This window comes from Tyto alba, unplaced genomic scaffold, assembly GCF_018691265.1.
Source record: "Tyto alba isolate M040663 unplaced genomic scaffold, T.alba_DEE_v4.0 Super-Scaffold_14, whole genome shotgun sequence".
Lineage (NCBI taxonomy): Eukaryota > Metazoa > Chordata > Aves > Strigiformes > Tytonidae > Tyto > Tyto alba.
The window spans coordinates 29,536-97,619 of NW_024881276.1; the positions used below are offsets into that span (position 1 = coordinate 29,536).

Consider the following 68,084-nt stretch of genomic DNA (forward strand, 5'->3'; position numbering starts at 1 on the left):
ATGGGTTTCTTGTTCCTCACCAGCCTGCTTTATAAGAAGATATTGTCCAGTTTACTGCTCTCAAATACTCTGAATATGTACTTATCACAAAGTTAATTGATTCAAAATAATGGGAGCTATGGTAGACAATATGTATGATTTTTGTTATCTTCTAGCCTAGCTATTTTTCACATATTTCTGTGAGATCAAAGTTGGAAGAAAGTATGCTGCAGACTGTAAAGCCAGCTTATTTAATGGCTGCTGAACTGGCTGATGAAGAGTGCTGTTATTCTTTACTAGTTTAGTTCTTTTAAGTGAGGTGATAACTGTATATTGGTGTTTTAAATTGGTTGCACAGATTACAGAGTTCTGGATAACATGCATCAGTGAAATGATGCTGGGGAAAAAAAGTGAAGTGTCACTGTGAAAATTATTTGTTCTTTCTAATGACTTCAGGTTCCCTTTTTTAATTACTTCCACAAAAACCCTTTGACAGAATGCCGACCCAGTGTGAGTTAAACTACTTAACTATTTCTGCTTGTCTTGTGTCTCACAGTACCATGCAGTGTTGAAATCTACCTCAGCAGCTTCCATGGGACTTCCATTTATTTGCTCAGAGATAGACTTGAAGCAAGACCTCAAAGCTGAAATATTCAGGTGATATTTTTTATTTACCCAGGAGAAGAAGGAAAACACTTGCTTGTAGTATTACTTCCATATTTCTTTCTTTCATAAGTCAGCAAAATGGATTAGAGGCACTGTACTTTGGTGCCCAGGGATAACACGGCCATCTCTCTTAACACGGAGGCTTTTAACATCTTCAGGGATGTAATTCCAGTCAATTGCAATAGGATTGAGGCACCTAACCTGAAAATCCCACATACATCTTATCAGCTAATAAGTCCTATTCACTGCAAGAGGTGGTGGCTCCCATCTCTATCTTTAATCATTGAATGGCTCTGAAAACTTGACTCTCTAGAACTATATATCTAAACAATGGATACTCAGAGCGAGTACTTCTGAGCACTGGGTGTGCCATGTCTGTATCGTAGCTCTCCCTGTGTGGTAGCTGTATGTGTGTTATTTTCACCCTTTTTCTTCGTTCACATGCCTTGGTTTCAACGAAAGGAAGTTTGATTCTGCGAGCCAAGAGGCAGCTGTCATGCACCTTGGACATGGCCCACATCTGAACAGTTTGGGTGGCTGGATGGGGAAGATACATCTATACTGCTGAACAGTGCAGGGAACATTCCTGAGTCAGACTGTCACTGATCACCTATCTTCTTGGGTTGTTAGAACAGCCTTGGACATGGTCCTGGTTAGATAGGCTGGTGATGGTTTTCAACAAGCAGTGTGGATGTAGTCACCCTCTTTTGAGGACCATGAGAGTTTATCAGTCTGGTTTCAAGCCATTGGCTCCAGTGCCACAGAGCAGTCCTGAGAGCGTTTCATTTCCAAGAACAGATGCAGCCTGAGGCATGCTGTAGAGGCTCCTAGGTATGGGTTAGGCTATATCAACTGTATCAAGCAAAGTGGTTTTGTCCTTACCCTGGGAGTTGTCAGCAGGCGAGCGTTTAGTTATATTGAGGCGGAGGGAAAATTGCCTTTTCTGTTTTGATGATTTTTTTTTTTTTTTTTTTTTTTTTTTTTTAAGCACAGTTCTATTTTCTGTGCCAGCCTGTGGTGTATTTTTGTAGCACGGTATGAATGATTTGTGTTTGATCCCACAGTTAGAGAGCACTTCCAGTCTGTAGGGCAGGAGAGGTCATTTATAAGTTGCTGTGAAAGGTTGTGGGAGCAAATTCCGAGCTTCTCACAGTCACAGCTGACACTTCTCTTAACACTTCTGAGCTAGAGGTAAGATCAGTGAGCAGCAGGGTGCTGATAAGGGTAGGAGGTCACTGGAACAAATGAGTATTCAACCAGTTAATGCTTATTACCGTCTTATTTTTCCCCATAAGATTAACCCAAAGATCATCTAGCACAATGCTGTTCCAACAGCTGCTGTAAGCAGAAGACATTCTGGGTATAATCGGGCTCTGTAAACTGATGATTGATCACACAAATCTGATAAATTCTTATGACAGGATTTATGACTTTGAGGTTCGTTGTAGAAGCCAGATTGTGCCTTATTTGCTGTTAAGGCTTAATAGAATTTCCCATTGATTTCTTTGCAGCCAGGTCCCCCAAGGGATTTGTTCATTCAGGGATTAAAATTGTTCCACGGTTGTCTGATTTGTTTAAAGCTCATGCGTTACTCTTAATTGGAGACAGTGACCTTAAAAATAGCCAAAACCTTCCATTATCCTTATGTGGAAGAAAAAGACGTACAAAAAAAAAATAATTTTCTGGCTAATGAAGGCTTTTATACCTCTACTTTTGTACGTCCCTACTTCTGCTTGCTTGAGTCAAAAAGGAGATGAAATATCTGCCTGATGGATTTGTTTGGAGTGGAAGGAAGCCAAGAATTATTTTAACAAATGTTTTAGCTTGACACTGAGTATGGAGGCTTAGTTTGCCAAGCTGGAAAAGTGAATAACTAGTCAGATTTTGTGAGGCTTATATAGGGTGTGGGTCATCTTAAATGTCAGTTCCAATCTGTGTTACACATTTGTATATATTGTGAATGAACTGACGCATTCTCCTCATAAGTTTCATGTTTCTCTGAAACAACTGATTAGTTTTGAGAAACCGTGGCACATACTGCAATCAGCTGAGAAGCCTAAGGGACTTCAGGAAATCTGCTCTTCTATCTGCTGGACAGAATTTCACAGGTACCTGCTTCCCCTGTGCATGTGCCCGAAGGAGTGCTGTGTTGGGTGTCGTGACGGTGTGAAGGTAATGTGTCTGCTAAGCTGGGCTGCAGAATACAGTGAGGAGCATTACTGGCTCCTGTGAAAGACTGATGGAGCTCAGCACAGGAGAAGGGGGCCTTCCAGCACAGCTGCTGCGAGTGTTGCGTCCCACTGGTTGATGTGGTATGTAGCTGTCCTCCTGTCTGTGACCTCAGGGCTGTAGAACAGGCTCACTAGCTTCTTTTGACAGATTTGCCATTAATTCTTGCCACAGCTGTGAAAGAGATCAACAGAACCCGCCTGAAGGTGGATCTGCTGCTGCTTCTTCCACTTTTGCACAGGCATTTGGGAACACAGAGTAGTGTGTACGAATAAAATCATACTTGGGCAAGACAGAACAAGGAACTGCTGGAAGGTCAGAATTGGGGTTGGACCCCGGATTCACTTGATTTCAGGCTGTCAAAACTGGTCAATCTTTAATTAAAGTTTTAGCTAATGTTAATCTGATGATGAAACCAGATCCAATCCTGATAAGTAAAAAAAAAAACAACCCAAACCTTGACTCCATGGATGAAATAGAATTCAACTAAGAGGAGGGAGGCTTCTCTGAGCATTGCTTCCTACTTTGTTCCACCACCTGTGAGGTGGTGCTTTGTCATTATGCCTTTTCAGGGAAGTTTTCCCAACAACTATTCTCGCTCTCTCAGACTTTCTGCTGCCTTTATTGTATTGGTTTTCCTAGAGAGTCCCTACTTCCTTGCTTTATTTCCCACAGAAAGATTTCTGCCATACAAATATCTGGATTTGTGATAGCAATCTTAAGGGATATCTCCTTCAGCCCACAACATCTGTTGCGTCTTTGAACTTTCTATGCATCTATAGATGATGGTTCTGTTACTCTCATTTACCCTCTTGGATAAAGAAGCTCTGTTGCATTTTACACTTGCTCTGAATTATAGCCATTGTTTCAGTAATGCTTAACTCAGTCACATCAGTAACTTGGGTTATTAATTTTCCTGTCAGCTTTTAGCTTGAAATTTAACAGTGGAAGATGACAGGAGGAAAAGAAAGACGTTTCTTTCCTAGAAGCAAGTTGAAATCATGGCTGTGTAATAATATAGTATTGCATACCTGATATTCCAGGATCCCCAAGTGGGCTTCAACCCTTGAACAGGCAAAGTTCGAAGTTTTTATGGGACTGAAAGTTGGTCCATTTCAGAGAGATCTGAACCAAGTAAACAGTTTGGCTCCCCTCTGACATTTGCGGTGAGTCTGCAGTATACAGAAGGATAATGCTAGCTGGCCTGCTGTTTTGACAAAATGCTCTTTCAGCTGGTTACCATCTCCTGTGTAACTCAGCACTGTTAGCAGAAACATATGAGGGTTTATATTTGGACTCTGGTGGAGTGCTTTAAGGAAATGCTATCCGCTCTAGAGTAAAGAGATTTTTTCCCCAACCTTTCTCATGGTGAGAGGATTTTTTAGTAAAAGCTTGTCCTGTGAATCTGATGCCAAATGTCTCTGTGAGCAGAGAGCACTGTAAATCTTTGTTATGTGTACACAAAAGAGTTTTGGTCAGTTTTCACAAAACATTGCTGAAATATTCTCTGCAACTTCTGCAATGAACCTGATGTAGCAAGTTTCTTAGTCAAAGCAAAATAAACAAAAGGGTCTACCGGCAATTAGACTGTAACCTTTAAGTCTAATTCCGTAGTTTTTATTAACGCTGCTTCAACTATCTGGTTTAATAACCAGCTCAGCTGCTTTGCAGTCTTATTCTGAGTGAAGGCCACAAGCTGTAACTCAATCACAATAATAATTTGGGTTGTAAAGGAGGACAATGTGTGCAAATAGATACATTTCAATAAGAACTTTCCCATCGGACTCCTGGGGACTTTGTGTCTGTGGGTGATGGTGGTGGGAGCCTCCAGCTGGGGCTTCCTGGCTCCATCTCCACAAAACAAACTTGCAAATTCTGCTGAAAAGTATTTAATTGTCTTTCCAACCACATCTGCTCCTACAGCGCTAAGGAATTTGTCAGCTCTATCTCTACAACACAAACCACCATTTTCTATTAGCTTATCTGACTAGTTGTTATTTTAATAGCCTCTATTTCTGAAGCATAAGGCAAAATAAAACTGACCAATGTACTTTTTTCATGCTAATATTTATAAGTAATTACACCATTTTATTTTCTCCATACGTTCTTCAGGATGGAATTAGGCCAGAATTTACAATAGCACTCAGCATCATCCAAACTGTTTACTTTGCTATCAGACTTGGACTAAAGCTGAGAGCTTGTATTAGCTCTGCCTGAGAGTCTGCAGTGGTGTCATTAAAATACTGTATTCCACAACACATCTGTACAGTGTCTAGTGATATGGAGACAATATCTGCTTTAATAGGTTTGGCTAAGGAAGCAAAAGCCATTTGGTAGTGTAGGTGGAAAAGCTACTGTGGTAGGAACATGCAAGCGGTCTACTTACATGAGAAGGTTCTTAATCAAAATGAACTTCAATTTTTAACTAGTTTTCATGACGTTTCTTATTAAACTCTCAGCCGCTGTGCTTAGCAACAGCAGGTTGTCAAATACCAGGGGGAACCACTTCAGTTTATAAATGTTTTAATTAATGATGTTGGATGTGTAATGTCTGATAACATGCTGTGTATTAAACCAGAACGTACTGACAACTTCATGCAGACTGCTTGAGGAGAGTGTTATTTACTTTGCTGAGTCAAAGCACAAACTTGAGTGTGTCAGAAACAAAGTTCACCGTAACCTGCCTCTTACATATGAGGTGGACTTCCATTACATGGTCACAAGCTAGTCATCCTTTTGCCCTCCCACCCAAACGACCTCAAAGTTACAAGGACCTGCCGAAGTTACAAGCAACTGAATATAATGAAGGATGTTTATACAAATATCACTGTTATCTCATCTCTAATAAAATATCACTGACTTACAGTGAAAGCCTGAAGGGAAGTTAATCAAGAAATAAAGGCATCGTGTGCTGCATAAATCCATGCTGGTTTCACGTAGCTATAAAAGTGAAGGTGTAAATTTTTTATGTACATCTGTCAATTCTAAGACTTTAAAAACCAGCTAAAATAGAGAGAAAATGTCTTTTTCCTGGGCTTATATGTCATTGGAGAAATAAAAGGTACTTAAGCCCCATTTTCTTAAAGGCACTGTCAAATTTAAGAATTTATTTCAGATTAGGAAAGTAGTTTGCTCTGCTATATGGTTATCAGATCCTACAATATTTAGTAACAAGACCATGTCTGACTTATTTTAGGACAGACTATTAAAAAAATACCCTGTAGATAGTGTAGCATGGAAACAAAAGATATATTTAAAAGGAAGAAGGAGCTTTTCCGCTCCTGTTTGGATGTTCAGATGGTGTTTTGAGTATGTTAAGGCTTTATTGGGTTGATTTTCTTTCTCTCCTCTTTTGTTTTTGGTGTCACTGTTTCTTGCCTCTAGTGAAGCCCAGGGAGAACCTGCACCGGGAATGAGCCAGAGAAATGGACCGTGTGCAGAAAGCTGTCAGACTCACAAATGAAATAAACTGAAATTTGTGGCAGGATCAGGAGAATAAGAAAATGAGATTATTAAAAGTAACCGTATTTGTAATACTTTTTCATCCTGCTACTTTAGAGGTTACATAGAGCAACAGGGCAGATGGTGCCTATTTCTTTTGTCCTTTTTGGCTCCCTGCCCGGCAGCTCGGCAGGCGGGCGCCCAGCAGCCAGTCCGTGGGGGCTCAGCTCGATGTCAGCCGTAGCACCGCCTCTTGCCCCAGTGAAAACTGGAAGGAAATGGGGAAAGACGGTGGCTCTGCAACTGTCGGTTTGGGGTATATAGAGGAGCAGCAGCTCAAGGGGGTTTCCCTTTGGATCATTAGAGTAGCGCGGTAGGCACAATGGTATTACCGTGCATTGTATGGAGATCGCAGTCATTTCACTGCTTGTGCAGTAAGCTCACTGTTTCACTGGATGTTGTCTTTTGACAGTAATAGAACTTCTATGAGTCGTTGTAAGACACTGACGGTTGTCAAACCTTGCCTAGAGCAGATGCAATTGCATCATCATAAACGTATTCAGGACATACTCGTATACACGAAGAGAAATGAGCTCTGCTGGTGCTTCATACTCAAGTGCTGTATGCTGATAGCTGCCTAGCAGGCCACTGCTCCTTTCTTTAGCTTGCATGCCCCAACCAACTAGTGTATGTCTTGGGTACTATACTGTACTGTGTATCTTACAATGGGTTGTCTGTAATATGACTGGGTGTCTTTGCATCAGCTTCAGCTTAGGTGGAACAGTAGCTGTGAACATGCAGAGACATGGGCTACAGTGCAAGCTAGGCCAGCCCTCTGAGGACTGAAGATGCTGGTGAACCCCTGTTGTTCTTTTTTCCTTCATTGCTGTTGTTATCTGGGGGTGAACACGGCCCTAACCTGAATAATCACACTACGTAATGTGAAAGCTGTTTAGCCCTAATGCAAAGGGGAAAAGAATAAAGCTTCTTTCCCATCTCACCACTCCTTTCCCCAGGAGATCCTCTCTTGGTTGCCATGGATATGCAGACTGGTGGTAGTCTTCCTGTCCTTTATTCAGTACACCTACTAACATCTGTACCAGTGCAGCCTTCAAATATAGACCTGGCTTGTGATCTATCTGGCTAGATCTGGTGCTGTTTTACACATTTCTGTGACACGTTGGTTTTGGCTGGTGGTTCTATCTTCTCGAGCAGATGTAACATTTCATAACTTGTCACAGAATTTTTATCCTTCCGTTCATGATGGTGACAACCACAAATCTGATTGTCATTTCTTTGTGAACCACTAACATAAAGTACATAAAGCAGCTTGGGAATTTGAAGAAATCTGTTTCTCAGCACCACTCCCTTGAACACTGGGTGGTGGATGAAGTATCAGATTATCCGAAGACCTGGAGCAGGCAGGTCAGTGCAATACAGTTCAGTAGTGAAGGAATTTGCATTGCAAAAGAATTTATACATCTTGTTCTTCAGTAGCACTTGAGTCTCGTTGCACTTGATTTGGCACTCACTGGGTAATTAGGGAATATTTCTTTTGGCCTCAGTGGACATTGGATCAAAGCTGCTGAGACCAAAAACACTGAACGGATGGGATAGGTTTATTAATTTCATAACTGAAATGGTGGGAAGCTCTGGAGACATAGGACCAGGTCTGTAGTGTCAGCATTTATCTAAACATTAAGAGATCTAGATGCTGCAGACCTCACACTCTTGCCCCTCCCTTCACCATGTGATGCAAACCTGAGAGCAGGCAGGCTATTTGGATGTCAGATGAGCCACCAAAACCACAAGAGAATCAGAAAACGACAAGTGTATATGCAAATTTAAGCACTGACCTAGGAGTTCTCACACTTTTGTTCATTTAGGCTATTTGGATGAATTGTTGGTCTTTTGTGGTACTCAGATATGATATTAAATTAATATTTTTTCATGGAAGGAATTTTTTAAATGTCTTTAAAATACCCTTAAGAGAGAGCAACAATAATAACGAGAAGATTAAAAAATGTGTTTGTTGAGAGTGTTGCTGCGGCTATGATCTGTCCAGAGCCATGCAAAATTTTCTCAAGTATGAATAGCATCAAGCTTTTTGCTGCTTCTTTTATTTAATTGTATTCTCATAGCATTCAAAAGACTCAGCCAGCACAAGGAGCTATTGTGCTTGGAACTGTGCAAACACTCAAGAGACTGAATTGCCTCTAAAAATTCTGAGTTTAAAGCAACAAGATGGGTAAAACATGCACATTCAGGCAGCTCACTAATACCTTGCTATTAGCCATTTAGGTGAGGTCATTGCAAGACCTTTTGGCAACTTTCCCTTCCTCTTCCCTCTGTGCTGCCTCTGTCCTCTCCCTCACACCCTTCCCAGTCAGCTGTTCCTGCAGTTTTGCAGGCTCCTGTCCTGGCCTTTCCCACTCCCCTGGAGTGCTGCCCAGGCTGGGTACGCTGCAGGGCATGGGCACAGCACCCATATTAACAGCAGTTATTTCACAAGAGTCCTTGTACATTGTCACTGAAAAGACCAAGACAGTTGCCGAAGACTCTGGAAAACGATTCGGGGGATCTAAGTCAAGTTATTTTCCACACAGCATCTGTTTCTTTTGGAAGTGCACATGCAATTCTCTGCCATTAACTGCTGCACAACATGTCTTCTCTTTGTACAAGGCCACACAACGCCAGCTGTTGGGGCTGCAAATCCTGCTTTCAGGTGATAGCTACGACACAGACCACTTTCCATCATAGAGACCACATGGTTGAGTTCCTCTTGGTACTTGTCTTTTGCTCTGGGTTTGTGCTTTGTTCCCTTCTACAACTTTGCTCCTGTGGTAATGGCTGTCAAAGGCACAAGAAGGAGAAAATTCCTGTTGGTGGAGCGAGGCCTTACTGAGACCTGCTGGTCTGCCTGCCATACTATTCTGGATGCCAAGTTGACAGCAAGAATGAAATCAGTGCCATGAGATTGAAAAGCAAGTGTATCATTTAGCTGTTTGGACCAGCAGATGTCAAATGTAGAGGAAAAAAATCAATCTCGGAGCCTATTCAGGGAATAGACATTAAATAAAGCCATCTGGCAGACATATGAGGGGAAAGAAGAAGATGAGACCAAGTTCTACTTTAAATACCTGCTCACAACCGAGAGGAAGTTGCTGGGAACTCGTGCTGTGGGAGAGCAGAATTTGACCTTGTAAGAAGTTCTGTGGAATGTCAAAACTTTTGGCAGCGTTGAGGGCTTAAAAGACCCCTAAATGCCAAGCAGAGGGAGCCTAAGCAGCAGCAGCAGCATTTCTGCCTGTGTGACATCCTGGTGATACTCGTAGAACAGGGAATACAGGACTTCTTGATCCCCCACAACAGGATTGAGAAGACAACTGGGAACCCAGTTTGTAGAAAAGGACTAAAAAGAAGAGCGGGGATTAAGCAAAGAGGGTGATCTAATATATCTCAAATTCTGAAAGGCATCGATAAATCTGTTTTTATGCCAATGTCACGTCAGTTTCTTACTTTGCCCTAATACTTTCATTCCCAGAGAAGAAAGATATATGTAGTTGTGCACTTAGGCTTTTAAGGGATGTTTCAAAAAAAAAAAGCACAATTTATTGAAAAGGGAAGTGGTATCTTACATAAGTGCCCAGCATTTCTTTTGGAAACTTGCTCTCAGGGAATGTGATTTCAGAGCCCAGGAGTCTAGCAGATGTTATTACTATTTCTGTTTTACAGGTCAGTGCTTTGTTTTTTTTATAATTGGAGAAATGCACACAACTAGTAGTCTGTCTTTTACATTATAAGAACAAGTTGATCAAGTTGATTCTGTATCTTATTTTTAACTTGTACATATGCTATTTTTTTTTTCTTTTTCCTAGTAAAATGGGGGGATTGTGGCACATCTTGAAAATTCAGGTTCTCTAGTAACCAACAGTTTTATTGACAGACTGTGTTGTCTTCTTATTCCCATAAACAGCAATGGTGGATCATTTTACAATGAATTTTGGTCTTGATGTCCAGACCTGTGGCATTAAACAGAGCAAATAGTCCCACTACTCAGACTTAACTGCCATAAAAGGAAAAAAATTAGTATTGTAACTTCATTTTTTAATGCCTCTGTTGATAAGGTTCATGTTGGTGACGATGTAGTAGCTGAATTTTGTGCATTAACTCTTGGTTTCAGACACTTACATGGAAAATGGTTGACAACTCTCACTGAACAAATCTTTCAAGTATATCTACTTCCTTTCCATCTCATCTATGTTGTTACTGATTAGTTATTGTATCTGAGAAAGTTGTCTTTAGTTTCACTCAGCATCTAATAGCCAAACTAACAAAAAGGCAGTATTTCTGTCCCTCTGCTCAGATGAATAATTCATTGCCCTGCACTTTTTGTGTAAAGTAAATTTGAACTGTTTCTTTTGTAAAGGCTATTTACAAGAGAGTTGTGGACGCACAGAAATTCATTTGCTGCCTTCAGACATGCCATTATCTTTTTACTGGGGGGGAAGTAACAGTTTATTGCCGTTAAATTTTGGTTAAAGAATTTACTATATCTAGCATCAGAGGGATGGTGTCCTTTAATTGGGGAAGCTGGAGTTTGGCAGGTTTTCAGTGCTGTTCTGCTGCTATTCTCCCCAGCTCAGATGAACAATGGGCTGGAGGGATGCTGGCAGTGTTGCTTAGTTACAATTCATCAGCGTGAATCAATGCTTCACGCAGCTCCTTCTGCATCTGAACAAGCGGGAGACTTCTCGGTACTGTATTACTGATGTATGCAGAGATGTGACTGGATTATGTACTATCTCAATTACTGTAAAACTATACCTTTGCAGAGAGATTTGGACAGCAGCGTTTCACTTTCAGTGGTTGAAGTCAGGCAATTTCAAACTGCCTGTTTTACATGGCTTTACAATTACATAGCTGAATAAAGCAAATTTTTAGCAATGTATTTTGTGACAAGGTGTGTTTGGTGGGTTTGGTACTTTACTGTCCTAATGTATTCATCGGGAAGATTAAATCCTTCATTAAGTATCTTCCCCTGGAATAGACATGTGCCTTGTGGAAACCTGCCCACAGGCAAAGTGCAGCACGTAAGAGGAACTGCTGCCTTCATCTTACTCTGTGCATTTGGGCAGAATCTTAAGCTGGCATGAAATGAAGCTGGTGGAGTTATGCAGGTTTAGACAATAGGAAGATGTGACAGGTTATTTTAAATGCGATTGAATGGCTTTTCTCTACCCCACCCAGATCCATTTTACTAGTCATCCATTCTTGCTGCTCAAGACATGAACAGAGGAAATGTTAAGAGGGAGGAGAAGTGCCCAGTTTGGAATCTCCCTTGAGTCAGCATTTCCAGCAGCATTGTTCAGGTCTACATCCTTTTTCTAACTTTTATATAAAGCTGCTTTATTGTTTTGCAATTGTTGCTGTTTTATTGCCTGTTATCATTCTGTTCCATGTACCATTCACACCCCTTTTTCCACACAGGAGAAGTTTAAAACTTCCCCTAAGTCTCTACAGCATTTTGATTCTGCTTGAAAACACCTAAAAAAATCAATGGCTGTAGGATAATTGGCAGCTTTCCAAGAGTGTCAATGACAAATCACTGACTGAGGTATTTGCTCATTTGTATCCAGGAGATCACTGGATTCTGACACCTACCTGAAGGACTGTCTTCATCACCAAGTGTCTCCTATGGCTCTCTACCCTCATGACAGTCCTGGTAAATGTCCTTCAGTATGTCTACAGAAAAATGCAGAAGTGTTTTTCTCATCTTCCTTCTCCCCTTTCACATGTGAAATTCTTGCGCCTGAAAGGCTTTCCTTCTCCCTTTCTCTTTCAGGCTCAGCAATTCTCCATTTCTTTTCAAATCTTCCATACTTGTGTCTTTAAATTGCTCTTTGCCTGTATTAAGGGCCCCATTATTAAAATCTTATATTTGCTGCACCTTTCATTTTGCCAAGCTTCCTCTGTTTTCTCTAATTTATATTATTTAGTGTCAGCTTGTTGAATTTCTGAACATTAAGGCCATTTGGAAAAACTTGTAGGAGAAAATGCACTGAAGTGACATCTACTCCACTTGGTCTGCAAAAGAAGAACCTATAGTAAAAAAAATAATCTAGCGCATTCTAAAATACAAATATTTCTATGAGTAGGTTCTGTGCGTCAGAAGGCATTTTGCCTTCTGGTGATGGTATCTTTAAGATGGCCTTTCAATAAAGAAAATTGTTTCAGAATACTTGCGCTACTTAAAATACAGTTGCACTGCACAGAGCAATGATTTCTGACTCACACTCAGTATTCAGTTACGTGATCAGCTTTTATTTAGCTGCAGGTGAGTATATATTTTAACATCTTAAATTTTCGTTTTGTTTCCTCCAAATGTCACTTGGTTATCTATAAAGACTTTTTTATTGTGACTCTCTTTAAAACCTGGATTAATTCAGCTTTGCTGCTCCCAGGGTCATGACATCCATAACTATTTTGTCTGGAAGTTTAAGTGCTTTTGGAATAGAACTTAACACTGAGCTTTTCCTATTTCTGCAAAAAGATGAGAGAAGGGAAATGAACAAAAGATCTATATTTTCCTGTCAACGTGATGGGCTTTGGCTCTTTTTCAGAAAGGTACTTGAAGCAGCGTAATACTCATCTGCTTTTGGGCAGTTATAATTGCTGCAGAGAAAGACTGATTCTCTGGGTAAATAAGGACATTTATGGGGGAGGAAGAGACTTCAAGCACAGCTAAGAGACTGTTGCCTGACCCTAGGCCTGTGTTGAACACAGCTGTATTGGGCCACTGAACCAGGCTGTATGTTATAACGAAAAGAGAGCCTTTTTGGGGGTACACTGCACACATTAGGAATAAGCATTAGGTGTGCCATTGCACAGCTGAGATGGTCTGGCATTTCTGCAAAGTTACTTTTGTACATTTCCCTTCCACTAAAACATTGCTTTGTTTTTTAACAGATAAAAGGCTATCCTAAATTGTGGAGTAATTCTCTTTCAAGGCCATAGCTGGACTTCTCTAGACATGACAGGCCAGTCCTCCAGTGTCCAAGACCCCTCTTTAAAAGAGCTTTTGCCTGTGTGGTGGCTGGGTGGTAGGTATACCCGCTGCAAATCTCTCATGCAGACAGTGTGCCCTACAAAGATGATACTGGAACTACTGCCCTGCCCGGGCTCACAGATATTCCTGTCCAGCACTGGCAGCACTCTCCCAAGCAAGGAGGGAGCTGCTCTCATGTAAGAATGTGCGTAGGTGCCATGGGGAAGCACCGGCTGGAATGGAAGGACTTGTTTCTGCACTGACACCCCTCATCCCTCCCAACCTCTCCGGCACCTCCAGCCTGCGGGTGCCATGTTGCGCGTGGTGTGCGCAGTGTCCCTTTCCTGCCGCTTTTGCCAAGAGGATGGATGTTCCTTGGAGTCAGTAGAGGGCAAACAGGCATTTTTTTTCAGATAAACAGGTCTGTGTGAGACATTTACATTATGCTGCATTTGAGGAGTCATTATCTCCTTCCACTATACAGGGTAACTAGGGTCAGGTATACCCCGTCCATGGGATCCAGAGGCGCTTTAGCTCTTGAGGTCTAGTTCAGCTCTTACTTTTCATCTTTTACTAAATGCATGCTGAAGAGATTGCAAGCTAAGTAGAGCAATTAATACAATGACATGTCAGTAATTTAAAATATTTAAAAGGTCAGAAAATGCAGAGTTCTTGTGCCGTCATTAGTTTTCCTGATTTGCTTTTCTTCAGTTTTCTATGTTATGAGTTTGGCTTTATATTATGCTTCATAGCATACGTGTCTGAGATAAACTTAATTTCTTGATTTTCACATTTAATATTCTGTCACTGTGTTTGTTAATGTTGAGGCTGTGTGCGTCATGGGTGATTTCTTCCACTTTATCTAATGACCAAATTTGAAATACAAAGATCTTACTTTAAGGTTAAAAACTTTGTAGTTTAATTGGCATGAAGAACAGAAAATTCACCTTCCGTTTTTGCACATGTGCTTCCCATTTTCACAAGAGGTGCATTTTTATTGTAAAATTAGCTCAGCTGCTGTCCCCTTGTCTTGGGTGGTGCTACACGGTGGCCTTTGCAAAGCCAGGAGTAACTTTTTGGCATGTCCCTGCCTTTCCAGGAAGGACCCAGCTAAGCTTCCTGAGCAACATCAGCCTCTGCTAAGAATTCAGGTCAGGATCTCCCTGCTTGTTTCCTAGCAACTGGGGGATACTGGTGCTTTCTCCTCTGACCGACTCCTTCAGCGTGAGATACTGGGATCACTTGGTGAAGGGATCGGGGCAGTGCTTAACAACTCACGCTTCGGGAAGGCAGAGCATAGCCCAGTGCTGGGTAACTGATGAGACTTAGGGTGCACTATCCAACCTGAACTGAATCAAGACTTTGAGAATCCTCCGTGCAAACTTGGAAGTGCCTCTGCTGGTTTTGCTTAAATGTCTGGCAAGGTGACAGATCCCTTTTGAAACACCAGTAGCCTTTGTGTTACGTTGAATCTGGCAAACAGGACGTACGCAGGTAAGCAGCTAAAGAAAGTTTATGACTGAAGTGCTTTAAAGGTTGTTTTCCTACAGGTGTAAAGTGTTTCTTGGTTACATAGATGCACAACATTCAGCTGTGGGAGTACCAACCTGCCTTTGTAGTTATTAAAGTTTCATTGGGTGGTAAGTAAAAAAGTTAAGTGGAAAGATGTACTATCTTCCCTAATTCCTTGTGATGTCTGTTTACAAAGTGTTGAAAAAAACCTTTAAACTTCTCTAGTTAATTTATTGTAGAATTGGCTAATGAAGAATCCTTAAGTGATCAAGAGTTATCAGTTGCTACGCTTTTGCTGCAAACTGGCTTTGTGTAGCACATATACAAAATGGAAAGCAGCAAGTCCCTCTAACTATGTATTGTTTGCATAGGCCAGCAATCATTGTTGGATTTGTTACTGCTTTTTGTTTTGCTTTGATAGACTACAAGTAGAAACCCTTTGGAAAATGTAAAAATTAAAGCAGTGTGCTGTTCTAAAAAAATAATCAGGAAAAAAAAATTGTCGTCTTTGTGCTGTAGCCTTTCTACTCAAGATAGCAGAGATGGTGGGACTTAAACTAGAGTCTGTTAATATCCAGTGCCAGTACAGGACTGGCATGATAGTTTTCTGGAGGGCCACTCCTCACAGAAAATAGTTTTCATATTTTGAAAAACATGGAAATGAATGTCTCCAGGTACATACAAGCTATTTAACTTGCCTTTTTCAGAAGTGTATAAACAGTATTTTGCAGCTTTTCAGTGATATGATTTGATACAGCTCCAATTAACTTCAGCAGAGGCCTGCCAAGTGACATCAGCCAAAGATCTGACTGCACATCTCTAGGACAGGTACACTGCAAGCATGTTCATAGGTTTTTTGCACAGGAGGCCATAGTGGTGGATTCTGAATAAAGATATTAAAGACCAGACTATCTTTAAGCCATATATTTTAATTATCTCTAATATGAAGCTGTTTGAGTTGACATTCAGGAGGCATTCAGGAGCTGATTTCTTCAGAGAGACTGGGTAAGTGCAGTTTCAATTGATATTTTCCACACTTAGTATTCAGAAGAACAATTCCCAGAGTCTCACATTGCATACCTGATACAGCGGCTGTTTTTCAAAGTGTGCATGTCCAATCTGGTATCCCAAGTTTTTTGACTCTATCATACATATGGCAGAGCTCATACATCCATTCCTAGGACCCACAGTGTATGTGTCCCCTTAAGAAGAGAGAAAAAGTCTATACTAGAGCAGGATCTTCATGCAGTTCAGGATGTTCTTTATTACAAAAGGCTCTCCCAAGTGTGTAACTTCACACTACTGTGTGTTTAGGTGATGTAGGACAGAGAAGGAGAAATACCAGTTTGAGCAGGTGCTTCACATTTCATTTAATTGTTCCAATCTCAAGGTCAACAACTTTCACGAGACAGTTAACAGCAAAAACCTCTTTAGTGACTTTGATCTAGCTGTTTCAGTAAAGCAAGACCCTCAGAGGATAGCGTGGGACCCAACAGATTAAGTCGTCCTGCACTCCCTGATCGTTCCTCTGTTCACAAAGACTTATAGTGTCCTCTTAGTAATGCTTTTCTAACAGAGCTGGGAGTTCTGCTAGACATCTCATTCCCTGCCCATTGCCATGACTCACAAGTATTTTTAAAATGTCTGAAAAAAATGTTAAAAGGAAGGAGGCCCATAAGCAGAGAGCCAGATCTTCCCCAAGCTAGAGCTAGTACATTTGCCAACTGCATGTAAAAGGCTAAATATTTTCCCATTACACCTACACCAGAGACACTCTGCAGATATGCAGATGGCTGAGCCCTTGAGAGTCCAGCCAAGGAAGCGTACGTTGGTGCTTTGGGGCTTGAAAAGAAGCTGGAATGGGTCCTACAGGACTGGTATTGGCAGCCAGCATCAGCGATCTGGGTGGCTGGACGTAGGAAAGAGCCAGGTCTGGGGAGGTTGTTGGAACATAGGCCTTGCATAAAATGGTGTTTCTTGATAGTAATGGCTCAAACATGTCCTTGGGCTCTTCAGTAGAGAGCAGGCTAGAAATGGAAGGTGAATGCTTTCCTCTCTGCCTGTCTGTCAATCTATGCAAGTCTAACGAGTAGCTGGGGAACTTAAATCCAAGATTGACCTTTGTGTCATCTAGCTATAGAGGCTGCCTGGGATCCAGTGTCCAGTTCTGGGCATCTGGCTGCCAGAAGAGGTGAGATAAGAGTGGTACAGATGAAGAGAAGGGTTTGTAAGACGGCCAGGAGAATGGAGAGCTTATCTCTGGGAGGAAATTAAGGTGCTGTGGCTCGTTTGGCTTTGCAGATGAAGGCTGAAAGGGGAGATAGCTGTCTTCTCTAAATACCCGTGGCAGGAGAGAAAAGCTGCTTCAAGGAAAGCATTGCATTGGCACAAAAAATAAGCACATATAGACTGGTCATTTAGCCTCAGAATTTCTAACCATCAGATTACAAAGTTCTGGAATAGCATTTCAGTCAAAGGGATGGAGAAAATCGAATAGTTTTCAAAATAAGTCTTCAATCAGCCTGTGAAAGGATTATATGGAGTGTTTGTCAGCAACAACAGGCGACTGAATGCTCAGGAAGTCCCCTTTGGTAATATGTTCCCAAGTTTTATACCGACACACATATGTGAAGCTCAAAGAATTAAGTGTACCAAAAAGTACCATTCTTCAGGAGACTTTACCATATGAGAGAACTGAAAAAGTCCAGGGAAAGCATGGAGCCCCTATGCTGGGAACAGGCTGATAGGTGGGATACATCTGATATTGATAGGTCCTGCAAAAACACAGAACAGAACTAAAAAAACAGAACTAAAGAACTTTTGTGGGCAAAATGATTCATCACTACCTGTGGACCTGCCCAAGGGATCAGAAAAAGCCATAAAGTGCTAGAACCCTTCAGAAGTGACATGACACTGGTCATTTTGGATGTGAGTTTCGATTTGTTACTGTAACTAGCTCTGTACACACAGATTTTTTGCCTGCTTCCCTGCGAAAGCAAGCAGAACACAGCAGTTTGAGGCAGGGAGTTTCCTCCCCAGGAGTGGTGAGATGGCCCTGGAGATCTTGTGCCATGCCTGAGAGACAGGTTTCTCCTGGATGAAACCAGTGGTTTTACTCTGCACCATCTGATTTGGTTGAGATCATGGCAGACTCACGGGAGGTCTGAGGAGAGCCCACACAAGCAGATTTTGCTCGCACAGCTTTGCTTTCTGAGCTTGATTAGGAATCCCTCTCTCCCAGTGGTGCCTCTTTTGATCCCCATGAGGAGGTTGTGTGCCTCTCTGCTCCTCTTCCTATGTCTGGAAGAACATGCTCTCCAGTTAGATTTTTCTAGCATCTGAAAACCAATGCCATTTAATTTATGAATGCTGCAGTACATTTTGTTGTGCTTATTTAAATCAGGCAGAGCTCAAGTATTATACAGTCACGTGTAAAGGTGATGGCAGATGAGAGCTCTTTATGTCATGCTGGATTTCTGCAGCTCACTTGTGCTATTTCTGCCAAATTGCAGGCAGGAAATTTTGAATTAATGACAAATATTTCCTAACAGTAGTTAGTTAAGTGCCTTGGCATGTTAAATTAACCATAATAATCTTGTCGTAGTCATAAATTACTAACCTGCATCTCATTGGGCTTTTCAATATTGAAGTAAAACATTTGTGGTATATTCAAAGGAGGGAGCCTGGGAACAAATGGGATGAGTCTCCAAGTGGGTCTTTTTCTTTCTGCCCCTTTTAAACATAATTTTCAGGTTCCTGTGTAACCTTTGGGGCTTATTTGACACAGGGGTTAGGAAGGTGGGGATGGGAGTGCGGAGCACCTAACTGTGAGCTGCTAGGTAACCCTGGCTTCCCTCTAACCTCCACAGAGAGGCATCTTCTCAGAGTAAGTGGTTTAGACCTATTAATATCTGAAGTGTCTTCTTTTCTCCATTGCCTAGAGGGAGATGCAGCCAGGGACAAATGTGCATGTGAGACCCTTCTGTCAAACAGATCTTAAACCAGCAACAGGTTTCGCAAGGAAAGTGCTCCTCAGGTCGGAGGAGGTTAGCGTGAACTTCTGCCCCAGTGTCAGAAATGAGAAGAGACTGAAGGCGAGTGGTGATGTGGGAAAAGGAAGACATTTCTCCCAGTGTATTCCCCACCAGCGGTCCATGGGACCCCTTCCAAGGGAGATCCAGGGAGTGGGATCTGGTTCCATTTGCCTCCTGCTTTTCACTATGCCACAGGGTGCCCTGGGGAACTGGGCTCTGGCCCAGAATGGGCACTTCAGTCTGTGCCATCAGCTCCAGCAGAGCTGGACCAAGGGACAGTCCTGGAGCTGAGCACCGCTTCTGCATGACAGACTCACTCTGGTCCCTACTCTGAGAGATGCTTCTTGAAGGACACCGGGAAAAGCATTTAATCTCCATACTTTTGTACCCATCTGTAAAATGTGTGTGCCAACAATTCTTTTTCCCCTTTGGAGAGCCTTTTCAAGTTGTAGGCTGGTTGCCATTCTAACATTGTGTATGTATGGGCTGGTTCAGCATAAATTTGTCATTGTGGGCTTTGTAGTGGTATGAATGGAAACAACTGTACCTTTGTAGCACAGTTTCTTGAAGTGCTGTGATGTTCTCCAGAAAGTGCTGTGTGACGAGGTCAGGGACAGGTCTGAATCTCGGGTCTTTCAGAGAGCAGCAACAGCTGGTAACTGCCTCTTCCACTCTCTTTTCTTCTCTCCGCCTCCAAGTAAAGCAGCAGCATCATGATAATATCAGTGTTACTCTCTAAACAGCGGCTGGCTTCCGCCAGGCCAGTATTGCTCCCCCACTGCAGAATGCATCCCCACCATGCACTCCCTGCAGGGCTTCACTTCTCAATCCCTCCCTTCTGCTCCTGACTCTCTATCATACTCTGAACCGTCCGTATCCTCTAGCAGCCAGCCTAGAAGCTCATCAGGGCTGTGCCTGGGCTATGGGTGTACTGGCCACTCAGCTGGCTATCAAGAAGAACAAGCAACTGCTTTCCTCCTGTTGTTGGCTTTCCTGCAGTGGGGACTCTGCACAATCACCAGTTTTCACAAATCTGGTAGAAGCTTCATAGCTTTGAGATGTGTCTCTCCATCGAACTCAGCTGAAAAGGACCAACAGTTTCAAAAGCAGTGGGGAAATGGGTGCAAATGGAGCAGGGTAGACAGTGCAGTCGTGTAAGTGTTGTTTCCTTAGGAAATGAGACCTAGGAGTAGCAGCACTGTATAGTGATGTTTATCACCCACCCTCCTGCACTGGTTTGAGATGAAATCACTGTCAGGGCTGGATCTATCTGTTTTGCAGATGAGAGAGGCTGCACAATTGGTATGACACCGTGATTGGTAGCATATTCTTCTGCTGCTCTGGATAGACAAGGAGCAGAAGCCTTCCCAGTGATTGTGTCCCTTACTGTTATAAACAGTCAGGGAAAGTTTGAGCTCTTCAGTGCTGTCCTCTCTTGCACTTTCTCTAGTCCCCTCTCCTCAATTTGTTCTTCATTTTTGCATATAATCTTCTGAATATATGAGCAGACATGCTCACTGTTGCTTGTCCTGGACAAATTGGCACATGCAAATGCTTTCCATTTCCCAGTCCAAGGGAATGAGTGGGCTTGTGCAGGTGGTGTAGGGCACGGTAGAGATGTGGCTCCGGACTTCTGACAAGGCAGCAATAAAAACCATTAATCTGCATTCATGGTATTGACTTCCAAAAGTCTGAAATCTGAAGTGGCAGCTGGAGGTGAAACATACGAGTGACTCGCCAGAGGGTATTTTCACTGAAGTTATTGCTGCAGGGAAGGAGTGAAGGGGAAAACAGGAATCTGAGCAAGTGGCACTTATTTCCATGTGCTTATATCCTTGTTTTGGAGCACAGACCTGCAAGTATACAGGGAGGGAAGAGCTACAGGAAAATGTGTCTCTTTCAAACACAAAAAAACCAAATATGTCCTGAATGGATAGCAAGAATAAAAAGTGTGCAAGTACATGTTGTGAGGGAGTAAATGACAAAAAATTAGAGCTCTTACATTTGTGAAATCCTGATTGTGTTTTTCTTATAGATTGTGGAGGAAGGTTCTGAGCAAAGATGAAAGGACTCAGCAATCTTGTTTATTGTGGTCAGAAAGCAACCTTCCATCCTGCTCACGTAAGAAATTATTTGCGTTAGGAAGACTGTCCAACTTAACTGGACTCCTACCTGAAACCCTTGCAGTAGTCATGTATTGCTGTGACCTTTCATTAAAAAGTCTCATGCTCTTTTTTCTGGAAGTGATCTGAGGGTTTACTCAGATGGAAGAAAGAGAAAGGAGCCCATGGCTCATTTCTCTCCCATATGTGCTCAAGAAAATGATTATCATTGAAAGCCGAGGGGGACTGAATTAGGAAGGGTCAAAAGACACTAAATAAGGTCCTTCCCAATTAAAAGCCTGCCACATGTACTGTTTCAGGGCAAGCCTTATACTACAGTTAGACAAGAGGCCGTTCAGCTTTGCATTTGGCCTGTGGGCTTTAACGCGACAGGAATGTGGAATGTGTTTACAAGGTAGCAGTTATTGCTGAAATATGTGAGCGCTGTTGCCCAGGGAAAATTTCAGAGGATTGAGATTGTACTGACAGTGGCTGTAGCTCTTGGACGGTCCGTGTGGATGTTGGGGAAGAAACTGGCCTCTGAGTCTGCAGTTAGAGCCCTGCAGAAGGAATGCAGAGGAAGATGCTCCCCTTCCCCTCCGCCTCCTGCTGCCTTCCCGCAGCTCCAGTTGGATCTCACTCCATCCTCACCGCTCCTTCGTGCTAGGATGACCCAGGAGGCTGAACTGGTCCTTGGGCTGGAGACATGGCTTCCTGTTATCCCTGCATCCGAGGGGACTCCAGGTTAGCGCACGACAGCAGCTGGTTTGGCAGAGCGGTGTGGGCTGAAAGGAGGCAAAAACTGAGTGAGTGCTGAGGACTGAGGGCCCCTGAAGGCACCTCTCCTGAGAAGCTCCTGGGAATCAACCTGCTTATGTTCTGGCCAGTCTCAGCTGGTAGGCTGGTGTATCTCTGCCTGGAAGAGCTCAGGCTTCTCTTAGATTACTTAATTCATTCTCTTTGCATTCCCTACTTTCTTTCTCTTTTCTCTACTTTAAATATCCAGGATTAAAACTATTCTGCATGTTTCATAGATGATCCCAATGATTTTTTCATCCTTCCAGCACAGGAATTCTCAAGGAACCCGGAAAAGCCCAGCCTAGTCTCTTTATTTCATAAGCTTTCCTCATGACTTATGTTTGGCCAAACCAGACTTTATTTTTCATCACATGAAGGGCAAAATATTTGGAAGTAGGCCTGGGATATAGCTATAATCTGTGTTCAGATGAACCTGAGATTTGAAAAGATTTGTCATTAACTTTTAAAGAAACTTAATAAAACTGTTGACATGACACTGTTGTCTACACCACACCTTATGGAGATGAGATTAAATATTTTGTGCAGTACGCACGGGGTCAGAAAGGATGAAAATTGGGCCACATTCAGCTCTGATGTTAGCAATTGCCTTCATTATCTGGTTATCTTGGCCCACTGAGTTTTCTTCAGATTAGCAGATAAAGCTGAGTAAGGATCTCATCTGGGTAGTGCTAAACACTTCCTGCATCTTAAACTCCCATTAACCTCTGCACTGTACAGGAACACGCTTACATTAGGCTAATTGATGGGGCAGCAGGTGTAGGTGCCCCATTTCTCAGGGCTTGCTGCAGTTCCAAGCAAGTCTTATTCTTTCTTTGCCACAAAGTAAATATGTGTGTGTGTGTACATAGTTATATAGACAATTTATTGTATTCATGGTTCTAAAAATCAAGGAAGGATCAATGAAAGCCCTGTTATGTTTCCTTGAATTTAAAGGCACTGAGACCTTATAACAATGTTGATATTTCTACTCATTCTGAATACCAAAAGAGCTGGTATAATTATTTTTGTGAAACAGCTTCGGGAATGTTCCCAGTGCTGAATTCAAGAATAATTGAAATTGCGACATGTAGAATCAAATGTAATTTTGTTCTAACCAAAGCAAGACATTTTACTTTCTTTTCTATTGCTTTTCAAGGAGAGGCATGGTGAATTTTTAATACTTTCCTGACCCTTGCCTCTGAGTGATGTTAGCCTGCTACTGTACAAAAGAGATGAACTTCTTCAGAACATTATTAACCAAAGTACTCAATGTGAACACTTGATATTATTTAAGTTCAAAATGCAAATTGTGCTTCTGTCTCTAAAGATGTCTGATACAAGCCTAAATTCTGGTAGTATGTCGAGCTGTTTGTGCTCCTAAATATAGCAGAGGATCTCTGGTAGGGAGCTGGCTGGGGAGGTCTTTATGTTAACCAGCTATGTCTTTATTATTCCTGCATGCTAAGAAAGAAATAGGAAAGCCAATGTGGCTTTATTACTCTAACAGGTCTTTTAATAATTATGTTTTCCATGTTGGTAGCATAGATCTCCTGGCTCCTCTATTAAATCTCAAAAAATAGAGAACTAAAAGCAAGAAGGAAAGGGTTACTCCATAGAAATAAGACATTTCACATTAGTTTGCTTTATTCTTTTGCCATTAGAAACTCCTTTCCCCCCCCCTCCTCCTTTTTAAGGTCTTTTATATGGTTGGTTGATTTGCTTTGTTGTTGGGAATTTTTTTTTTTTTTGTTTAAAGAAAGCATGCAAGCTAAGGCTTTTCCCATAAACAAAATATAACCTTTGGCAAGGTGTATACCCTCAAGTTACGGAGTTCTATTGGAGAAGCAAAGTTCCCTTCATCCTTCTGGGGGACAGTCCATTCCCTGTACTGTCCAGAACATCAGACGGGGCAATCCCAGTGGTGCCTCCCGACCTCCTATTTTTGTGTGTTCTGTTGCAATGCACTTTTATAAAACCAAAAACCTTACTCTTCAAAAGCTGCTTGGGCGGAAAGTTTATTTTATGGAGGGTTTCTCATTTCTCTCAGAAATGATGGGGGAAGAAAAGTCTATCAATTCTTGAAAAAAAACAGGTAGAAAGAACAGGGTTTTCCCCCCCCGCCCCGTCCCTTGGAAATGCATTGTGCTTGTAATAGAGAAAGGAATGTGCTGTTGGCAGAGGCACAGCAGTGGAAGGGCTGGTGAGGGTCCAACACAAGAATCTGCACAGCCTTTGGAATAACAGGGATAGATGCACGAGAGGGGAGTTTGGGCTAGTTATGCGAAGGAAAGCAGCAAGTGAAAAAAACTGAACACCCAGAAAACCCATTGAGGGCCTTGGGAAGATGCACCTGCTGCTGCTTCTGTTTTTCCTGTTATGTCCAGTCCAACACACTGGTCATGGCAGGTCTCACCCCATTTGCACAAAGGCTCGGAAGGGTGCCCCATGCAGTGAGCTATATCCTATCTCCCTTCTCACATCTTCCTTTTAGCAGGTATTTTATTATGTGACACCTCTTGATGTCTCTTCTGTCAGTGATCACAGGGACATCAGGCACCACCTTATGTTTACACTGTATGCAACAGGGGATTTGAGCGGTAGATGTGAGTACTGCAAAGGAAAGGGCTGGTGCAGAGAGCTAGTAGCGTGTCAGTAGTTATACATAGCTGGTCCCTGTGCCACAGCTTGCAATTTCGCCATCTCTGCTGATGCTGGAGGTGGAGGATTAGCAAACTCTGGCACAAGGAGCAGCACTGGAAGAGATTATGTGTTGGTGCAACTAACTTTTGTTAGTCATTTCTAAGAGAAAGGGCAAATCACTCACAGCTAGCTCTATTCATTTTGACAGTGACTGGGAAGAGGATGGCAGGATCCCTAAAAGGCAGAGTTTTAAAGAGGAGGGCATTGATTTTCTGTTCAAGCTGTGTGCTCTCACCTGGGTGCCCGCCCGGGGCCCACGCAGCCAAGGAGAAGGTGCTGGTAGCAAAGTTACTTGCAACCAGCCTTGCTCTGAGCATGAGGAGTGGCACATAGGCTCTCGCCACATCATCGTGGTTGTGCAATATACAGATTTTCTAATAACATGAGAGCACACTACAAGGGTAGCAATAGCTGGCGAAAATGTCAGCCACAAGCAAAGAAACAAAACCTTTTAGTAATAAATAATGCAGGTAAGAAGAGATGAGGAAGATGTACCAAGTTCAGTCTGAGACTGATGAAGATGGATAATGAGCTATCATGTTTTAGACAGCAAACTGTTTGTGAAAATACCACATTTTGAAGATGATGTCCCCATGGACGTCAGTCAGCATAAACAAGTATATGCTAACAGCATCCGCACTAAATTAATAAAACAAGGAGAGAACACATGAAGTCAGAGACTTCGTAAAGTAATACTTTCCATTTACTGATTCAAACCATTTGAGCAAAATGGAAGGAGATGAGAGTCTGCCCAACTTTGAAAACAAAAGACAAAGTTGTATATAAAAAGTGACAGGGTGTTTTTCTTCTTGTTCTGGCATGAAGTTTAGCTTTGATATTTTATAGAGATTTATTAGAAGAAAAGAGTGCAGTTTTCTCAGAAAATATGTCTTCTCTGGGTAAATTATTTTTAATAATTCTAAAAGGATGGGGACGCAGCTAGAATATGTACAGGTCCTGTATAGGTGCTGACGTATGGTAGAAAGGCAGGGTGGCCCTTCAGTCACAGTGCTGGGGGTATGGATAAAGCTCCTAGGATGGCTGTGTGTATGTAAGCATGCACTCAGGTGCATTTGTTCATTTGATTTAAAAATTGGAGTCTGAATAAAAAGTGAAATCTGTACTCCTTTGACATAAAAGAGGTCTGGAGCAGGAAGATGTATGGCTTTGGAAATGGTGTTGCAGTTGTTATCAAATTCCCCTGTCCCTTTATGTGAGCTTTTAGGATGTGTTTATACAAGCTAATTGGATTCTCAGAGACCTGCATCTCATTCATGTGGATACTCCTAATACCTGGGCGCATATGTGCCGTGCTAGCTCAGGGGGGGGCACTTCACTAGGCTTCCTAGACCTCCTGTTGCAGAAAGGGGAGTAGAGAGGAGAGGTTTATCTTAGTAACAGAAGCTCAAGATGATAGATGACTTCTGGAAAGGATTTTATAATTGGACACGCTGTGAGAGATTTAGTTTGGGCTAGGCTCAAGTGTTATCACTTGGGTGCACCCAAAGTGGTTTGAGAGCTTGAAATGAGGCGGGGGGTGTGTGTGTGATGTTTGGATCTCTGTTAGTAGGAGAAGGTCTGAGCAGAGAGACATGTTGAACAACAGAGTTTCTTGTGCTGTGCAAGTAACCCCCCTCCGCCATCCCAAGCTCGTTACCCCACTCTCCTACACTTTCTTCTGCCACACCTGGTTGCACAATATCTTCAGCACACGGTCTCCCCTAGTTGCAGGGGTAAACCCTTGCTTGGAAGTCAGGGGATCGTGACACGCTTTTGGAGTTGTGCTATGCCAAGGTGAGGCATCCCAGGGATGTTCCCCAGGTGATGCTCTCGCGGATGCATGTGCTGGGGAGCTGGGGTGTCTCCAGCGGGGTGAAAGCTCTTCTGATGGACCTGCTGCTGGCAGGGGACCACGGCAGGTGCCCTGGGCTTCCTCTCTCTGGAAACTTGGAGCTGGCCCTTTTCTGTGGTCTGTGTGACAGGAGAAGAGGCTGTGTGGGCTGTGGATGGTGCCTTCATTTCAGGTCTGAGCCCTCACCTCAGTGGGTGAGGAAAATCTGCCTCAGTCTTCACCCCTGGTATATAGGATGCTTTCAGTTCGGTTACTACCTCAGCTAGAGGAGTCTTTCTGAGTACTTAGGTTTTCTTTATATCCCTGGAATCCCTGAATTTTATTTCCCAAATCCACAAGGATGTGTAATACCAGTAGGAATTCTAGTGCATATCATGATATTGGAGAGAGAAAAGGGCAGGTCTTCCTCTCATGTGAAATAGTTGCCCTAAATTCAGATTTTTTTAAAAATAACCTTAATTCTTGATAATTCTTTGCCTACTAGAAATACAATATTCTTACACAACACAGGAATAAAAGGTGGAAATTGCTGTCGTTCAGTTCATCTGTAATTTTTTGTATACTCACTTTTGAATGTACTGACAGTTGGGTGGGATAGAAAGGGGAATAAACATACATTGTGTTGCTATATTCCCTCTCTATTTTCTACACTCATGTAGTTTCAGCTGTATTTCTTATATCCTAGCTCATCTAGAAAGGGCATGGGAAGGAAGAAGAAAAGTGGAAAAATCCTCTGCTGGGAAAAGTCCAATATAGAAGAAATACTGTTATAAACTCAGGCAATATTTAGCAATTTATCATCAGACATTTTGGGCTTATAAAATCTCATAATAAACTGATAAACCAGGTAACTCTAGTATTCCACTGTGAAAAGAACCACACATGAAATGGAAAGGAAAAAAAGGAGAGGAGGAAAAGAGTATGACTGCCAGCAGCGTGGTAAACCCTGCCCTTGCTAGCAGGGGAGAAGAAGTGATGCAAGCTGCTCCTCTAGGATGCGAATCCTGCTGAGTCTTCAGATCAAAGGATGATTTAATATAGTGATGGACTTAATAAATCCTTGGGGAAACTGGAAATGAGAAAGCTCAGCAGCCCTACTCTGCAGCCGAGCCTTCAGATCCAAGTGTAAGTGCACACCAAATACTACCTGTGCTGGTGGGTGCCAATTCAGAGCTGCTGGATTTTGTCAGTGTTCAGTTGCACAGCTATTATACTTGCAGGTCATCATAGATTTTAAGCAAAGCTTTGAGAAAGATAAAATTTAGCTCCAAAGCAAACAATTAAATCTCTGTTTACATCGGGGAGGTGACAAAAAGTTATAGTCATACCAAGAGTAAACTTTGGCCTCTTTTTTTTTTGTTTCTCCTCCTAAGTATCATGTTTTAATCGAATTTTTCCTATGATTAATAGCAGAGGGTTTGTCACAGATGCTGAGGAAAAAGCTTGAAAGATTGAAAACCTGCCTAGAGTATTGTTAAAACAGGTTGTACTGAAGGAAAAAAAGGGGAGATATAGATATAAAAGTTCTTGGAGTTTATATATTTGGGAAAGAAAATAGGGTTATCTCATTGGTGGGTGGTGAGCAGATGAAAACTAACATTTCTCTAACAGCGTTCAACAAAGGAAGCATTTAAAAGGAAAAACAACTTTCCCCCATGTCAATAAAAATGTCATTGTGAATTTTAAGGTAGAAATGAATGTGATTGCCTGCAGCTAGGTTTGGTGAGATGCTAAGCTTTGCAGTGCCCTGCTCGCAGAGCGGTGCGGAGGGATCGCTGGCAGCTGACAGGGGCTCAGCGGGGGCCAGTATCTCTTCGCACTGTGTTGGGATGTATTGCTCCAGCGGAAACCGTCACTCAGCAAAACACTGAGGCAAGTGGCTCTGTCTCAGCTTCAGTATTTACTTAAAGTCAAGGTTTGCTAAAAAAACCATCTGTTGACTTTTGAGCATATTTCTGAAAATCTGGTCACCAGCGCACTGCCCGCCAGGTGTTTTGCAACACCTTCCAGTCCCCCCTGCTGCCTGCTGACCCCCTCCACCGTCCTTGGGTTAAGGAAGCAGGTGCCCATTCGTCCTTTTATGCAAACAAATCTCCCCTTGGTAAAAGCCATAAAATTCCTCCTGCACCCTTGACCCTGAGTGGACGGCCGTGCCTCATGGTCCTCGTCACAGCCTGTGTTTGCATGGTACAGTGACTGCAGTGAGAGCTGCTGCTGCCTCCTCTGGCTTGTCAGCCAGCATGGGCCTGGGAGAGTCACATCAAAGCCTGGGTTCAGGCTGGAGATTTGCCTTTTGAGCTGAAAAATGGAGGTATATCCACTCGCAAGCTCTGGGCAGTGAAAGGTCCACACAGTTCCCCAATCCTTGTGATTGCACGCTGAGTTGAGATGCAGTTTTTATAAAAGCCTTACGGTCCCCCCCACTGCAAAACCAATGTTGCCTATCTGACCCAAACATCTAGGATTTATTCACTGTAATTTAAAACAACCACGTCCCTGCTGGGGACATCAGAGTCTCTGGGCTCCTGTGCATGAGGCAGAGGCTAATGGTGCTTGCACCCACTGCCTCCTCCACGCCGGGTGCCTCTGGCTCACACCTTGGGTCACTTTCTGCTTCACTCCAAAGTTCTCTCACCCGGACAATCTTCCTCCCTGCACACCGCCTGATCTCTTTGGCAGTTCTCCCACAGCGAAGCAGCCGGGTCTTCCCCCAGGTGACACTGGGGACCTGTCCAGTGATGACTCCAGCAGCAGTGGCAGCACCTGGTGGTATGGAAATTATGTGTGCCAGCCACCATAACAGGGTTTGACTTTATGTTTCTGCTGAATTGATAAGCCAAAGGATAGAGTCCTCTATAAAAGTACCCAGCTCGAGCTGGGTGCCTCTGAAGAGGAACCTTGAACTAAGAAATCCCTGGGTAATTATATCTTTACAGTCTAAATTCCCCACCTCTCATGCCACAGTTTGGACCAGTAGTAATATTAAGGTCTGGGGTCTTCACTGGGTCCTTTTATTGTCTCTAGGCAGGCCGTTTCCTTTCTAACCTCTAAGGTTGTAACTTCTGTTAATGAATGTAGCTTCTTTATCTTCTGGCTCGAACCATCTCCAGGCCTTCTTTTACTTGACTAGGTAAAAGTTCAACATACGTAGGCGAAAGTTCACAGCTTGAAGACTAAGGCTTCAGCAAACTTAGCTAAACAAGTTCTATATGAGTAGCATACTAAATCTCACAACACTGGCTGAGGACCTGACTCCTCAAAAGCTGGTGCTCCAGCCCTGCGCCCTTGCAGGAGACATCCCCAAAACCACAGCAGTGGCAGGCTGCCTTCCCTACGTCTTGGGCACTTATTGGAAAGAGACACTAATTCTTAAAATAATGTTAGAAAACAGGAAAAATGTGGCAGACCTGAAGAATGGCTGTGTGAGGTCAGAAGGGGAGCAAGGACCTTGCTTCAAGATGCAGGGCTGGGAAGGAGAGAGCTCATCGGGGTTCAGTGTCCTGCTGTTTCCCCTAAGTGAGGAGATGTATGCTGCACCCCTGGTTACCTATTACTGTCCCCAAATGTTTGGCGCACCCAGTGGAAGCACTCGTCATGACCTCAGATGTCACAAATCAGTCACACAAATCTCTGACATTATGGTGGAGCTAACTTTTTTAAATGGTTATTATTCTCTAGAAAATTGGTTGCTAAAGTTTGGGATGGGGCAACACCATGTTTCTAGCTTGTCAGAAATACGTTATCTGCTTGATTTTTGCCAGAGGGAATGTGTTTGTACTTTCCTGCATGTTTCTGTCGTGGTTTTGGCCTGACTGGCAGCCAACCACAAGGCAACAGCTCTCTCTCCCTTCCCCTCCAGCAATGAGAAGGGACAGAGAGCCAGGCTTGGGGTTCACGATAGGACTGGGATGGGGATAAATCCCCCTTTATGGGCACGAGCAAAAGGCAGACTCGTTAGGGGAAGGAAAAAAGCCCATACATTTATTACAGACACTAACAACACATAACAGAGTAGGACAGTGAGAAGCATTGCCACATCTTGAGAACACCTTCCCCCGATCCCTCCCTTCTTCCCGGGCTCAGTTCTGCTCCTGATATCTCTACCTCCTCCCCCAGTGGCACAGGGGCAGGGAATGGGGGGTGCAGTCAGCTCTGCCACTTCCTTCATCTTCGGTGAGGGGAGTGTCCGGAACTTGTTCCTCCTGCTCCATCGTGGTCCCCCTCTCACAGGAGACAGTCCTCCACAAACTTTCTCCGACATGAATTCCTCCCACGGGCCGCAGCGTTCCCCACACTGCTCCGTCATGGGTCACTAACTTCCTCCGACTGGATTCTCTCCCATGGCTGCAGCCCTTCCCGAGCTGCTCCGGCGTGGGACTCCCCCGCATGCTGCAATCCTCCCAGCGCTGAATTACAGCAGCGGGGCTGCCTTTTCCCATGAGACCCCGGCCTTCTTCGGGCGCAGAACCTTGATCAGATGAGCAGGAGCAACAGGCCATAAATCAATGTCTGCTCCACCGTAGATCTCCATGGGTGGCAGGGGGGGGCCGCCCTGCCGTCTCCCCACAGGATACAGGGGGGTCTCTTCTCCGGCACACCTCCCCCCTCCTTTCTTCCTCCGTTCCTCCACTGACCTTGGTGTTCATGCAGCTGCAGCAACTCCTCCTCACAAGTCCGACTGCCCGTCACCACGTCCCTTCTTAAATACGTTATCGCAGAGGCGCAGCCGATTGACTCAATTTTCCAAACAGAAGTGGAGCTGACGTGGAGCTGGGGGAGCTTCGAGAAGCTTCTCACAGGGGGCCGCCCCGATAGCCCCCTCCCCTGCCACCAAAAAACTCCACCACTCACTCAACCCAGGACAGTTTCAAACTAATATTTCCATTGTGTGGGTATTTATACCCTGGTGGGTATGCTATTCAGAACTAGTAAATTATGGCATATAGACATTTGGATTAAAAAAAAAAAATACACTCTCACCTGAGTGCAGTTGGATGCAGCCAAGCTATGCCAGTGGCACACACCTGGGGGTCTGGGTTACAGCGTCCATAATTTATATAGAGACTGTAGGATCCCACCACTGGATGCATGTAGTTTATAGATGCTACAGGGCATGCATATAACAGCTGAGGCTTTAAAGGTATTGATTTGCACTCCTGCCATTGCTATTGTAACATGACAGCATGAATCTGAGATACCCCAAACCTGTTTAATAATTGACCAGATGTGTCACAGCCCACAATACATATTTCTCTATCACGTCCCAGTGGGCATTTACTTTAAAAATACATGTATTATCCACGTCTCTTCTTTTCTAGGGGAAATTCCTTGCTAATTCTCCCTACGCAAGGCAGATGCCCTAGACCAAAAGCTGCTCACCCTCGTGTCTGTGTTTAGCTCTGATTTGGTTTCCTGATGGGTGGTGGCAGGGGGGTATTTTACAACCGGCTGGCGGGGGAGCCCGTCGCGCAGCCATTCATCATGGCCCGGCTCAAGTGCTCGCTGATGGCTCAGGCGACGCGTCGTGTTTTAGACTCGAGCAATAAACGTTTCGTTTCCATTTCACTGACTCTTTGAATTTAGGACTCTCGTTACTTGAGTCTGCTGGTGCTTCAGGGGATCAGAATAGCCACAATGTATTCGCCCTCCCGTCCATGTTGTGACATGGGCATCTGTCACTATTACAACCCAAAGAGTTACTCTGCAGCATTTAACTCACCATCCAGTCAGTGGCATCCATGACTTTATTCTGCCTTGACCATGAAATTATGTCTCTTCGGGTGAAGAAAAGAGACACAAACAAACTACTACTCTGGAAATGCATTTTAAATTATAGATATTCTGTCCTCAGGCTTGGGACATGTACAATTTTGGAAATATTTTTTTATTTAGGAACCTTAATAAGCAAAGTGATATTTTGCTTTGAAAAAACAAAGAGAAGAAAATAAGGCAATCGATTGTTTTATTTTTACTTGTATTTTTACATATAATAAAAAATTATAGGAATAAAAAAAGCTGTTACCTTTTCACAAGTTTCTGAAAAAGGAAGAAAAGCTAGAATCTGTAGAATACTTCAAATTGGATATAAATAAAGGAAAAATCCATGCAATTCTTTACTAATGTGACTTGTACATGTTACCCAAATTCTGTAATTATCACAAAGACAGTTTGTCGGTGGTCCTGAATAGGTGCGGGGAGGGAGAGTCAAAGAAGCCCACCTCCTCTGATGCATGCTTTTAGAAGCATTTTAGAATCTCATCAAACTCAATTTTCAGTCAGGAGAGGCTAGTTGGTTAACTAAACTGTAATGTACTGTTGTCTTATGAAAGTGAAAATATTCTATGGCATTTATTATACCTTAGCCTAGTAAGCTTCATCCTATGCAATGTTTTTATATTTTATCTATATTTGTATATAGATATAATAGATATATTTTGACATATATTGTCTATGTATTTATATATAAAAGCATAAACATCATCTTTTACATTTTTATATTTTAGTAACTTGGCTGCATGTATATATACACATATATAGTGAAGTACTGTTATTTTGTTGATATGACTGACACTTTTTCTACCTCCTTTAGTGACTGTCACATGAGTTCCTCAAGGATAATGGACCCTAAGATGCGAGAGACTGAAGGAGATGGAGAGGACAATTCAGGTAGAATTGCTCCGTTCCCCAGTGAATGAAAAGTACTGTGACTTCTTGAGCTTCAGTGCCTTGGCTCTATCATAGAAGTGAATCTGTTTGTTCAGAAAATGTACTCTCTCTCTCCTCCGTTCTCCAAGAGCCGTTATATTTTCAACATTTTCAGAGGCTTGAAATAAGATCTTTGTAGCATCTTGTGACCAAGTTAATTTTTTCACCCAGCAAGGTCCAACGATAAGTGAAGTGTTGACAGGGATGCCTCGCAGTGCTGTCATGTCAGCTCATATGGGACAGGCACAAGTTGTTGGGATGTCTTGTGCAAAATGCTGATTTCATTTTAAGTAGTTTCCTTCACAGAGCTTGCAACTGATCCTAATTCAGGTCTTCTGCCACTGAGCAGACTATCATTGTTTTTCAAGATTATTGCTTGATTTCTAGATTAATACTTTGTGATCCATCGAGTCTCATAATTAGCATTCAGAATATTCTGGGATGTATTATAAAACTGGCATTTTAAAAGCATTAGCCTCCTGACACTGCATATTCCACCTATGTAAGTCTTTTCTAAATCTAAATTGGTTTCGGTAACATTGTCCTTATCATCACTATTTAGCTTGCTGAACAAAGGCAGTGGGTTTCCAAGTTGTAATTTCATCTCTGTATCCCAGGCTGTTAATATTAAAGTTTTTCTTCACAGTCTAATTATCTCATGAGGCAAGTAGAAACTCTTATTAGCAAAAATTCTACATTGTAGGTTATTTCTGATGTGTCATAGGCATTGCATTCCATTCTCCAAGATAACAGTAATTTCATGCTATCAGTATAGTCTTGAAAGACATTAATGCAAGAGCGGACTGTATTGCATTTTCCAGGAAAAAAATCCACTTATGCAGAAATTGTACAGGAATTATTATTGTTCCAAAAACTTGTACATGCTGCTAGTTGCATATTCTGTTTGTTTCTTCACTTAGGAAAGAAAAAATCAAAGTTCAAGTCTTTCAAAAAGTTTTTTGGGAAAAAGAAAAGGAAGGAGACGTCATCTTCTGGGAGAAGCAGTCTGAAGTTATTCCAGTCAACAAGTGATGTCGCAGCCTCTCACGACATGCACATTAATTATGATTCTGAAGATGAACTTGAGTAAGTCTTTGGACTGTGGCTGGTAAACAAATACAGAACTCCTACAGTGTTTATAGATTAAAGACACCCCAAAATTGCCACCTCCTCTTGTTCAAAATGCTGCATTCTCAAACAGTTGCCTTTTTCAGGAAAGTACAAATTAAAATGGCTGATGCAAAACAAATCACATGGGAATAGGATGGGATGAAGCAAGAAATAATAACTCAAAAAGCTTTCATTTAATCATAAAAAAAATTGGGTTATCATTTCAAAAGAATGTAATCCTGTCTTCAAAAATGATTTAGGTACCCAGCTTATATTTTACCAGGATTTTCTTATGCCTCTGAAATGTAACTTCTAAGGACTGTTAAAGAAATTTAGATGCCTAACCATTTACACCAGGTTCTGAAAGCAAGGAAGGGGTAGGGGGATGACTGTAACTGAAATTACCAAAACCAGAGGCTCTGAGGCCTTTATACATGGATTCATCTGACCAAAGGACAAATGTGCATCTGGTTTAGTCACCAGCTGCCTTTTACAATCAGCAGAGAGAAGTGAATATTACTTAGAAAACTTGTATCGTTCTTGTGCACGTTTCTGAAGTTGTTCGGATGAACCAGGCTCTAGAGGTGCCTATTTCTCCCCGCTGAATGTAGACAGGAGCCAGGGGTGACCAGCTCCGATATAGATACCTGTGGTTTAACATCTGAAGTTACATCAGATGAATCCCAGCCTGTGTATCTGCCTGCCTCTGATAATCCCGTCTTTGTTCAGGCATTGCCAAAAATGTTACCCACTACTGAGAGGTAACCATGAGGAACCCGGTGTAAAGTTCAGAGGTGTTCCTGGATGGAGAGGTGGACTGAAGAGCCCCTTGGCTGCCTAAAAAGCAAGTCCTTGCATTGGTGGACGTTGGGCCTCTCAGAACAAGCTTCCTGCTCCTCAGGCGAGAAATGCTGCTGTGCCCGGGGTCGGGACGGGCAAACCATCCCGGCCATTTAAACGGACATTATACAATGTGGCCACCAGGCAGCGCCAAACAACCAAAAGACATTATTAATTTTTTTTTTTTTTTTTTTTTTTTTTCTTTTGTGGCATTGGCAATATTAATAGTAGTCCAGTTTGAAGCCCCAGGAGTTCCACGCTGGCAGCACCAGATCTAACAGTGGGCTAGAGTGTTGTTATTCAACAACATATTTTTAAGACACGGATGGTCAGATTTTCCTCTCCCTTGTGCATGATTCAACAAGGTCATGTCAGAGTGGGTACGATCTTTGGCTCTTTTGGTCATATTCCCGTGCTGTTACTTGCAGGGTTGTTACACTGTTGTTTCTTAATATTTGTGTGGACAGACAAAGACCAGGAAATTCCTTGAAAGGAAGGAAAATCAATTTGAGGCCTCATAATCTGAGGAGACATCTAGGGTACCTCCACTACACATCCGGGAGGTGTGTGTCTGCTAGAAAGAGAAAGCAAAGGTAGCATGCTGGGATAAACTTGCACATGCAACAACACTGCTTATCTGGCTGCTGTTGCAGTCTTTGTAAAATGTCGGTGCATTGAGCAGCCATCGCAGCCCCGACTGGCACTTACTTTGCAAATTGCTATAGACCTGTCTGACCTTGGATGCATTGCAAAGATCCCATTTTCACTTAGATAAATTGTTCTAATGTCTCTAATGCGTTAAGCAGAAGCAGCAGGCTTTCCTTCCTTCTGCGGCAGGAATACAGATCAACCTTTTCCTGCTATTGTTTTATCAAACATATTTATAGCAACCATTACAAGTAAAATGTTACTTTCTGCCATGTTTGTTTATGTTCCTGAATGCCCCTGTGACAGTATCTAAGTTCCAAAAATACACAGTTCTCTTTTTTTTTTTTTGGAGTATCTACTCAATTAACTTGATAGTTACATAACCCAAACAGTTCTGTATTCTGTACTCTGGTTTGCCGTTTCATAGCTGTCTTATTTTAAAGATTTAGAGGAAGAGAGTCCTAGAAGAAGTTCCCTGTGCACACAGTTCTAGTCCCTGCTCAGTTAGACTATGAGCTAAGCTGAGGAAAATGAGCATAAGAGACATCCTAGCAGCTAGCTGTCTGTCTGTGGGTCTCCTGTATCATTCCCATGAAGAATCAAGGTGTTTATGCCCCACATGTAGCATTTGCAAAAGAAGTTACATATTGCATGCATCAAAAGTAAGAAACAGAATAGGAGAGAAGCTACCCACAATGCAACTCTATTTTCCTCTCACTAGCCCCTCAAAGAGCATCCAGGAAAAAATGTGTCCCCCAGACTTGTAAGAAAAAATCCCAGGTATCTTCATATAGAGCACAGGACCTTGTAAGCATCTTCTAAGAATTTATGCAAATGATTCTATGTGAGAACTACATTTCCTGAAATATTTTTGTTAATGCTCTTTAGGAGAGAGATACATTAAATGCTATACCATGCTTAAATAATAAAAAGTACTTATTCTTCCTATGGTAATGATCAGTCATTTGCCAGACATGTTCTTACATTAGCAAGAAGTTAGTCCATCTCGGCTACAGGCTCGTTTATGTGAATTCCCTTGGTTTTGCACCTGGTTTTCCCCATAGCACTGTCCCCACACCCAGCTGCTGGCTTCCAGCTTTTCCATAAAATACAACTCATGTGATGGGGTTAAACTGTCTTTAACCTTGATTCAGTTTATTATCATGACAGATAACAGCATTTGCAAATTTTTGTTTGGTTTTTAAAGGTGGTAGCTAGATTAGCCTGAATGTCTGTATTGTATTCATGGAGAAATCTGGAATCTCGTGTGTCTTACATGCTGCCCACACCTATCTCCCACTCCATGCTCAGCAGACCACCTGAGTTAAGAATAAAGGGACTGGCAAAAGGTGTTTTCATTCATTTGTTATATTATTCTAGGACACATAAAGGCATTATGGGAAGCAGAGCTTTGTCACATGATAGCATTTTCATCCCTGAGACTGGGCAAGAGCCTGCAAGGCCAGTACGTGTGTTTTCTCAAGAAAACATTTCTGATCGGATTAGAGCGTTACAGGTAATTCACACAACGTAATTTTTTCAAATGCAAGAGGTGGGATGTCTTTCCAGGCTTGATTTTTTGACATAATATTTGTGGTTGAACATTTGATTAGTAATATCTGTCTGCAGCTTACATTAAATGTTGTATTTGTTAATTAGAGAGCAGTATTGTATCTTGGTTCTACTTAAATGGTAGCTGAAAAATGGATAGGTTGTTTGGCCCCCTAAGAGAACATCTAAAGTGAGATGTCCTGTGCACTGGATCATTCAGTTGTGAAGTTAAAATAAAGGTAACTGGGAAACCTTCGTCAGTATCACATGCTAATGTATTTTATGCCACACTGAAGTTGAAACTCCAGCCTACCATGAAATTGGGACCTCCACCTCCATTTGGACTTCATGCAAGGCGAGCAGAGGATGCTGGGACCAGTTCTGAAGATGATGGATTACCCAGGAGCCCTCCAGAAATGTCCTTGCTCCATGAAAACCTAAATTCAGGCACAACAAGAGTGAGTAGTTCTAGTGTTGACAAAAATCAGTGTTTAATGACTTGTTTTACCTGTGTGTGGAAGGCAGAATAAATTATTTGGTTTGCTGTATGTCTCACTACTTCATCTTTGAACAATTCAGAAATACCTTATTTGAAATGGGAAAATTCTATCTCTTTGTGTAAACAGCTACTTAGAATCTCTGTTCCTCTTAAAATATAAATACCATGCCAGAAAATGCAGAACTAGGAAAGAGAGGATGCGTTTGTGTGCATGCATGGGGAATGCTGTTGGTTTTTTTTTTTTTTAGGTATTAGAAAGCTGCCAGGCATTAAAAAAAAAGCTGAAAAATCTGTATTCCCCCTTGAATGTGCTGATAAGAGAGCTCCCTTCTTTAATGTTTTTCTAGCTGTCATCAGAAAAAGAAACATAAAAGAATTTGAAACTGTTTTTTCTTTTTAAATGATAGTTTTGTTATATATTATTTCATTCTTTCTCTGCATGTCTTACACTTTATGTTTGCAGTGTCCTTGCTAATCCTTAAGACTGTAGAGAAAAACAACTTACATTGTCAGTATCTGTGTGCACTTTGTGTAGATGGTTTCTGTGAGTATATCCACCTTGTTTGTCATCTTTTACTGAATCTCTTCCTCATTCCATCCCACAGTTCTCTGACTCTCACAAGCACCTTAGCTCTTTGAGTTTAGCTGGAACAGGCAGTGAAGAAGAAGAACAGGTAACTTCTGCCAAATGTATTAAGGGCCAAGCAATTATGCATAGTAGTTTTTAAAGAAATGTAAGACATAGATATTGTTTTGTTGCCTCTCTGCTGCAAGAAACCAAGTCTGTATGTATGTAATTGCATGCCTGTTTGCTTGCTATGCTTTTTTAATGCCTGTCCATCTAACATAAAAGTTATGATTATTTATCAACATAATTCTGACGCCAAGTAATCTCCCATTGATAATAATTAAGCCCTCTAGAATAGCTCATATCCTTTAGCAAACTTTACAGACATGATTTAATCTACAAACAGGACCAACCAGATTTAGACACTGAAACAGTATCCCTTTTTTTAAAGATGGGAAATTGCAGTAAAGGCTGCTCAGACTACGTGCATAGGATAAGGGAGGAAGCTTGTTGAGGAGCCGTGAGTAAAATCACAAAGAATTCCAGAGGATCTGCCTCTGAAATCTGCCCATCCCCTTGCTTTAAGTACAAGATTACCTCACAATGGTATAGAAAGTGTTTGCCTGATGATGGTGGATGACATAGCTGCTTAGGAGTCTGAGGTTCAGCCCTCAGTTGGACTCTGGCTGTGAATTTTGCTGAAGTGATGTTTTCAGGACTTGAGTACAGGCACATAGATGGCTTTCTTCAATCAGCAGCCAGCCATTCTGGCTGATTAAACGGTGGTTTTGAAAGGCTCTGAAGAGTCCCTTTTAGTTGTCCGCAGCTGGAGTCATGGTGGAAACAACACAGGGGGTAAAGGGAATAGCGTTTTCTGGAAATAGGAGGAGGCGTGGAGGGGAACTGCAGAAAGGAAATAGAGAAGCTAGTCCTGAGCTGACTATTCCTTGGTAATTATGCAAAGTGTATTTCAAGGCCAGATGCAGCAGGGCTCAGCAAAGATTTCTGGCCACGCTTGTTAGATTCCACATGAAGCTGTTTGAGAAACTGTTTATATGCAGTGAATTTTTAATATTTTTAAGGAAAACAGAACATGTGAAGAAGATATTTCTTGAAAACTCGTACAGGCTTGCTGTAAATTTGTCTGGTCCAGATGCATGTTTGCTAAGGGAGGATTTATGTCTCCCTGTTGTTCCATTAACATCACTCTCTGACTCACTCGCTAACTCCTGAGATGTGGTGGTGACTATGTCTTTGCTCAGCTTTTTCCACATGCCCCATCATAACGCCCGGAGCTGTCTTCATCCCAGTCCAGTTTCAAAGTGCAGCCAGAAAGTAGCCCCATCTGAGGGCTTTCCTCCCAGACCACAGGGTCTGCAACCTGGCATTTCAGAGAGATTAGCCCTGCTTCTAGAAGTCAGAGGAGACCGGCTCACAGAGCTGAGTAGTTTTGCACAACACAGCCCTGAGGTTTTGGGCAGCAGTGACACCTTGTTGTGTTTTGGAAGCTTTCCTGGATGGAAGAAAGGAGAAAGGGATCGCAACTGTCCCATCCAGGCTTTGAGGATGGGGCTCCCTCATGGGCCCCCACCTTGTGCCACCCAGCACGACCAGCTGAAGGACAACTGAGCCATGTGGGATATGGTGTACGTGGGATTTGGAGAAAGGGGTCTGCCAGCTGTCCCCTCCTCTTGCAGGCTTCGCCAGAGCCAGACTTCGTGGGACAGGCAACTTCTGCAGCCGGCTCAGAGCTGGCATTCACTCAGGCTGTTGAAATTTAAGTACCAAACCAGATTCTTGATTTTCCAGCGCAATGGCCAACACTGAGCACTGCCAATGAGAAGACATGCAAAGTTCCCGAGGAAAAGCAGAAGCCAGAAGAAAGGCAAGCAAATAATGATGTGCCTTGAAAGAGAACATGTGCTGCGTCTTTATCATGGAACTGAAATGTCAATGTATTCACTGTTAGGTACTAATGTATAATGCAGCCACGTATCATTTGTTGTACATTAGTCATGTTTGAGTACTAGTCTGCAGATATTGTAGTACTAGACTTACAGATATTGTAGAGCGAAAATTAATGAGAGCATCCATTATTCAGCATGGCTGAGCTACTTTTTTTTTTTCTTTCTCAAATAGAAAGCATGATCAGAAGCTGTGGATCCAGCCTCCACTAAAATCAATGGGAGTTTTCCCCTGGCCATTGAGGAAGCTGTAGCAGGCCCTCACTACACTACAGAGTATCTTTTGGGTGCAGTACATACTGCAGAATTTTACTTGCAGTAAACACTGATTCTTTTTCCCTCCCTTAATAAAACAAAAGCTATCCTGCTTTCCCCTTCTCCCATCTAACCCCCTTAGTAAAATATCACTTCCAGAGACAGAAGAAAAAAGAAAAGAAGAAAGAAGAAGAAAGCCTGCAGAACAAAGCATGGCAAATGAGGAAAGCTCCTATAATTAAATGAACTGGAATTTCAAGCCTACAAAGGGAGTGCTGTCATGAGTTGTCAGATGTCATGTTAATGCCATGACAGATAGTTTGAAAATATCATTTTATCTATTTGCAAAAACTGGATATGAGAGAAAGGAAGAACCCTTTCTAGAGTAATTTTTCATAATTTTTTCAGTCTCCTTTTTGCATCAGCCCTGGGACTACGGTTGTTTTTTGGTGAAGCACACAGTCAAGCTGGATTCCAGATTTGCGAAAGTACACCACCCTTTGCAGCATTCAGGAGTTGTCTCCTAATGGGTTACTGGCCACTAGTGGGAATTGTCCATTGTTTCCTTCCCCAGAATAGTCTACAAATTAAATTTTAAATTTCAGGTCAATTCTCTAATTATTTTGCAATTATAAATACACAAGGAAAAAACGCAAGCTGACTTAAGTGTCAGTGCCACTGATGTTTGATTCTTTTGGAGGGTGTTGTAGAACTGGAAGGGACCTGATGACATATAGGAAGCTAGAGATGCTCCAGCCCAGCATTAACTGTGGGTAGGAACCTAGACACAGATGCTGGAGGACAGACCAGAGAGGAAACTGGCTCTGTAGGTTCTGTAACAGAGTGCTCTTCATAAATCTGTCTTCTAAATCATGCTGGCCATGTATTTGTGTGCTTTAGGTCTTCTAGTTAAATGTGACTTGGTCCTCCCCTCTGGACAGGGTAGCATGATATTCAGGCAGCTAAAAATGCAGAATTGCTAACAACAGTACTCCATGTGCAACATTAGGAAATGTAATGTATTTTAAAGAGATGTCAAAAAGAAAAAGAGGCAACCTTAAAATGCCCATAAACATGGCCCCTTATTTGTAGAATTGTTATTTTCATGTCTTTGTTTCTTTGTTTGATTCTCAATTTGGGGCTTTATTTTTTTTTTCAGGTTACATTGAGTCCTTCTAGATCTCGCTCTACAGACAGTCAGCCATTCCCTAGGCACGGAAATGCTAAAACTGGAGCTCCCCATATATCTAACAGTACCATCTCGCCTGTAGCCAATTTTGACACTCCACCTGAGCTTTCCTCTTGCTTGGATAATTCTGCTGCTAAACACAAGCTTTTAATAAAACCCCGGAACCAGAGATCCAGTAAAATGAGAAGATTTTCTCAGGTACTTGTGAAAATAAACAGTGTCACTTTTGACACAAAACCAGCAAGTTCTTAATGGACTTCGTATTTCAAACTCAGATATGATAAGTCAGATGATGGCATGGGTATGTCACTGGGTTTTAATGGCTGTTATTTGATGAGGCTATATATCTTAAGAAGACACTAGGAACAGTTTAAATATTATGAGATTACTTGTTAACTCTTGATGCATCAGTTTATGTAACAATTTCTTCTTAAATTTACCATGCAGTACAATTTAGTATCTTGCTTCTGATGCAGAAGTTGTGGCTCACTGCTTCATTTCTTACTGAAAAAAGTATTTTTTAAAGTGTTATGATCAACTTGTGTACTTTTTCTAGTTTGAAAGATCCTGTAAAATCTCATCTGTTTTAACTTTCCAAATATAGTTAGGCTCATATTTGCAAAAAGTACAGAAAGAGTAAGTTGTGACTTATTAATTGGAGCCAAATTATGTACATTAGGGCTGTTCTGAATTCAGCCCTCTCCCTGCCCCAAAGCTTGTAAACTTTTTATGTGCACTACAGAGACATAAAATAAGTCTCCACAGGAAAAAAAAAAAAATAATGTGTATACTATTTTTAAAATTATTAAAAAGTGTATACTATTAAAAAAACATTTTGTAAACCATCCTTTTAAAACAATGTTTTTCTGATTCTTTGTCATATCTTATGAAGGGTATAGCTTAATTTTTCTTCTCTTCTCTTCTTAGAACTAAAGTTTGCAGCTCTTACTACAGTATTTACACTTCATTGTTTGTTGTGTCTTTCAATATTTTAAATACATTAAAGCCATTATATTAGCTTAACACCAGGAATATTATTCCCTCTGTCTCTAAATATTACTTAGCTGGTATTCTGTATTTTCCAAAATCTGTGAGTGATCCTTGGGCTCAGTAGAGTACCACTGTGAGCAACGCAATGATGAGGCCAGTTATTTAGAAAAGCATGGAAAGCAATAACTCACTGATCAAACCTTCTTCCACTGTAACACTGTTACTGAATTACAACTGCTTTGTCCAGTCTGCCTATAAACTGCCAGATGACTGAGCCTTCCTGTTTTTCCATGGAGAGTGTTCACATCTTTCAATAATACATTTTTTAATGTTTTCCTGCCTGACTCTGCCTGTGCACCTTGCTTCTGGCTAACTGATGTCTTCTGCTTTTATGTTTCTGTGTATATGGATTGTGAATGCAGGTGGCATTGCAGCTCTGTCTTTGCAATTGCACTTGCAAATCAAGAAGTTGGAAGAATCCTAAAAGTATCTTCAGAGTGCAAGTTTTGTGTTCTTAGAATTAGGCCCTACATCCAAAATAGGTATTTACCCAGCAAACCACAGTGAATCAGTGAGCTAATACAGGCACCATATGAAAAGGCATATTCAGCAGCTTAATAATGTGCTTTCAAATAATCCTGTATATTTAGCCAGTCCTTATCTGAAGCTTAATCACAAGACCTCACAGATAACTACCTGTGCATTTATAAACTTTTAACAACAGTGTCATTCTTGAAATAAAAAGAAAATTTTAGCACAGAGGAGGCAATGCTGCAATGCTCTATGGCAGTGGGATTAGGCAGAAGACTGCCATATGAGCGTAAATACTCAGCTGGCATAGAGTGTCATAACCGTATGGACTTGTTAGGTTTTTGCTCTTCCTTCTGTGTACTCTTCCCTTTTCAGAGTCATGCAAGAATGGGTTGTTTTATTTTTAATGCTAGTATGCAGTAGCAAAATACAAAGGAAAAGATTTTTCTCTTTCAAGTGCTGCTTTTTGCCCAAGAGCAACACAACATGCCCAGTATGCTCTGGTGAATCAAGTGCCAAGGATGGTCCAGTGGCCATTGTTTTGATGAACTTCCCATCTACAAAGGCATGAAAGCACTAGTTGTGCAGAAGGAAGTGTCACTGATCACTTTTATGTCTGTTAAATACATTATTACAGGATCTGCTTAGATAAAAGTGTATCCAGTACGTAAGGCTAAGAAAACAGCGAGCTCAGAACTGGAGGCGAGTATTGCCTTCCTCTGTAAGATCTTGGTTGTAAATGCAATGATGAATAAGAAAAAAGCAAATCTGTACATGGTGATGGAGCTTTCTGAATTTCTTCCTTGCAGAGGACGCAGTCTGAATCTCTGACTGATTTGAGCTGTACCCCAGAAGAAGAAGAGGATGATGAAAAGGAGTTGCGGACAGACTTGCCAGATGCTGTATTCAAACCCAACGATCAAGAGCTGCCATGTGGCACAGCTGCAGCTCAGGATGTGGCTTCCTGGCCGAAGCCCAGAATGCCTGAGGACCTTCCCCCCGCTTTGAGACCAGCAATGGCTCAGCCTACTTCTGAGCCTGCTGTTGTACAGGAAGCCCTGCTACCAGAGAATAAACCAGAGGGCTGCCAACCAACACTGGAAACGTGTGTGAAGTCTGAGTCCTCATTGCTGTTAGAAGGCAAAGACTCTGCAACTTCTTCCTGCTCCAGTCCAGACAGAGAAGTACAAAAGCAAGACGATTCCTCAGAAACACCAGTTCTGTTGTGTGGGGATATGAGCGGTGTGTCAATCAATATTTTAAATCAAGAAAAAGAGGAGCTTCCTACTGTGTTTTCAGTAAATAAAATACCATCCGAAGAAGATATTTTGATTAGAAAGAATAGTATTGTTTGTTTGAAAGGGTCAGAAGAAAATACACAGCAGGATGATCAGATACCTGTGGAAATGCCCTGTAATAAAGAGGCAAAGAAAGAGGTCGCTTTATTGTCAGAGGCCAGTAAGCAATTTTCCATAGGTTCTCTCCAGCCCATGGACTTGTTCCATGTTTCACATCCTGCTTCCTCAACGTGGATGGGATCATCTGCTCCCTGCTCCCTAGAGATTGCAAAGACTGCACAAGAGGCAGCTGCTTCCGGTAAGGAGAACAGTCAGTCACTGCTCCACAAGGAGGAACTTCTGGGGAAGAAATCTGAAAAAGCAGCCAATGAACTCAATGCCTTGAGAAAGTTTTCTGTCTCCTCAGCACGGGAGAGGCCAAGGACCAGAAGCCTACACTTCCCAGAAAGATCAGAGTTGGAAAGCCCATTAAATACCAGATTCTTCTTGTTGAAACCAAAGGTGTCCTCGAGAAATGAGAAGTGGAAAGAAGGCTTGCAGAAGAGATCCGATCTGGAGGAGGAAAAGAGTAGCAAAGAAAAGCAGGCTTTGCTGCTAGAGTCCGACTCTGAGAACACAGGCCAACCTACAGAAATTTTGGCTGGCGGCACTTCTCCGTCTGTTGTTGTGGTGCCGGTGCCAAGAGATTCTTCAGTGGTATCTCAGAATCAGCCAAGCTGTGAAGATAAAAGTCCTTTTCAAGTGAAACTTAGATCCACCTCACTGTCCTTGAAATATAGAGACTACTCCTCACCAGATTCAAAAGGGATTAAAAGATACAGTGCAGAGTGTAATTTAGAAAATGAGGGATTGACTTCCTTTCTAAAAGGCGATAAGGCACAGATCAGAAAAACAGCTGATACAAATATTGGTGATTCTTTAAATGAAAAGATCAAACCCAAAGCGAAGTCCTCGGAACAGCTTAGTAGCAAACCTCCATTGCCTAAAAAGCCAGCCTTGCAAAACCTAACCATTCCAAATGCTACCGCAAACAAGGAGAAGCAGGACAAAGCTATTCACTCTCTTGAATCCAGAAATGAAGATAGAGATGTGGAGAAAAAGTCAAGTCCTTGTAAAGTGCCTGGTAAGACTCCTGATACTTTATAAAGTTACATTAACTGGTGAGGAATGACCTTACCTGTGAGAGAGCGTGAGGCAGCCCTGTCATGTCAATCACAGCACTGGTGAGCACAAGCTGACGGCTCTGCCTTCAGCGATGTTGCTCCCTGATTCTCCCTTGCTGAAAAGATTATCAGAAGGACAGCAGGGAAGAATCAGAGGGCAGAATAAGATATTTTTGCCTGTGATTTTTGCATTTCAGGGCATTGTTTAAAGGATGTTCAAAGTGACACTCAAAAAATAAAGTTGATTAGCAAGTATTGTGAAACAGAAATATCAGGCCACTAAGTGTCCCCATTTAGAGCTGCTGTATGGCAATTCAAAAGCCAGGAACACATACTAAGAGCAGTTTCCTGCGTGGAATGAGTGACTCAGACCCCTAGACCTTCTTTTTTACTATAGCATTGAGGCAGAAGTACTAGTAACTGCCTGGCATGCTCAACACACCATTTATTTATTGTCTCCTGTGAGCTTTGCTTATTCATTTATCCATCTTTATCATTACTCATTCCTTGTTTAAAAACAAAAATTAACTAACCTGAAGCTTCCTGGTGTTTAAAGCCAGGAGAGACTATAAGATCGTGTTCACTACAGATTGTTAAATTTCACCTTGTTGCCTGTATTATATAATTGGGTTAGCATTTAAAAAAAAAAAAATCAGTCCTCTGGAGACTAATATATTGTGCGCTACAGGTAGAGAACAAAAAAGACTGGAAGTGGCACCACTGTCTGAGGACTTTGCAATGACAGTAAACAAGTTAGGTGAAGTACACTCAAGCAATTCTAGGAGGAGACCTCTGCTCTTCACTTCAGAGAACAGCCAAAAAGGGAAAAAAATCTTTATGTCTTCTGATATGTGGGAGAAACTTCTTCCCTGCCCAAAATCTGTCTGGTCATGAGTTTGGTGTTAAGAATGCAAGGAGGAAAAATGCTGGCCAAGCAAATGAAAAGGTTTCTTTGTGCTATTGCAGAGCTCCCCTCCACGGTGGCTCTTCTCCAGTTGGGGTCAGTCTCTGAGCTTCAGAGTGAGGGAACACTAGGCCAAAATAAGACCTCAGGACACAACAGGCCATTTGTCCTGTCGGGTGGCAAAAGCCTCTTCCTGGCCCCAGAGGCAACCTGCTGACGCCCTGAGTGACAGCAAATTCAAGTTGTCATCTGCTGCAGCATCTCAGATATTTTTGCAGGGCTCTGGCCATGCTTACAGTTTTCTGCTCTCCCAGTGGCCATAAAGGAGGGGATTTGTTACCTCCACAGTCAGACAAGGATCCCACAGCAGTCCATCCGGAGCTTCCCCTGACCCTGCAGGCAAGGCGCTTTCCCTTTGTATAATCCTGACTCTCCCTTTAAAAGCATTTTCCCCTCTGCCCTGCCCTGAGGAGTAGTTGATTATTTCTAGTGACGCCCAAATCTCTGATTGATGGTGATTTTGGGGAGGGTCACACCAGGAACAAGCGAGGGGGAGAACCTAGCATGGTAGAGTTGGTCTGGTAGAGGATAGAGGAAGGCAGCAGGAGCACCCGTGCTCCTGCACACAGACTTCTTCCACATCCCTCTTGCTGAGTCCCAGGGTGCCTGCAGGGGGAGCAGGGTGGGAGACAGTGAGTACTGGAGAAGGGAGAAGGGAAAAAATGGAGCTGAGAAGCACGTTTCTCCTCCAAGCTTCTCCTCTGGCTCCTCAGCCCTAGGGTGAAGGACACTCCTGTCCCCAGGCTCAGCACTGTCTTCTGCAAAATAGGGTCTGTGGATGAGAGCTATGTCCCGATCCCCCTGGCAGGGGTGCACACACCTGGAATTTGACCCTGGAGCTGCAGGTCAAGGAGCCCTGTTTTGGACATGTTCCTCTCCACCCAACAGTATTACAACAAATTTGTATGGCCTGGGGTTGTTTAACGTGGTGGTTCAGCCTGGTCTGATATGGTAATTAGTCTTCTTCCTTACCTACTGCCCCACTTATCTTACTGTATCATCTCAAGCAAAGCTGCTAGGTTTTCCATGTATTTCTGGTTTTGAGTTGCTTGGTAATGAGTTCTGATACGTGGACATGCCAGGGCTCAGAAAGAGTTTAATTCTAAATACAAAGCAGTCTGCTCCAAACTGACCTGAGGTCCTTCCTACCCGACTGCAGACCTTTCTCCTTAGACATCTGACCAAGCACCTCCTGGTGCTACATTGCCACATTAGCCTGAGCTAGCTGCCTGAAGTCCCAGGTGAACGAGGTGTGCCCACCCCCTCTGATTGCCCTGGCACCACACCAGCCTTGGGGTGGGGGCAGGATCTGCACAGTGACCCCAGAAGTGTTGCCCTTCTGCGAGGCATAGGAGAGCCACGGGATGCAATGAGGGCTTTGCAGGGCAGTACCTCTGCCCAAACATCATTTTAAGCTCTTTGAAACGTTTGCCTCAGCCCAGTGAGTCGGGAGCGCGTCTTTGCGATCGCAATCAGGAGAGATCTGACAAGCACAGTCAGCCCAACCCTCCGTGAATCGCGTGGCTTAGCAGCCATCTCTGGCCTCCTGATCTGCTGGGACGCACACTTTTTGGGTTTTTTTGTCCAACCACCCTCAATGCTGGCACCCAACCCTCTCCTAGTCCTTGAGTTCATCAGCCCTTTCGAGGAGCTGCGGCCACCGTGGGGATACGCTTTATGTTGTCGAGGAGTTTCTTCCCACTGTGTGTTAGGAAATCCCTGCGCTGAACAGAAGACAAACTGTGAAATGGTGATGTAAGGGGGGTGCAGTTCCCTTCTCTTGTACACTCATCACAAAAAAGTCAGTTTGCTGTGTCATGGGGTGAGCAGGAGAAATTTGGCTCATTCAAGTAAATTTTTAGCTTTTCAGCACTCCTGTACCAAAGGCAACAGGAGGGCTGGTGGGATGCTGGTTTACCACCCCAGGTGAAGGCAGCGCTCCCACTCTCCAGTTTTCTGGGGAATGAGTCAGGGATTGCTTGGCCTCTGACAGGCTGCAAGGTGGCTCTTTAATGGCTGTATGAAATTAGTCACCCCTGGAGGAGTAATTTTTAAGTTTCTGGAGCTAAAGGCACAAGCCTTTTCAAGAATTAAAAGGTCAAGCTGTGTTGTTTGGGGTTGATACGCTTTGCTATAAATCCTGTAAAGGGCAGAAACAATTAACATAGGCTAGCAGGTTATTACAAGAGCAAAGCAATACCTCAGTGAGTGTGCATATTAGGATATATGAAAATCAGTGACTGAGGAACCGTAGTGAGGAGAGATGCTCTAACAGAGAAAAGAAGCTCAGGGAGGGACAATGAACGTAACAGTGAATGAAATTGGTGTGTATTGTCTGGCAAATGCAGGCTGTGAAATTACAAGAAAAATGTTTCTCTCTACATAAAAAAATCCATTGCTTTAATGCTGCCCTGGCTACGGTGGAAAAGAAAGCTGTCTCTCTTTTTTTTTTTTTTTTTTTTTCCAAAATAAGTTGCTTTTTCAGTTGTGTTAGGCTATTTTGCAGTATGGCTGTTTTCCAGCAACAAAATAGACTTTGATGGAAATATAGCAGTTACTTGTGTGAAAAAGACTCTCCTGGCATTGGTGGTATAGAGCCAACCAAAAGTCAAATACCTTGCAGAGCAGCTTAGAGGAGAAAGATATTTCAGAAATACTTAGCAAAAGCTTTTAGAATAGCTTTGTCTGAAATTAAGGAATTGGGTGTGTACACTGACACAAATGTATGTAGTGTTTTAATAAACAAAGGGAAATATATAGGCCAGGATATACTAAATGTCATATGTGTTCGTAAAGCCCTTCTTAAAATAACTCATGTTTTATAAATGAGCAAAGATACAACAGTGTGGAATGAAATGTGCATGCATAAGCAGTGTTATAAAAAAATGACACTGTTGTATACAGGGGGTGTTATCTCCCTGTGTAAAGTTGTTTGGATTAGTTTGAGTATGTTTGCTTTTAAAATACGCAGGGAATCCACAAGTTAGCTTTGCTTGCTGTTAGAGGTATGACTTTCAAAAGGCTCTAGTATTCTGCCTCTGACCTTTCGCCTGCACAGATGCATGTAAAGAGCAAGCACTCTTTGCAGTCCTTGAAGGCATAAGACGTTCATTTTCAGGTATGGAATTTGAATGTTATAAAGAGCCTCTGCTCTTTAGTTGCTCTGCAACTAGATGTGTGCTTATTACGTTTGCAAGTATTACCAAGCTGGAAAGCCCCTGTGCACACAAAGGCTTTTAGATTTAAAGAAAACAGGTACTATATCTGAGGCCATCTCTTAAAAAAAAATCAATCCCTAAATCTCAGGGTAATGTTTAAATACGTCTTTGCTGTGGTTATCCATATAAGCAGCCACACACCTCCCCAGATACATTTGAATACACTGAGTATATCTGTCTGTCAATAGACAGAAATAGGTATGTTTTTCTCCCACTTTCTCTGTATGTGTGTGTATAAACTAATGCACAATAACAAGTCAATCATAGATCTCTTTTTGTACATAAAGACTCATGTTTTATCTTAATCTTATTGTTCACACAACCAGTCTTGCCACACATTAAAGGGTAATACCCAACTATCAGTGAGAAGCGTACACATTCATTTCCACAATATTTAGGCAGAAGAGATTTCATCTGTAAGATCAGAGCTTTAGTCTGAGGAAAAAAAAAAAAAAAAAAGCTGCTTTATTAAGATACAGAAGGAAACAAATACCTGCATTTAATGGGGCTGCAGCAGGGGAATTTCCCCCCTTAGGGACCACTGGGACAGCCAGCCCTGCCACTGTCAGACCCAGTGGAGAATAGCTCGGGTGATTCTGATCTGCAGGAGTGAACTGAGAAGGTGGTTACAGTTCACTTGGCTTCAGGGCTTATCCTCGGTGGCCAGTCTGGAAGCTGCAGAAGCGATGAAGAACACAGAGAGAGAGGCTGGTCTTGTGACTGTGTGTGTGCTTGGAAGCCGTGGGAAAGATGGGAAGGGAGGGCCTCAGCAGCCTCTGGTTTCAAGTGGCAGCAGAAGACCTCGGCAGCCTACATGAAACGCTAGTTTTAATACACGGTGACATTATGCACAGAGCAACTTGACAGCTTGACAGGTTCTGACCTGATATCTTCCCACTGTTGGTGACTTACCCTGAGGGGAAGAAGGGGCTCACTTGTATTTTGTAAAGCCTGGGGCCAAGCCAGCTCCAGGGAAGCCAGGGAAAGATGCAGTCACGAGGTTCAAACTGTGAGTGAACAAGAGACAAATCGCTGCCAGCAATATCCTTGATTAGCTTATGAAGTTCTTAAGTAACGAGTTGAATAGCACATTGTTTAAAATAACATGTTGTAATAAGAAGTGAGGAATATGATTCAGATTTTAGTTTTATTCAGAAAATCTCCCCAGTGTAACGCAGGAGCAAGAGGCTTAGTTAGCCCTGCTTCGCTGGAGAAGTGAAACACGGGGTGTTTGTGGCGGCGGTGGCCTGTCGAACTTGCACGGCGTCTGCTTGCATTACATACTACATTGTCTCCCTAAAAGTGGCATTTACCAGCGAGGAACTGTTGCGCTAGCTGCTGTGCATGTGACGTGCAGCAGAAGCAGGAATGAGATTGCGCTTTTGAGTACTTTTGGTTCCATTCTGGCTATCTGGTTCCTTAAATGCTGTGCTTTGCCACATGGTGAACTGTAAAAGCATGTGGGCTACCTCATGACTGGATGAGATAAGACAGGGAGGGCTTGTTCAAGGTGATCAGACAGTCACTGAACTGAGGAAGATGTGTGAGCAGCACTTCTCTTGTGAGCAGTCACTTCCTGAGAAAGCTTTTGGCCTCTCGGTGCCCCTCAGGGTACTTAGAGCTTCATGGGAGTCTCAGATCACCTTAATCTGCCAACTCACCTCTTTGTACTATCTCCTGGATCACTTCACCACCTTTCATCCTTCTGGCTGGAACGATGGTGCATGTATGCTGCCAAGAAACCTTCTCTATTTGGAGGTGGGAGGATGTAAAGGACCCCTGGGCAATGGGAGAGATAATAAATAGTGAATATGCCTCTTTTACCCCATACAGTAATTCTGGCTGACAGATGAGGTAGCAAATCCTGCATGGGTTGCATCTGATGGGTTTTTTTGCTGAAGAGAAGGCATTTCCCCTGCCTTGCCTGCCTGCCTTTCTGCAGCAAAGACTCACAGGAACAAGGGCAGAATGCAATTGTTTGAAGAAACAAGAAAGCCCCTCCCAGAGCAGATCAGCTCTTGATCCTCTCTCTGTAGGTGATACTACTCTGCTGTATTAAGTCAGGCCTGTACAGATACTTATAAAATCTTTAGGACGATGATAAAGAGCTTTTGTTCCCTACGATCACAGGGGCATTATGATACCATCTCTTATGGGATGATACTTGGCTCTAATTTGGCTGCCTTCTAATTGGCATGACTACAATGTCTGGCATCTCGTCAGGGAGAATTGTCTGAAGAGCAAAAGTGCTTGGTACCTTCATTAGAGTATCTGCCTTATGAAAAACATTGTTAGAGCAGCAGCCTCCAGACAAACCGCTGTGGGACTGGGAACCCTGTTGTGTTAGGCAGTGCACTTCGAAAGAACAGAAAGATGAATCCTAAATCCATGAGGATGACAGAGAAACCAGAGGACAGGTAGCAATAAGACTATTATGTGTAGCGCAGTAAATAGAGCCTGGGCATAGCAGTCATTTTATTGGTATTGATTGCGTGGTGGGAGCAGGGGAGGAACAACGTGAGGTTCAGCTGGTGTTTGCAGAAGGTTCCTGTGGTGTGACAGGGAAAATGGGATAAAGCACAAAGGGTGATTTTGAATCACAGACACCAAGTATGTCACTGGCAGTGTCAAGGCAGAAGTCAGGTTCCCAGTATAATGGGAAAGCTGGTGGGTGGATTGAAAGGGGCTTTTGGGGTGAAGATATTGGTGTTTGTGAGTACCGAGTCATTACAGCCAGTGAAAGAAGTTAAAAAGGTGGTGGAAAAGGATGCATGTGGTGGTGTGTCTGCAGCTGTACTGTCAAAGGAGAAGCCCAGTCTTCTTTGGGCTGAGAAGAGACCTGTACATGGTGGGAAAGAGTGTGTCTGATGGGATGGATTTACAGGATGAGTCTATCAGGGCACAAGGAGGCTTTAACAGGGAAACATCTTCATAATACTGAGCGTAACTGTTGGATGGGTATTCACTACAGGATGCTAGGCAAACGAGTTGATTAATTTGGATAGAAGGTAACTACAGTGAAAAAGCTACTTTACGTAGTGAGTGAGGGATCCTCACTTCCGAGGAACACTAGATATCACCATCACCTTCAGTAGTGGCAGTTGATCTGTGTATCACAGTAGTGCTTTGGGAACTGATGAAGCATGGCACCTGGCTTTGCTGGGAAATGCACTAACAGGTCCTGCCCAAATTGCTCACGACCTAAAAAGGTGCAGATGGGTTGAAGGGCATGGCCTACAAGCAAAGGAGGGAATGTGATGGCAGATGCATTAGCAGACATTGCATCAATTCAACTGTGTGTGTTTACTTACGAAACTCCTAATGAAGTTTGTCCTAAGATACTCAGAGAAGATGGGTTAGCAATCCCTGAGCTACTAGTAGTTATCTTGGCAAACCGCAGAATATGAGGGAAGGCTCCAGAAGCTGGCACATCTTGAAAAGGGGGGTGAGATGAAGAAGAGAGAGGGGGAGAAGAGGTGTTGTTACATACCACTTAATATGAAATTCTGAAAGGAATAATTGAGTTATTTCTAAATGTCAACAAGATAACAAAGATACAAGTTCCAACTAACATGACTTGGTCAAGAGCAGTCAAATCAAATGGTAACTGGTATCATAAGGCATTCCTATAAATATAATGACACTCCTATAAACACAGCTTTGGTGAAGCTATTCATTGAGTTGATGTGAAGCTACTGAGTGTGCCAACTAATGATTCACTGTCATATCAGATGGTGGCCATCTTAGGTCTGACACCATTCAGTATATTTAAGGACATGGGTGGTAGAACTAAATGTGTGCTTGTTATGTTTGCAAGTATTACCAAGCTTGAAAGCCTGTGGGCACACTGGAGGACAAGAATAGAAACCAGGGTTATCCTGAGAAAGTAGAAACATCATTTGAAAAGAATATTTTCATTACAGACAAGTAGAAAGTCTGTTATATGTGCAAAAATAATCTGATGCATGTACACAAATGGGGAATGGAAGAAGGGAGGTAACACAACCTGGAGCTCACAAACTAAATACAAACCAGGAATAACATAATTGTGCAAGAAACTCGTCGTATCGACTGATGTGTACAGGAGACCATCCCAGGCGAAGTGGGGGTAGTCCTTCCACTTCACCTGATGCTAGCATCATTTCATCTCACGTGCTGTGTGCCAGTTTTTGAGCAGTGTATTTTGAAGAAGATTTTGACCAAATTAGGACAATTCCTACAGAAGCAAGAGTGATCTAGAGAATATGACCAATCAGAAAAGTTTAAAAAATAAGGAAAACATGGTCTAAGTCTTCAAATACATAAAAGGCTGCCTCAAGAAGTCTATGACTAATCTGCTCTTGTCCATAGTGTATAGGAGAAGAAGGTAAGGATTCAAATTAGAGCAAGAAAGATTTAACTTACCCAGTAGGGAAAAAATCTAATAGAAAAAGAACAGCCAAGCCATAGGATAGGTTATCTAGGGAGACTTTGAGCTCTGTCCCATCTTTGAAGCATTTTAAGAACAGGTTAGATACATATTTGTCAGGAAACAGTTCGTATGAAATTGATTTTGTAACTGATCTTGCCTTGCAGCTGAAGGATAAACTAGATGACGTCTTGAGATCTCTTCCAGCCTTATTCTCTATCACCCTGTAAAATTAGATGAAGTGAAGGCAGCCAGTGAAGAGAAGGGAAGAAGATGATGGGAGAAACAGCAGCTGGCATGGAAAGATGGGGCGTAGGTTTGATGCAGAGAATTGAAGTAGCTTGCCATGCAGGAGGGAGGGAGGCTCCTTCAGCATCCAAGGGCCATGCTTTATCTGCACTGCATTTGCACAGCTGGACTTTATGGCTTGTTTCTTTCAGAGGTTTCCCTGCAAGATCTCATGAGGTGAATGTGAGGGGAAATGCAGGCATCAGCTGGCAAAACATCTTGCTTTGGCCTTAAAGCAAAACTTGTGCTTTCTCTTTGTATGGTTTTTAGCTGACATAGGCTTTACAATATTTTCTTGCTCAAATAAACAGTCTGTCTCTGGTGAGGTACAGCAGTGACTTGAGAAAAATCCCTGAGTAAAGAAAGTTTGTGGGCTTTTATAACGTGCTTGACTTTGCAGACTCCAGCTCTTTGGAGACCATCATCTCTTTCACCTCCTATGCCTTTATGAGGCATCTCAGATATGCCTTCAGAGACATTTGTTGCTTTTCTGATCAAGGCCAGGTTCCTCTAAATTAGACCTTAGCCTTCCAGAAATGCTTCTGACAGCTCCATGGGGTCCTGTGCTGGGTGGCCCAGCTCTGTGCCAGCACAACAGCCGAGCCCCGAGGGACGCGGGGACAGCAATGCTTCCTGGCTGGGTCTGCCTCCTCCTGGGTCTCTGAACAGGATGCAGACTGGGTAACAGACTTCTCCCAGGAGCAGGACCATGTGGAATCTGAGGGTGAGAAGCTTATCTTCTGCTCTGAAATAGCCTTCCATAATTTTGGGTAACATTAGTGACCAGAAATGGCTGGGAAAGGTTAAATTGTCTTTCCCTGTGGGTCTAGCATGGCTCTATGAGTGTTAGTGCTGTTCTTGTTCCTCTTTTCAACCGTGCAGAGGCTCCATATTAGTTGGAAAACTGAATTTTGGGTGCGGTGTGAACCAGTGAAGAAGTGGAGAAGCTGAGGGCTGAAGCCAGTGGAGGAGCTGAGGCTCTTCTCTTGATCCAAGTCTGCTCACCATATAGACAGGATTTCCCTTCTCAGAATGTTTGAATAGAGGGTATTTCACTTCCCCATACCTTTGGCTACTGCTCGTCCCTGGGTAACAGTTGTGAGGACAGCAGGGTAGCAAGTTTGACCCTTTACTCTAGGAAGAGCCTTTTTTTTTTTTTTTTTTTTTTTTTTTTTTTTTTTTTTTTTCTTGTTTCACTGAAATCTCAGTTCTGGTAGAATGTGATGAGGGTGACTGGCCCAAACGTAGAGCACAGTCAGTCTCAGCAGGGCTAAGTTAAAGTAAACCTCACGTCAAAAGACCGTGAATTAACCCTTTGGGTTTAGCAGTATTTCTGTGTGTTCAGGTGCCACAGCACATTGTGCTCAGTCACTCACAGCACTTGCAGGCACCCAGGGGCTGTGCGAGGGAGGCTGCCCTGAGGGGGTGGAAGGAAAGCAGGAATCTCACTAAAGGCATCGGCTGCTGCGTGGGCGTGGGAAGAGCGGGAGCCGCGGGCAGGCGCAGCGCGGGGCGGGAGGGGGGGGGTGTGGGGGGGGTGTGTTGCCTTTGCAACACCGCGGTCCAGCTTTGATTTGGCTGCTGCTTGTCTCTAAGAGGCCATGAAACAGATGGGAGGAGGAGGGGCCGGAAGGAGAGACCTTGGAAAATAGGGAGGTTAATGAAGCTTGGTTCATGTTTCTGCAACTCCCTCACTTGAGGGCAGTGACACTGCGACTCTAGCTGAGCAAAGATGCAAAAAATTTTTTACCGGTAGAATGGTAACTTAAAACATTGACCACAGGAAGATTGTGCTCTGGAGACCCAACTAAACAGAATTCCTATTTATCCAGGCTGGACACATATCCTGGGACCCATGAGCATACCAAGCAAGTGCAAGCTGAAGCTAATTACAACTTTTTCGTATAACCATGTACATAAATAATCTGTCAACAGAGAGAAGCATGCCTTCCCCCGTGGCTGCTGGAGACCCTGACACTCCTGCAGAGCCAGCCTGGATTTCCATAGCGAGGCAAAAGCAGAGGGGCATGCAGCAGGAGCAGGAACTCGTCAGAGAAAAACCTGTGGCTCTGGATGTTAAGTCAGATACAGAGAAAGAGAATAAAGAGAAGGAACGAACAGAGGTACTTACGGTACAATTTGTGATGCTTTCGTATCACCTCAAGTAGTGTTCTTTGGATCTACTGCTATATTACCAGTCATGCTGTAATGATTACATATATTTAATGAGTATAATCATAAGTAACAAAGACAGTGCTCTCAGAAATGCTTTACAGATTCAGAATTCTCTGATTGTTCAGATATGTAATTTTATACCTCCAAGAAATGCTAGAGCTATATGAGGTGTGTAAAATTCCTTGGGTGCCCAATACATACTTACCAGATCTAATGTGTGTATTGCATGCTGAAATGCCCCAAATGAGGTGCTAAACTGTAGTCTCCCTCAATACAGAGGGAATACTTTCTCCTTAACTGTCCTCCTAAGCACAGAATTTCATTGAACCTCCTATTCTTCCTGACTGATTTAACACTGAATGAACAGCTCAGTCCCAGAAGCTCCTAGGTAACACTTTTTAGAGCCTTGAGAAGTGAAATAAGATAAAAATAACTTCTGCACTTGCAGACAGTGCCAAGGTATTCTAGTTCTCTGTATACGGATAACTCAGATGCCCATGTGGTGCCATGGAATATGGGGCTGATGCTGCTTCTTCAAAGATCCCATGCAAGAGAGGGTGATACCTGTAGCAAGTGACCTTCCCAGATGACAAAGCTGTGCCAGCAGAAGTGCTTGGCGTTAATCTGGGATAGTAACAAGGCTTCCCTGGTACTGGGCTAGTTCCCGGAGGCAGCAGCCTGCGAGCGCTGCCTGTATCGCCTCCTGCACAGTAAGAACCCTGCACTGATGCAGAAGCTTGTGTGTCCTGCACTAGCACAGCATTCCCAGTGCAAATGGCCTACTTTCTTGCTTCAGATGGTACTGTTAGAAACCCAGATAGACAGCTGTATTTTATCCTGGAATAAGAAAAGATCTCTAGATGATGAAAACCAGCAGTGGTTAGATTAACAAGAAGTAATACCTAATAAAACGTCTAGGCAAGATTATGAACTGCAATAATGCTTAACACTGTCATAGCACTCAAAACACCAAATGATCCCAAAATACAGTTTCTGTGTCAGAATAGGAAACTCCAGATTTTAGCTGGCAGTGTTCCCTCGGATTCATGCCATGCATTTTATTTCCCTGTATCAGCTGACAGAGAAACATGCCAAGATGCTCCTGACTGCAGTGTGTGAGGCTTGGTGCTGCTGTACTACTCCCACCTTCTCCCACTCCCACATGGCACCAGGCACTGTCACTTCAGGGTAGTTTTTGATACTGGCAAGAAAATCCATGAGAAGATTTGTTCGATTCCTTTTTTATGGAAAATCCATTTACCATCAACCATTCAAAAATACAGTGCCCTAACCCACTAAATTTGAGAGGTGGAAGGGAAACATGAGAGAAAAAGGTTGTTTCCAAATCCTATATATGTTAGTAGAAGTGTGCAAAGGGCTTGGAATACATTTTACTTTGAAGACTATAGTAACCTACTTGTAGATACCATTATGAGTAAGAGATATAGAGAGGTAGTTGTAATTTGTAAAGTTGAGTATCACGGACACTAACATGAAACCACTGCAGCTCTCTGAACAGGTATCAGCTCAAGTGAGAGGACTGGGACCAACATGTGATGAGTGCGCATGGTCTTTGGACCATGACAGGCACCACATCCACTCGCTTTGCTCATCTTCCAAACTGGTCTCATTCTCTCTGTGTTACTTGGATTTTATCCCTCTCTGTGCCTAGGGGTCAGTGAAGCAGCAATGGAGCAAACCTTCACACTTGGCACCTAAAACCACTTCTGAAGAACAGAGGAAAGAGACAAAGTCTGAAGTGAAGGAGCCCCTGCTGAGAACCAATTCACTGTCACATTATGTTCCAGGTAGGAAACAAAATGTTTAAAATGTATGTTGTTATCTCACAGCCTTGTCAGAAGAAATCCTGCTTGAGTGTGCTGGAAAAGGCATAGGGTCTAGATCCTAATCTATTCCTCAGCCCCACATCAGCAAGGGCAAACTCTTTTCTCAGCACTCAGGTGTGGGGTTTTATTTGGCAGCGTATTTTTTTGACCACTTGGATTACCGAGTAGTCAAAACTCGTGTTGAAAGAAACGTGAATCAAGAGTGCTAGGCCATTTCACAGGACAGGGTCCCAAATGTACTGTCCTGGTGTAAAATATAAAATGCATACAAAATTATTTTTAACAGCATTAAATTTTAATGTGGTTTCCTTAGCAAACTGGAATGATGTGATCACAAACTGTCTGCCCATCAGTCCTCCCACAATAACTTTGAATCTCTTTTGTAAATTCAAATTTGAAAGAAGGACAGAAGTTTTGAAGGCAATACAATTCCTGAGTTGAGGTCTGGATAAAGGAGGAATCCACAAGTGGGTGCTCCTGCTAATGAAAAGACTCTTCGGCCTGGGTGTTAACACAGGGCAAGGCAAGGAATCCAGGTCATCATGTTGTCTTTGGTATATTTAGGGACCAAACAGTACTAGTGATGAGAAAAACATTGTGTTCTTTTGAGCACAGAATAGTTATTTCCTCAGTAACATATTGCAGAAGAAGCTTACATGTGAAATGTAAAGATTTTCTACCGTAGGGCAAGGCATGAGAAGTTTTTAATGAAAGAGCTAGTGTGTATAGCTGTACAACAAGCGAATGTAAAATGTCCGTGTGTTTTCTTCACCGTAGCTCCATCACCAGCACTGGTGGATAAAGAGGAGATAAGCCCCTTGAAGAAAGCCAGTAATGCCGCTCTGGATCAGCCATCGTGGATGGAACTGGCCAAAAAGAAATCGCAAGCTTGGAGTGATATGCCACAGATTATAAAATAGAATGATGCAAACAAATAGCATCTTTCATAATTAAGTCAACTACTTAACTGAACTTCTACAGACCAGCTAATCACAGTGAAGAAGCTCTTGATACAGGAGAAGGGTTTTATTATACATCTGTGGAGAAAGTGTGCAATAGGTGCAGTCAAAAAGTTTACCTTCAACTTTGTAGCAATCAGGATTGCAATGGCAATGGATTACTTAAATTATGCCAAGGACATACTTACTTTGGAAAATAAGCCTTTTGCCTTGTGTATTTTCTGTGTTTTCTGCTTTTAATGACATTTGCATCAAAATGGGATCTTTGATGAACTTCTGTTGTTGCTGGAAACTTCTATTTGTTATGGTTTTCGCTGTTTACGTTTATAAATCGTGCACTAACATCCTGACTCTGTTGATGTGTTTCACTGGAATCACCTGACACCCCTCCTGTCAATGCTGTTTGACCCATGGGGGTTTTCATGAACAGCTGATAGCGAGTACCCCAGTAAAATGTGCTGCTTGAGCTGTGTGTTTTCCAAGCTGAGCCAAGTGGTCCAGTTTCTGGGCTTAGGTTACATTTCATGAGGTGCAAATATGCACATTTATGTGTGACCACAAATAAAAACTCCTCAGCTCCTTCTGTGAGCAACCTTGGCTGCACAATATTTGCAAGCCGGCGAGCAGTAAGGAAACTGAACTGCATTTGGAAGTTCATCAGTGCATTCGCAGTTACTTTTCTATCTGAATTTATCTGGTTGCAGCTGGTTTTCCTTTATGTGAGATCATCATTCCTAATTAGGAGGATAGTATTAGTAGCAATGGACAATATAAATTTAGCTAAAAAAATAAGAACTTAAAAGCCTTCAGCTAGAGTCCAAACTGAAACGCTCGGAAAAACTGTGAACTTCACTGCAGTGTCAGATTCACATATCACCTCCTACATAATCTTAATTATTTTCATTAAAAACCAGTAACGGATAGCATCTCTGTTTTCTACTACCTTTATATAAAATTCTCATGCTCATCAGCCTGAGTTTCCCCCCTCAGTATGGGACTCCTGCTCATTAAGTCTCCTAGGTTCTTCACCTTCACCTGTTTAATAGGACTGACAAGAAATTATTGCGGCTGATTGGCTGAAATCACTCTGCATATATTTTGAGACCTCCCCGTGAGTTAAAGAAGCAAATGACAAACCCTGTTAGGCAATTTATTTGAAACTAAATGCCCCACTGCTAAGGCAAGCATTTCACTTTGTGCATGTATGTGTGAAGTACTACCTTAGCACTGCGCTCCCTAGGTTTATTTATGTTTATATTTGTGATTTTGTTTTTCTTGTTACATTAACATTCTTTTTGGAAAAATGTAGGGAGGCTTTAGGAAACCTATGATTTCCTTACATCTGCATTTGCAGTTTCGAAATCTTGTCTTCTCTAAGGAGGCGAGGAGGAGAACCTGAGTTCCCTCAGTAACGACAGCTGCCTATTGTAATGAATAAAGAAACAGGGCACTGGAACATGTGAATATCCAAGCCACTGATAAGTTTTCAGACAGGATGTCCTTCATTGTTGAAAACAGGAGGAGCAAAACCAAGTTTTCTATTTGTCAAAGCGTTTGGATAAAGCCAGTCAGCCCGCATCACTGCTGACACCAGCCTGCGTGGCAGCTGACGGCCCGAAGTGGTCGCTGGACGGACGTGCTCCAGCCCAGCACCGTAGCTGCCAGCGGTCCCGACACAGACGCGTTTCTGCAAGCCATCCCAGGGTTTTCTCCTTTATGCAGATCACAAAAGGCAGTGCGGGCATACCCACTGAAATCAGAACTGGCCAGGCAGCTCTCTGTTAAACAGATCCACTACAGAAATAGCAACTTAATTAGGGGACGTGCAACCTTGGGCTCAGTTGCCCCAAGGTTTGTTGTACAAACAACTTTCACGTTGCTCCCCTATGAGCAGGCATGCACAGTCCTTAATCTCAAGTTGTTTTTTGGGGGTTATTTAAATCATGCTCTCAGACCTACAGAAGAAACAGGTAGATTTTTTTCAGATACAAGAAAAAACATTTTAACTCCCTCTCTCTCCAAAACACCCTTTCTGTAATAAATAATGAATTAGCATAAAGTGTAAATTTACGATCTGCTATTACCTTTTGTAGCAATCTTAAAAAAAAAGCAGGTTTTGTATTGATAGAATATGATATACTAAAAAAGACCAAATTTGTATTCTCTAATTACTGCCACCCCATGCAAAGAACATGGTGTTTTCAGGAAAAGTAGTCAAAGGTACGATCTGTCTCCTTACGATTCTCTCCCTGTTTAAAGTGATTGAAACTGTGTTGAATCATGACTGAATTCCTGGACTGTGACCTGTGCAGCTGTATGGGGAAGAGCACAGATCTAATCTCTTGGATTATCTTCTGTTTTCAGTGACAGATGCTCAGGAATAAGGGAGGTGAAAGGCAGAGGTATTGTAGCAAGACCTGCACAGTCTTCAGGAGAACAAGCCCTGTGTCCTCCTCCCTTGCAGACACCTCAAAGAGATGAGGTGAAGGGGTGACCTTCACGGAGCACAGCCCTACTCCTCATGTGGCATTTGGGATCTGAATTTGGGTGCATGCTGAGGCGGGAAGTGCGGGGTGGACACCTTTTGGTGTCTTGCTGTTGACTGCAACGTGGTCCAGATGTTACTGCCTGAGGGTTTCTGCTGGTTTGACTCACTGTTGGTTTTTAGCGCTGAATGGGTGCAAATGACTGCCCTGAGTGGTGATGGCCAGCTTTGCAGATCCCTACGAGCACATGAGCAACCTTCACTTGGCCTCCAAGGGAACGGGACTGCAGCCCCACAGGCTACTCAGGTCTACATGAAAAAAACTCCGGATCTTCACCAATTGCACCATAATTATGGAGGAATTTAAGCATCTCAAAACATGCTTCAGGGAAGCGGTTACGTGATGTGCTGCTTTCCACGAAATGCCTAAGTACACTGGAACTGATTGTCATAGGAGGTTGTAGACACCAAAGGTTTAGTGGACTTCAGAAAGCAGCTAGACAAATCAGTGGTAGACAAAATCCATGTGTTGTGCAGCACAGAAGCTGGGGCCTTGGCTTGGGAGATTGTGAAAGGCTTTGCAAGGTAGTATGACTGGTGGACTTGTCATCTTCATATTTCCCTACTATTGACAGTGGCCCTGCCCTTTGTGAACATGAAGACACTTGGCTACCTGGACCTCTGAAATGACAACTAGGAGAATTTTGTTTCCTCACGGCATTGGTCTGTAGCCAGATTTCTTCATTCTAAGTCAAAGTGTCATGCAAGTAGGTCTTGCATAGCTGTCTTGTCAACAGGTAGGCAGAAAATAGTTTTAGAGCCTGTGTATTTTTCTTTGGTCAAATGGCTCATTTGTGGCAATGGGAAGATGCAAATACAAATATATTTTTATTCTCTGTATGAACAGTGATTTATGTTTCACATTCGATACCATCAGAAAAGCCTCTCAGATCTGATTAGCTTTCCTAAGGATGTCATTGTACTTTTCCAGCTGACAATCAATGTGACTGACTCAGGTTGATCCATTTTACTTAGGCAGCTGCAATACATATTGTTAGTGTATAACATCTAACAGGGAAGTCAACTGCAAAAATTCACCCTTTGTTCATGACTCATGCACATAAACTAACATAGTCTGAATTACAGTCAAAGAAAAATAACAAAATGGACTTGAAAAATGGAAGAGTTTCCTTTCCTATAAGTGCTGCATGAGACATCTTTGGCTTTCTATTTAAAGTAAGTCACCAAATCTAGAGTTTTTGTGCAAATGAAATCAGATATCTTTCAGCACAAAAACTCTAGATTTGGTGATTTACACAAAATACGAGTTAGATTATCCTAATTAGCTACCTCTCCATGTTAGTATTTTTAAGTAAAATATTAAAGCTAAATTATTTTCAATGTACAACAAAGTGTAATAAATTTTTAATGTCAAAATAGCCCTCTGGCCTTTACTCAGATATAGTGTTTTGCACTGTGTTGCCTTTGACAGTAAAAATATTTAGTAAATCTGTTGCTTTTTTTTTTTTTATGATGAAGAGAAATATAAAATCTTGTTGCCAGAGAAAATATCCAGCAGCAGCATAGCAATCAGCTTGCTGTAATTTTGCAATGCCATTAATTCCCTCTTGGTCTTGAGGAGCATAATAAACTTGCCAAAATGTTTGCTTTGTATACATGATGAGCACTCTGCTGTGGGTAACAAAGGTTTAATTATAGGATTTTGTGTTTGCGGTCAGAAGATAACTTTTGTACTGTTACGGAGTCCAAACAGAAAGAAGCCATTTGTGAACACTGGACAGTGCTGCATGTCTCATAAAACCCTGCGGGGGTGGGAATGTAACCCTGCGCGATCCAGCGCAGGGTGGCTGCACGGGATTACCTCTTGTAGAAGGCATTTCAGTTCCAAGTGGGAGCAGGTCTCAGGCTCCCGTTCTCCTGATGTTCACCAAGATGCTCACCAAGCGACAGGAACTGTTGAGCTTTTATAGCACAGAATCTTTTATTGTCTGACTTGACAAAATAAATACAGTGTGAAGATTTTTATGGATTATTACTCCCAGATAATTCTCTATATCATGTTACACTTTGAAGCTGGAGACTGATGTGACACGTTTTCACAGTCTACTCAGATCTTCTTCTTTTGCAGCATCTTGCAGTGCCTTTGCTGCAGATTCTAATTCTCTACGTACACTTGCTGCATTCCCAGAATAAAATCTCTCTAGCTCACCTAAAGCATCTTAAATGGAGGTCATTCAGGAAAACACTGAAGTATCTCCTTCTCTGGGATCCCAAATCACTCTCTTAAGAACTGTTAGGAATGCAGCTAGGAGTGTGTAAGGTTTTACTAAAGCAAAATGATGGAGGACAATTTCCCTTCTCTCCATCTCACACACCTTCACATTGAGTACATTCGTTGTTGTTGATTTACTTTTGCTCTGTTTATTTATTTGCATATGAAATGGTATACGTTGCAGGTCTGTAATTCCACTGAAGTCTATTCAAGGATGCTGAGCCAGGTACCGTGGTATCTTAACTCACTGTAGCAATTAGTCCCCGTTTTTTTTTCCCAAATACGGTTTGATTTCTAAAGTTTAGAATCGACATATAATTTATTACCCTGCCTTTGAAAGTCAACTCTTCCTGAGAAACACTTTAATAAAAAAAAGGAAAAAGAAAGAAATCTCTTTTCACTGTCAATGGGAAAATGGCACTTTGCACCAATGGGTCCTGCGACGATTACCAGCACATGGCTTCCACCCTGTCACTTGTCACTCGTGCCGGCAGCTCGAGGATGACAAGGCAAGGGGGCCACCGGTGCTGCTCCTGGGCCAGACTGTGGAAAGGCATGGCCCCATCAGAGATGGAGAGTAGGCAGAGGAATCCGGCAAGACCCTCCTATTGCTAACAACCATCCATGCTGCCCTCCCCAGCCAGCAGTTGGTATCAGACCTCACTGAGGCGAAGCAATAGTATTTACTTGTCTTTGGGCTCTAACTCCAGTCACGGGACAGTTTATGTGAGTGGTGGCAGCCCAAGGTGCTGTAAAGATTTCAACAGCACCTCAGAAACTGGATGTCACTGGACCGCAGAGTCAAGTTTGTCCCAAAACCATGCTCTGGTGATCATGTCTCCTAAAGAAATCCTATCCCCACGTTATTTTTATTCCTTCTGCCCCAAATTTAACAAGACTACCAGTAAACCCCTCCAAACTACTGTCTACATTGAAGGACCAAGGAGAACTGTCTGAAAGGGTAGAGGAAAATACTCAAAATTATGACAAGAGGAGAATTCAGTTAATAACCCTTCAGGAAAATAAAAGCCACCTTTCTCAGCAGAAATAACAGAGACTCCTTAATAAGCTGTTGGCTCGTCCTCTCTGCACTCATCACTGGAGATAATTTTGATGGGCAGGCTGCCTGCAGACAAGGCAGAAGAATAAGGCCCTGAGCCTGTCCAGGCAAAACAGACATCATCTTCTCCATCTGGCCACTCCTTTAAACAAGGGTTGATTTCTTTTAACTCCTTTGCCTCTTCCTGTAGCACCTGCCTCAAGTATGCAAAAGGGCTTGCTTTTTGCTTAATGAAGCCTTTTGTTTGGTTCATGCCTTTATTTTGAACCACAAAAAAAAAAAGAGCCCCATGTAAGAGGAGCCATGGCACAAGTCACTCCCTGCGCCCCGGCCTCATGGCATCGCAAAGCTCGGCAGTGCACTCTTTCAAGCCCCCAGGCTACGTGGTGGCTCAGTGGCTCAGTAACTCCAGCTCCAGAGCTCACAGGACCCGCTGGGAAACACGAGGGGCAAGCGAGACAATGCTGCAACTGCACACCGCACCGTGCCGCATGAACCCCGGCTGGCAGGCATCAAGCTGGACCACACGTCAGCTGGCCTCGGCATAACACTGGCACGGAAGTACAAGGGGAGCATAAATCCACATTTAGTAACAGGCGTGCAACGTGCACGTGAGTGTGCACTCACCATGGACTAGATGTGCTGCATGTGCTTTCGTGTGGCACGGTAATCTGGTGGGCACGGTCTGCGCGCTGCGGTGTTACCATCTCTGAAGGAAGAAAAGCAGTGCAAAGAAAAGAAGTTGGAGCTAGAGACAGTAGGGGCAACCTCGCCTGCTCAGCAGGGACTGCCTACCGCCCCCTTTCTTTGCTGCTTCCTCTTCCTCCTCTGGTGATTTTCTATTTGTTTTCCAGATGCGAGCTGCCTGCCACCGAAGGGTGGCTGCGTTTCTTCAACATAGGATGCAACTGCTGAGCTTGGCTGGGCAGCGGAGAGCAGGGCACGAGCAGCCTGGGGCAGCGGGTCGCAAGGCTCTTTTGATGGTGGATCGTGCTGTCAGCTGCTCTCCAGCACTGAGCTTTTGAATTGCCTTTTCACGCCTCAATTTCCCCAATTAATGTGAGGATGTAATTTGTCTTACCTTGTGATCATGGATGGGAGATTGGGGGAGGCAGATTCTGCTGTGACCTACTTCCCTAAGGCAGGATGGTAAGGAGGGTTTTTCTTTGGTTTAGGAAAAAGGCAGCATTCGTTGTCAGAGCCTGTTTACCCAGGCTTATGTTTTCATGTGGGGAAAGCAGAGGGTGGTTATTCAAACTTGTGCTGGTTTCCCTCTTTGCTTTGCCCTGTTGCACAAAGGGCTCCTCAACTCTACCCACCAAAGCAAGCTGTACCCTCACCAGCTCCTGTGTGACACGACCCCCGGTGCAGTGCTGCAGAACAATAATGCTTGGGCTGAGCCTTAGAAGTTACGCCAAGGATATGGGAGAAGAGGTGGTTTCCTTGGCTTCTTTTATGTAACTGATGGACAAAAAGGGAGCCTCTTAACTATGTGTGTGTCTCAAAAACAGTCTTGAGTAATTTGTTAGCAAGTAACAGATGAGTTTCTGAGAGGGCATAATGCTTAATTTCTTGCGTAACGTTATTGAAATACAACTGAAGTATGAAGTTGAATTTAAAACTCAGAATAACAATCTCCATCTTGGCTAAATAAAACAAGCTTTTAATTTTATGCTTCTCTTATATGTAAGCTAATAAGTTTGAATTATTAAAATATTTTATTTCAGAGGCGCATGCTTGCTCCTGGGACATAAGACATGCTTCCTCCTCATTTAGTGGGCAATTGCTCCTTTAACAAGAACCAATTTCTGGTCCTGAATTCTGCCTTCCCTTCAAATAACTTAGCACAATTTGGAGCTTTTCCGCTTGGGCACAGGAACTATTTGATCAAACAGGGGCCCGGTGTGCGACAGCCAGTGTCTGTCGCTTCCTCTGCAGCCCGTGAGTTTTACTGGCTTAGAAGAATGCCTGGGTCTTGTCTGGTGCTGGGACATCCCCAACACATTCAGCAACTTCATCCCAGACTCTGAGCCCTCATTTTAGGTGAATTTTTCTATTTACACACCAAAATAACTGAGGCCTGAGCTGGCCCCTCTTCTCAGTTAGCAAGCGATGGTGCAGAAACGCTGCAGAAGGAACCCCCTTCCTATGCTGTCAAGGCAGATGTTTTTATTACATGCCTTGGGCCACATTCCTAGATCCTGTTTTCCTTTTTGCAGCCTGTTAGGAGGAACCCCGTGAAGCACCATCCCCCTGCTCCCAGGTGCCACACAAGGGGTGCAGGCGAGGGCCAGCCACCCGGTGTGCGGGTCCTGCCGCCTCCCAAGGGGCCGCGTGCCGGAGCAGGAGCCTGCAGATGCCTTCCCCAGGACACAGCACCATGCGCAGGCCTCCAGCTGACCCCAAATTTTACCTTTTGTAAGCACAGGGCTCACCTCAGCTGACTCAATATAATTGAACCCGTCTTCTCAAAATGATATATATTGATTAATGAGTGAATTAAGCCATTGAACCGTGGCTCCCTGACCCCTCCAAGGTACAGCCGCTGAACTGTTACGCTTTTAATCATATTCTGCTCAGTTGCACATAGGAGTTCATGCGGGTGTCTGTCATGCTTAGGGACCTCCTTCGGAGTGGCGTATTTTGATTACTGTAGCGAGATGTAGTTACTTGCTTGTTTCTGACTAATACATTTCATGAATCTTCCCTGCTGTT

General features: G+C 42.9%; 1 protein-coding gene across 5 annotated transcripts; it reads left to right on the forward strand.

The window, feature by feature from the left end:
- Window positions 1-14,613: 14,613 nt before the first annotated feature.
- Window positions 14,614-59,875, forward strand: CRACDL (CRACD like). 5 transcript variants are annotated; one of them, XM_033007428.2, is made up of 11 exons: window positions 14,614-14,857; window positions 32,951-33,027; window positions 33,987-34,152; window positions 37,045-37,180; window positions 37,512-37,673; window positions 38,320-38,388; window positions 41,661-41,888; window positions 44,021-45,632; window positions 56,486-56,682; window positions 58,398-58,533; window positions 59,350-59,875. In XM_033007428.2, the coding sequence occupies exons 2-11, from the start codon at window positions 32,961-32,963 to the stop codon at window positions 59,490-59,492; spliced, it is 2,916 nt and encodes a 971-aa protein (XP_032863319.2). In that variant the 5' UTR covers window positions 14,614-14,857; window positions 32,951-32,960; the 3' UTR covers window positions 59,493-59,875. The 5 variants fall into 5 exon arrangements, with proteins under 5 accessions (XP_032863319.2, XP_032863317.2, XP_032863318.2 ...); XM_033007426.2 differs by lacking the exon at window positions 14,614-14,857 and adding an exon at window positions 27,432-27,486; XM_033007427.2 differs by lacking the exon at window positions 14,614-14,857 and adding an exon at window positions 27,432-27,486 and having other exon boundaries at window positions 56,486-56,673.
- The last annotated feature ends 8,209 nt before the right edge of the window (window positions 59,876-68,084 follow it).

Coding starts and splice junctions, on each gene's coding strand:
- CRACDL (XM_033007426.2), top strand. CDS start 27,437: ATGAGAAAGCTCAGCAGCCCTACTCTGCAGCCGAGCCTTCAGATCCAA. Junction 27,487..32,950: donor CCGAGCCTTCAGATCCAAGT/GTAAGTGCACAC, acceptor TACCTCCTTTAG/TGACTGTCACATGAGTTCCT. Junction 45,633..56,485: donor AAGTCCTTGTAAAGTGCCTG/GTAAGACTCCTG, acceptor ATCTGTCAACAG/AGAGAAGCATGCCTTCCCCC.